The 62,178-nt window shown below is 42.8% G+C and overlaps 2 protein-coding genes across 2 annotated transcripts; both read right to left on the bottom strand.

The window, feature by feature from the left end:
- Nucleotides 1-22,166: 22,166 nt before the first annotated feature.
- LOC134401702 (myelin P2 protein-like) lies at nt 22,167-28,119 on the bottom strand. The gene is made up of 4 exons (XM_063130888.1): nt 27,943-28,119; nt 25,603-25,775; nt 23,596-23,697; nt 22,167-22,406 (listed from the first exon to the last, which is right to left on the bottom strand). Exons 1-4 carry the CDS (start codon nt 28,013-28,015, stop codon nt 22,356-22,358), a joined length of 399 nt encoding a protein of 132 aa, XP_062986958.1. The 5' UTR covers nt 28,016-28,119; the 3' UTR covers nt 22,167-22,355.
- Nucleotides 28,120-39,434: 11,315 nt separating this feature from the next.
- Nucleotides 39,435-47,669, bottom strand: LOC134401697 (fatty acid-binding protein, adipocyte-like). Its single transcript, XM_063130882.1, has 4 exons — nt 47,512-47,669; nt 43,699-43,871; nt 42,257-42,358; nt 39,435-39,680 (listed from the first exon to the last, which is right to left on the bottom strand). Exons 1-4 carry the CDS (start codon nt 47,582-47,584, stop codon nt 39,630-39,632), a joined length of 399 nt encoding a protein of 132 aa, XP_062986952.1. The 5' UTR covers nt 47,585-47,669; the 3' UTR covers nt 39,435-39,629.
- Between the last annotated feature and the right edge of the window lie 14,509 nt (nt 47,670-62,178).

Here is a 62,178-nt window from a genome sequence, read left to right on the forward strand (position 1 = left end):
GTGGGCTGTGCTAGGGATGGAGCCAAGTGCAGGGAAAGTGCAGGAACGCAGGGCAGGGGGCAGAGGGTGGGCTTGACAAGCTGAATAGCCACCAGCAATGTGTGTTTTCCTGGTCAAATAGCCAGCACTCCCTCTGCCATGTAACTTCATCAATCATATAGACGCCCCCTGGGGCATGTCACCCTCTGAGCTCTCATATCTCCCATGGAAAACACTCAAGAGAGATTTCCAACAGTTTCCTGACCATTAGCTCCCATTGAGGAAACATCTCCAACCATCCCATCCCATTAACAAACAATCTGCCTGGCAAAGGAAGGCTACCTAGCAGCCATAACAATATCATTTTTCAAGTCTCCTTTTCTTTTAGATGTGTTGGGAACAGTGGCACAGTTAGGCAATCTTAGACTCTGGACTTAATTGTCTTATAAGGGGACACTGTGTTTACATAAGGATAGCCAACGTGTGGCTGTCCAGATATTTTAGCCTACAACTCCCATCAGCCCTTGCCTGCATAGCGAATGATGAGGGATCATGGGAGTTATAGCCCCAAACATTTGGAGGCCCACAAGTTGGCCATCCTTGCTTTAAACTGTAATGTGTATTACTCCACTTATTTCAAAATGTGGTATGGCAGCCCTGCTGTGTTTGGAGACCTTCCTGCTTATTCTGCTGAGTGGATCCCTGGACTTCTGCCCAAAAGTCCTGCCCTGATGGCACCACCTAGTGGAAAGCACTTTAGTTTCATGATCCATATTACCTAAGACAATTTAAATTGTCCTTGTGACTGAAGGCCATTTGACACAATCCAGGGGGGAATCCACACGTCGTACCGAGATCGCTTCTAAGCGACCCCAGTGCGGCATGAAAGCGATCATGTAACTTGCCTTTGGAAGAGCCGACGAAGAGATGTCCTTCCCACCGCCGCTGCCACCACCGCCACCCACAGACCTCCTTGCCAATCGGCGAGGAGAGCTCGGCTGAAGAAGGCGGGGTTGAGAGCGGAAGAAGCTCTCCACCCCGCCTTCTTCCCCCGAGCTCTCAGTCCCAGCCAGCGAGGAGGGAGTTGGGTGGCGGCGGGGGCGGGAAGGACGTCTCTTCGTCGGCTCTTCCAAAGGCAAGTTGCACGATCGTTTTCACGCCACACTGGGGTCGCTTAGAAGCGATCTCGGAACGACGTGCGGATTCCCTCCAGCTCTCTTACAGTCATGGCCTTTTCACCCATTATGCAGAGACAAGCTTGGCTTTGCAACCAAATATTCACTCAGCAGAGAGATGCAACTAATCACAGCTCACTTATGAGCTGACTCCTATGATACATGTGTGGGGGGCATTCAAGCCTGTTGGTTTGTTTTCCTGTTTGTTAGCAAGGCAAGCTAGACTAGAGCAGATAATTAAATTTAAACAATACAATAATGAGTTCAATAAAAGCACATAAAAACTCATTAAAATGTAATACTCTCAGTGTCTCTTGGGGCTTTAACTAATGAACCTCCCATAGCTGCCTACATACATCCAGAGAAGGCCTTTCAGTAAAAAAAAAGAGAGAGAGAGAGAGAGAGAGAGAAAGAGAGAGAGAGAGAGAGAGAGCAAAGGAGAAAGCCAGGCAAGTCTCTCTTAGGAGCCAGTTCCACAATGGGGTCTCAACCCACAGCAGCTCCTCACTATCATAGCATTTTACCTGTCTAAGACAGCCTTCCCCAAGGTGGCACCTCCCAAATGTTTTGGGCTACAACCCCCATCATCCTTGTTCACTTATAGTTATAGTTTAGTTATAGTTCTAAAAATCTGGAGGGCACCACATTGGGGAAGTTTTAGATGTTGGGGAAGTCCAGTAAAAGAGGGCAGGTTGCCACTTTCTAGATTTCAGCAGCTTGTATAAGGAGGGGGAAAAGGGGATCAATCCAGTATTAGGCGTTAGCTAGACCTACCTCTTACCCCGCGATGGAGGAGGGAAGATCTCGCATTGTGTTTAACACGAGATCCCTCCTCTGTTTACATGTGACGTACGATGACCTCAGTAGGAGAGGTGTTGCGCCCGCCATTTTTTATTTTTGAAAGGACCAGCAGAGCACGAACAGTCGTGCGCAAAAGGCAAGTCCTTTTTTAAAATTTAACTTAATTTTCCCACTCCCCCACCTTACCCCTGCACTGCACTCCTAAGGAGTGCTGCACCCCATGCACGGCTTATGGCTCCTCATGAGGAATCGCATGGAGCCGGGTCAACCTGTAGCAACTGGCCACATGTTCCGTGGTCTCGGGCTCAGCCCAGTACCGCAGAAAAACCGGGGCCAAAGGGGAAGGCTATATTCCAAGGCAAGGGAGGGATCATCCCTCCCTGATCCCGGGATCCCATGTGCGTACGCACAGGGACGATCCCGGGGTTCACCCTGGGATAAAGCTCCACCTAGCTATGGCCTTAGTCATACTTTGAGTAAACCCATTTTTAAAAAACTAATTACTAACTTAAGTTTATTCATTTCAATGGGTCTATTCTAAATACGATTAAGTCTGGATCCAACTGAAGGTTTTTTATTGTTCCTATCATCAAACCATTGGGCTTTAGTAGTAAATCTTTGCTGATCCACTGCAGATCACTTGAAGAACCACCATTGGATCCTGATCTACCTTCTGTTTTGCCCTGCTTTACAGAGCTAATGTTAACCCTACTGAGCCAGTTCACATGATCATCACAGCCCACTGTGTCTTATTTAAGCCACAGTGGCTTAAATAGTGGCTTATTTAATAGTGGCTTATTTAAGCCACAGTGGATTGTGGCGTGTGCCGATGGCCATTGTGAATATTCAACCCTGAGCAGGAGGTGGGGACAGTTTACCATGTTGTCTGAACATGGGCAGGAGGGGTTGTTGGAGGGGGAAACAACCCTCAAATAATCCTGAAACAGTCCATGGGCTATTTGAGGGTTGTTTCCTCCTCCAACAGCCCCTGCCTCCTGGATTTAGATGATGCAGCAAACCATGACAATCCCCTACTGGGGAATGAATATTCAAAACGGCACATGTTGCTGTTTACCATGACATAAAGAAGCCATGGTGGGCTGTGGTGATCATGAGAACCCAGTCAATGTATATGAAATCTCAATATATATGAAATCATAGAATCATAGAACAGCAGTGTTGGAAGGGGTCTACAAGGCCATCGAGTCCAACCCCCTGCTCAATGCAGGAATCCACTCTAAAGCATCCCTGACAGATGCTTGTCCAGCTGCCTCTTGAAGGCCTCTAGTGTGGGAGAGCCCACAACCTCCCTAGGTAACTGATTCCATTGTCATACTGCTCTAACAGTCAGGAAGTTTTTCCTGATGTCCAGCTGGAATCTGGCTTCCCTTAACTTGAGCCCGTTATTCCGTGTCCTGCACTCTGGGAGGATCGAGAAGAGATCCTGGCCCTCCTCTGTGTGACAACCTTTTAAGTATTTGAAGAGTGCTATCACGTCTCCCCTCAATCTTCTATTCTCCAGGCTAAACATGCCCAGTTCTTTCAGTCTCTCTTCATAGGGCTTTGTTTCCAGACCCCTGATCATCCTGGTTGCCCTCCTCTGAACACGCTCCAGCTTGTCTGCATCCTTCTTGAATTGTGGAGCCCAGAACTGGACGCCATACTCTAGATGAGGCCTAACCAGGGCCGAATAGAGAGGAACCAGTACCTCACGTGATTTGGAAGCTATACTTCTATTAATGCAGCCCAAAATAGCATTGCCTTTCTTGCAGCCATATCGCACTGTTGGCTCATATTCAGCTTGCGATCTACAACAATATCCAAGATCTACAACAATATCCAAGATCCTTCTCATTTGTAGTATTGCTGAGCCAAGTATCCCCCATCTTGTAACTGTGCATTTGGTTTCTATTTCCTAAATGTAGAACTTGGCATTTATCCCTATGAAATTTCATTCTGTTGTTTTCAGCCCAGCACTCCAGCCTATCAAGATCACTTTGAAGTTTGTTTCTGTCTTCCAGGGTATTAGCTGTCCCACCCAATTTTGTGTCATCTGCAAATCTGATAAGCGTTCCCTGCACCTCCTTGTCCAAATCATTAATAAAAATGTTGAAGAGCACTGGGCCCAGGACTGAGCCCTGCGGCACCCCACTCGTTGCCTCTCCCCAGTTTGAGAAGGTTCCATTGAGAAGTACTCTTTGAGTCCGATTCTGTAGCCAACTGTGAATCCACCTAATAGTTGTTCCATCTAGCCCACTTTTAGCTAGTTTGTTAATGGTCTCTTGAAATATACAATAAGTGATTGTGGATGTTTATCATCATCACCATCATCATCGTGATGAAAGTTTACACTCTCTGCAGCAATGGGTGTTTTTTCTTCAACTGATCTGGCTTGTTTTTATTTAATGATCAAGAAAAGGTCATTATCTCAGAGTTGTGCTGATGCACATGGCCTGATGGAGTAGCTATCTTATCTTTTTTTCTTCTTTTTAGAAAAAGAAACACTCCCTTGATAAACATAGAGAAAGGAAATATCCTAAAGCAAGCTGATATAGATGTTTACACAGCACATATTTTAACGGGAACATCATGGTGATATCAATACTCTGGTCACAGAATATGCAGCACTCAGATCTTTGCTCTAGTATAATCTTATGGAGTTCAGTGGAATTTTCTGCATTTTGGAAATATCTGGAATGACAACAGACGTTAGTAATCATGAAATATGGGCCAGGGCTGAGATTTTATGATGGCCGCTTCTATCTATAGAGAAGAGCAATAACACGACAAGAGCTAAAAGGAACTTGCCTAAATAGCATATCAAAAAGATACATCCTTTCAACTTATGGGTATAGAAGGAAAGTTAATACACTTGAGTGATTATTAGTACAGAATAAAGAGGTGGTAATTCTTTTAGGGATAAAGTTGTCTCTATATTAAATAAATCTTATTGTCTGATTGTATAGGTTTTAGTCAATTAATCAATTGGTTAAGTTTGCATCTTAGTAAAAAGAATCCTTTGCTGGCAAGAAGCATATTTCTTGGTTTTAAGATAATGTACACACAATGTATATATGTGCCATCACAGCCCCCAACTTAGAACAAGCATGTTACTTACATGAGAGAAAAAGGCAGGATGCTTCTTTTAAGACAGTTCTTACCATCAGTTTTTATAAGCACTTGTATTAACTGTAATATATATTTAAAATGATTAATCAGGGGCCCTTTTAATGGATTAAATGTTTAATTGATTAATTTAGTCAATTAATTAACAAAAGATTGCTGCCCTAATGAATTAATGCAAGCACAGGGAACCTCTTACAGCTCAAAGGTTAAAGTCAATTAGCCTTTGACTTTCAGAGGAAGGGACATGTTCGAGTGGTGGATGGGGCCAAAGAAACAAAAGGCAAAAGGGTTGATGCTTAATATACAACACAGTGGGCACCTTAAACCATGGCTTTAATTATGGTGGTTAAGCTAGAAAGCCAGGCCGTGTTCAGAAGACACCTTAAACCATGGCTTTAACCATGGTGAATAAGGCTTTATGCTTATCTTCAGCATTTCAATAGTGTTTTTTTCTTTTCTTTTCTAGGGCAACAAAATAGATTCCGGAACTTCCACAATGCTAACAGGCTGAGAACTGTAATAATTTTCTCAGATCCAGAACAGAGGTGTAATATTTTGCATAAGTTTTATATTTTTTCTGGTCTGCAATTCAGATAATCCTGAAATTGATCTTAATGCACATAGGGGGTGTTTTCCCGGTGCTTCTTTGCCCCCACATTCCCTTAAAACCCCGTGGCATCGCAGTTGTGAGGTGGGGATAGTTAATCACTACAGCAGGAGGGAGCATGGGCTTTCTGGCAGCCATTCAGTTTGTCGGGCCTGCTGCCTGCCCTATGCCTGGCCTTCCTGCTCTTCCTGCGACCAATGACTATTTGCAATCTGCCCCCAGGACATCCCCATCTTGAAGCCAAAGTGAGGTCACCACCGACAGACAGTGAGTGGATGGTGGTGGCCTCACAGTAAAGCAAAAAGTCACAGTAAGTCCACAACTTTTTAAACCCGCAGCTTCAGGGAAATGTCCCCCAGTGCCTGCATGTTGGCGGCTGCGTTGTATAACCGATGCAGCACCACTGTGCAGCCACCACAAGGTAAATAAGGTGCATAGACAGCCCCATAGAGACAGCAAAAGAGTGCCTTTTCATATTGCTGAAATATCTGTGTGTGGGGCAAGTCCATATGGATGATCCTGGGTGTATTGCCCTGGGCTATTTACCATGTTGAAGGGAGAAGTGCTGTGATGTCTAAGGTTGTGCCCAATGCAACCAATCTGTGCTACTTGCTGCTTGTTGCTCAGAGGCATTAAAATATTGTGTTGCTGACCAATAGAAAACCTGATTGAAACAAAAGCCTCCCAGCTAGACATCAGAACTGCCTACACAGCATGATGTAATCGGGCAGGACATTGCACTCCCAAGCAGTTTTTTTAGTCTAAGCCACAAAGCCTACAACTATTCATTGTACATTTTCTCCCACACTTCTGGAAATCATATGCCAAAGGACACAAATGCTACTTAAAGTAGGCCAAGTAAATGCTACCAGTTTTAAGTGTCTGAGAATGGCACATGCCTGCTTCACACAGCAGGTAACTCATTTCACATTTATTTTAACACCAGCTTAAAAGTAAGAAGCACCCATTTTTATATTGCATTTTATACTCTGGAATATACACAAAGCTATTTTCCTTTATCATTAATAGTTAGCTGCCTGTAGGAATCTACGTAAATAGCAATACCGAACAATATAAGGCATGACCTATAAAGCCTTTCACGGCTGGGGATCACAATACCTGATGGAGCACCTCTCCTGGTGCGAACCAACCTATACACAGTGGCCTGGGTCAGACAACATGCTAAACCACGCTGCTTAACCACAAAATGGTTAATGGAATGCATGCATTCCATTAACCATTTTGTGGTTAAGCATAATGGAGAAAGCCAGGGAGTTCCAGAAAAACATCTATTTCTGTTTTATTGACTATTCTAAAGCCTTTGTCTGTGTGGATCATAACAAACTGTGGCAAGTTCTTGGTGGTATGGGGATACCAAGTCATCTTGTCTGCCTCCTGAGGAATCTGTATAACGAACAAGTAGAAACGGTAAGAACAGACCACGGAACAACGGACTGGTTTAAGATTAGGAAAGGAGTACGGCAGGGTTGTATATTCTCACCTTACCTATTCAACTTGTATGCAGAACACATCATGCGACGGCTTGACGAATCCAAGGCTGGAGTTAAAATCGCAGGAAGAAACACTAACAATCTCAGATATGCAGATGACACCACTTTGATGGCTGAAAGCGCGGAGGAGCTGAGGAGCCTTATGACAAAGGTGAAAGAAGAAAGTGCAAAAGCTGGGTTGCAGTTAAACCTCAAAAAAACCAAGATTGATTGATAACTGGCAAATAGAGGGAGAAAACATGGAGCCAGTGACAGACTTTGTATTTCTGGGCGCAAAGATTACTGCAGACGCTGACTGCAGCCAGGAAATCAGAAGACGTTTACTTCTTGGGAGGAGAGCAATGACAAATCTTGATAAAATAGTTAAGAGCAGAGACACCACACTGACAACAAAGGTCCTCATAGTTCAAGCAATGGTATTCCTCGGAGTAACCTATGGCTGCGAGAGCTGGACCATAAGGAAAGCTGAGCGAAGGAAGATAGATGCTTTTGAACTGTGGTGTTGGAGGGAAATTCTGAGAGTACCTTGGACTGCAAGAAGATCAAACCAGTCCATACTCCAAGAAATAAAGCCAGACTGCTCACTTGAGGGAATGGTATTAAAGGCTAAACTGAAGTACTTTGGCCACATAATGAGAAGACAGGATACCCTGGAGAAGAGGCTGATGCTAGGGAAAGTGGAAGGCAAAAGGAAGAGGGGCCGACCAAGGGCAAGATGGATGGATGATATTCTGGAGGTGACAGACTTGACCTTGGGGGAGCTAGGGGTGGCGACAGCTGACAGAAAGCTCTGGCGTGGGCTGGTCCATGAAGTCACGAAGAGTCGGAAGCGACTGAACGAATAAACAACAGCATGGTTTAGCGTGTTGTCTGAATGGAGCCTGTGTTTAGCATTCAAGGACCTCCTCCTGGTGCCTCCTCTGAGGAAGGCACGGAGGATGGCAATAAGGGAGAAGGCATTCTTGGTGGTGGCCCCCAATTATGGCATGATCTCCCTGATGAGGCCCACCTGGCACCAACATTGTTATCTTTTCAGCACCAGGTTAAAACTCCTCTGTTCTCTCATACATTTGGTAGCGCATGATGAGTTTTCATTCAGGTTCTGGATTGTCTTTGGCTGACAGTTCAAAAATTGCTTTTAGATATATGTTGTCTGTGTGTATGTTGCATGTTTACATGTTTTATGCAAATGGATTTTGTACTTTCTATCATATGTTTTAATGTTTTTTGTTTGTTTTTTTAATTTTTGTGACCCATCTGGAAAGCTTTGGCTATGGGGGTGGTATATAATAAATGAAATGAATGAATGATTCAGCTAAAGATAATCACTTGTAAATTCCATTTATTTCAATAGTAGAGATGAACATGCACTTAATTGTTTCCCATTAGAATCACCAGAACTTTGGGTGGTTTGTGCCTTGAATAATTTTCATCATTAAATCAGGGTACAAACATATTTAGAGTGCTTGTATATTTCTTCTACCCATTATTTAAATTAGTAGCTTGCTCTATATCCCAGGCTTCTCAAATGAAAGGCCTCATTATGTTGGGGCTTGCATGTCATCATAAATCATAACGATATCATTCCTTGAGGGCAAACAGAAGAAAACTGTTTTGGCTCATGATGAAGTGCTTTGGGTGTTTTCACCAGTAACCTATAAGAACATGTGTGAATTTATGTCCATTTAAATCAGTTTCTCTAGCTACAAGGATTATATGAACCACAAGGCCAATGACCTTAAGGGTGCAATCCTATGCAAGTTTAGAAAGAAAAAAGTCCTACAACCCAGCATTCCCCAGCCAGCATGTAAGACTTTTTTTCTGTCTAAACATGCACAGGATTGTGCCTTAAATACATAATCAATGCAAAAGTCTCTCTCTCTCTCTCTCTCTCTCTCTCTCTCTCTCTCTCTCTCTGTGTGTGTGTGTGTGTGTGTGTGTGTGTGTGTATCTGAGAAAATAAGAATAGTTCTCAGTGTGCTATCATCACAGAAGATCCAGATTTAAAAGATGACTGGCATCAATTTGTACTTCAGTTGCCTATTAACTTTTATTATAAGACGCAGTTTCATTCCAAAAGGACAAAATATCTGTTAGCTGTGAGTAAAAAACTGGAAACAAAAGGCATTATTAAGTTTCTTTTAATCAGATCCAGGGAGGGAGGAACTTGTTTCTTTCTGTGGTCAAAAGCCCCAAGAGTCTTTGTTGACTGTTGAATCATAAGACACATTTTAATTTATGATTCGAGCTATAGCTTGCAATTCTATACACTCAAATCTGGTGCAGGAAGTTGGAGCTGGTTTTGTTCTGTGGCCAAAGCTCCCAAGAGTCTTTGTTCATTGACGGGTGAATTATAAGATACATTTTAATTTATGATTCAAGTTATAGGCTGCAATTCTATACTCTCAGGAGACATCAGCTGAAAGTCTTTAGGAATTGGTGGAAGCCCTGCTACCCATGAGATGCACTACCACTGAAGGAGAAATGGGCCAGATCTATACCAAGCAGGATACAGCACTTTGAGAGCAGTTTGAAAACAGTACATGGAATGTGTCATGAGCCTCAACCATTGTCAATACACTTCAATACTGTTAAATAAAGCTGTAGTATAGATCCTGCCATGGTGGCACAATTGCTCAAATACATTGGCACAATACTGCACCCGCATATCTATTTTCTCAGTGCAGCCTAGCCAGTGTTGTATCCCAAATGGGGCAGAGACATTGGTAGGACAGGGGAGGAGCAGGTATGTGCCAAATCCTATAGCCCCTCAGTTCCCAACATGCCCCTGATAATAGCTGAAATTTGCATCCACAACAGAGCTGGCAGAAAGAGAATTACTCCCATTCAACTTAATGGAGAGGGGAAAGTATTGGAAAATCATTGCCACAACTTCCACCCACATGATTAAATGGAAAATAGGATCTGGCAGAACTTCACACTCAATGTTCAGAAGACACCTTAAACCACGTCTTTAACCATGGTGGTTAAGCCAGAAAGCCAGGCTGTGTTCGGAAGACACCTTAAACCACAGCTTTAACCACGGTGAATAAAGGAAAAGGCCTTATTCACCATGGTTAAAGCCATGGTTTAAGGCGTCTTCTGAATGGGGCCAATCACTGCAGGTCAACACTTGTATAGAAATCACCAACAGGGAGGCCAAGACTCACATGATAGGACATGTAGCATGGGCAATATCATAGGAACATAGGGAGCTGCATTATACTGCACCAAACCATTGGTCCACCTAGGCCACTACTGTTGACCCTGACTGGCAACTGCAGCTCTCCAGGAAGGGTTTTCTAGCCCTACTTGGAGATGCCAAGGATTGAATCTGGGACTTTCTGCATGTAGAGCAGGTGCTCTACCACTCAGCTATGGCCTGGGCTCATACCATGCACAGTTACAGCACATGAGAAGAACACTTTCAAACACTGCACATACATTATGTGTTCTGCCACACTGAATTACTTTTTAGAGATTTCTACAAAGGAAATGTTAGGTTAGATTCAGGCCCAGTTTTAGGGATCCCCTTCTACCACATCACAGCTTAGCGCATTCAGTGTAGCCTTTTGTGGGGCTGGAAGAGCTGCCATGGGAAAGAGGGAACAGGGACATTCACTTCCCCCCAAGCGCAGTTGATCCAGTTTAAATCTGGATCCAACTCTTCATATTTAAATTAATCCTATATAATGCTATTATTAGTTTTACTGCCACTCTCTGACTAAATGTTGTTGTGCAACTAAGGCAGAAGTAAACCCCAGGGAGTGAGAGCATAAGATTGAAAAGTGTCCAGCATTTTCTTAGTTACACAAACACGGGCTGTTACGAGACAAGACATTTCTGTAGAATTAGGAAATCTTGCTCAGAATAGCTGCCCTTTCCCACAGTTTCATCAGTGTAAGAACAGAACAGGGAGCAAACTAATTTTGATGAGGATGTAATAGTGATTACAGATATATGCTTGGCAAAGAATGTATTTCCTCCCACCCTGCAAAGTATAATAGTTATCAATGCCGTGAATGTATCTTGAGAGTTTCCCATCTGTTTTTTCTTTTAATGATGGAGCTTTGGAAATCTAAAGATATCTATCATTATTCAAATATTTTAACCATGCTTTGCCCGCTGTCATACACTGACCTGTGATGGGTTTCCAGGATGTCCACTACCTGCTACTAGATCCTTTTAACTAGAGATCCCAGAGTCTGAACCTGGGCCATTCTGCATGCAAGGCATGTGCTCTACCATTGAGCTGCTGAAAATAAAACTGTCAACATCACTGTCTCACTAACTTCTTACAGTTCTTTGTAAGTGTCATTGAACATGTGGATGGGGTGATCCAGTAGAAATTGTTTAGTTGGACTTCCAAAAGGCTTTTGACAAAGCCCCTCATCAAAGATTCCTGAGCAAACCTAGCAGTCATAGAATAAGAGGCAAGGTTCTCTTATGAATCAGTAACTGGTTAAAGGACAGACAGCAGAGATTAGGAATAAATGGTAAATTCTCCCAATGGAGGGAAGGAAATAGTAGGGTCCCACAGGGATCTGTACTGGGACCAGTTCTTTTCAAGTTGTTCATAAATGATCTGTAATTAAAAGTGAGCAGCGAAGTGGCCAAGTTTGCCAATGACACCACATTATTTGAGGTGGTTAAAACAATCACGAATTTTGAGGAGCTCCAGAAGGATCTCTCCGAGCTGGGAGAGTGGGCATCCAAATGGCAAATGTGGTTCAATGTAAGCAAGTGGAAAGCGATGCATGTTGAGGTGAAAAATACCAACCATGTGATCTAAGCTGGCAGTTACCAACGAAGAAAGAGATCTTGAGATTTTGGTGGACAGCTCAATGAAAATGTCAAAGTTGTGTGTGATTGCTGTGAAAAAAGGCAAATTCCATATTAGGTATAGTTAGAAAAGAAATTGAAAATAAAACTGCCAATATCATACTGCCCTTATACAAACATGGAATGACAGTTGGAATCTGGTGTACAGTTCTGGTTACTGCACCTAGAAAAGGACATTGTAGAGTTGGAAAAGGGTCAGAAAAAAGCAACTAAAATGATCAAGAGCCTGAAACAACTCCACTATCAGGAAAGGTTACAACATCTGTGGTCATTTAGCTTAGAAAAGAGACAAGTAAGGGCAGACATGATAGAGGTGTATAAAATTATGCATGGTGTGGAGAATGTGGAGAGGGAGACATTTTTCTCCCTCTCTCATGATACTAGAACTTGGGATCATCCCATGAAGCTGATTGGTGGGAGATTCAGGACTGATAAAAGGAAGTACTTCTTCACCCAGTGCATAGTTGAACTATGGAATTCATTTCCACAAGGTGTATTGATGGCCACCACTTTGGATGGCTTTAAAAGAGGATTGGACAAATTCATGGAGAAGGCTATCAATAGCTACTAGTCCTGATGGCTATGTGCTAACTCCAGTATCAGAGGCAGTATATAGATACAGCAGTTGCTGGGGAACATGGGCTGTTATACTCATGTCCTGCTTGTGGATTTCCAGTGAGAAGCTGGTTGGCCACTGTGCAAACAGAATGCTGGACTAGATAGACCATCGGTCTCATCCAGCATGGCTCTTCTTATGTCCTTAATCTATGGTCCCTTTCCTAAGGGAGCAAGAAGAATAAGTGGTAGGTGAGGGGAATGAGGGCTAGTGTCTGAAAGGTGGGCTGTTTTCACAATGAGTCAAAATAGCAGACCAAGTCTTACAAGAGGCATATTTTCCCATGTCTCCCTATTAGCTAAATCAGGGATATTCAACCTCAGGCCTGCAAGCTAGATATGGTCTGCCCGGGATCCCAATCCAGCCCTGTGAGATTCCCCATTTTGTCATGCCCCTTTCCCCAGCTGCACCCCTTTTGCCTTTGGTCCTGCTCACCACTGGACTATGGCCCCCAAGAACTTCTATGAAGTTGAATTTGGTTCAAACCCCATGACCTAAATCCTGCTATCGCCTTGCTCTGGTGTAATTCTTTGGTAAAAAAAGTGATGATACTTTCTCTGTCTCAAAGGTGAAGCTCTCATGCTGTGACATGACATCCTGCTATGATTAAGCTGCTGCTGAGAAGGAAATACGCCAGTGACTAGCGAGTTTCTCAGCTTACTGGGAAAGTCTTTGTAATGATTTTGACATATGAATGAATCAGACAGTATGCAGTTCTCCACCGGAGAGGAGCAAGTTAGCTTGGCTTCTGTGGAGTCAAAAGATCTGTGTGGCCAAGAGTCATGGCATTTGTTTCAGGATCCCAGGACTTTTCAGAGTAGAATGACATGTAACCTTGTAGAAAAGGGTTGTGGAACTACACACAGCCTGCAGTTTTGCTCTTTGCTTCCGTCTTTAATGTCGAACCCTCTTTGCTGCAGGAAAAAGCTCACATTTGGATATGGTTAATTTCTGTGTCCAATCTGTTTGGCGCATTGGTGCTGGAAGAGGGAACATTTAAATGAACCCTCTTCCCCATGCCATTTTGCTTTTCTAGTTCATTTGTTTGTTTTAAACAAAGATCACCATCAATCCTTGACCCAAGGTGCTGACAGTCAGAAGACAAATTCAGGTATAGATTGTATTGTCTTCTTTCAGGGCTAATTGCAGCTTGGGTAAACAGGTCACAGGGTGGGGTGGGGAGTTAATCACCCCATGTCTTACTGTATCTTTACGAATCAAATTCAGAGCAATCTACATCTGTTTTTAATTATTTTATTTTTTAAAAAAAATAAAGGTCAAGAGATTCTGTCACAGATATTGTCAGGATCAAGCTCGTTCTCCCTGGTGTGTACTCCAAATCAGACGCAATGAGGTATCCTCCCAGGAGCTTATCATACAGAAAGCCCAGGCTTAGAGGTCACCCTCTCTGCCCCTGGGAACTTAGTCTTTGACAGAGAGGGAGGGAACATCAGATTTGACAGATCCCAGAGTCTGCCACAGGGTCAAGCAGGTGGAGTTGAGAAGGAGGTGGGAGGTGGTCCGCTAGATTAGCCACTCACCAGAGGTTACAAATTGAAGACTCTCCCTGAAGGAAGGATTTGGTAAAACCCTGTTGGGCACTGCGGAAAATTGCCTTGCTTTGTTACACTAATTAAGCTTAGACAATAACTCCTAACATTCACACTTCCTTCAGGGATGAAGAGATGTCTATTTACTGAACAAAACTTTGTGGATTGCATGGCAGACCTCTTTAGTGTCTCACATTTCTGCAGGTCTGTTAAAGCAGGTAAAAGCAAAATTCTCACATTCTTCCATTCTATTGCTTGTCCTATTTTTAGTCTTATATTCTGGATGCTATTGCACATCCCGCCTCCCATACATGCAGGTTTTCCTAATTGTGTCAATGGAGAAGTCCCACACTCCTCTGTCTTGTACATGTATGGTTTGGCCTGTTGTCTGCTTGAGAGCTGGCTGTTATTATGAAATGTATTTCACATACACACATTGACCATTCCATGTTAAGATGTCCCATCCCCTTACAAACTGTTCTAAATGCTTAGAGTGCACGTGTGCCCAGTTTAAACTTTTTGTTTGTTGTAAAAGTAACCCACTGATTTGGCTGGTGAGGCCAAAGGTAAGAAGGAAGGCACAAGACAGAAAATCAGAGCTCCCTTGACATCACTGATGCTTTACCAGAGTAACCTACCACTGCGCATCCAGAGCAATTATACATCTTCTAGGAAGGCACCTATACCTCAAATGGATTAGAAAAAAGAAATCTACTTGTATTTTCCCATACCATTGCTGGTGTTCACTAGTTTATATAAACCTGCAGTTTCTTCCTACACAACATACACGAACTGTTTGGCTCATATTCACTAACTAGGCAACTAATATGCTATTTTTAAGACAGTCGAACCCACCGCTCACTTTTAAGCTAGAAATGGTATCACTTTGGTTGATGATCTGGATATTTCACTGTTAAAGTAACTACATCGTCACCAGGCTATTGCCACATACTTGGCAATAATGGCAGAGGGGGGGGGGGGGAAATGTAGAGCAATAAAAATGAAATAGACACTGGGGGAGGGGAGGTAGAGAGGAGGTTTCTCAAGTTATTTCAACGGTTGTTTTTTATTAAAAAAAGTTAATATAACCAGAATCTGTTTACTGGAGAACTATTTCTTAACAGTTTTGTGCAGTGTCAAGACATGCTCTCTGGCATGAACTCAATCAAAATCCTGAGATGGAGAGAAATCCTGCATGTAGAGGCCCCCTGCTGCATATAAAGGCCTCCTGCATTTCATTTCCTTTTCCATAAAATGAAAGGACTAAAGGAATAAAGTAGACTGTGTTATGATCTCAATCACAAAGGCAACATGGCACCACCCTCACTGGCAGGGAAAGCTGGAAGTGTTAATCCTTGAAACAAAGGTAAAGGTTACTGTAGGTTAGAGGAACAGAGCAACGTTTTAGAGTGATCCTAGATAATAGCAGCAACAGCTACAACCAAAGCTAATCTACAACAAAAGCAGTATGTTTGCTACAATGCAGGAGCAAGGCTGGCTTACTACACACATTCACAAACCTTTAAGTGAAACTGACAAACTTTCCCCTTCACTAGTGGAGTTCTGTTACACTTTTAAGGCTAATTCTACCTCAATTTACCTTGCATTTTGGACACTGTGATATCTGTGGGAATTCCATTCACTGTCACATGGTAGGTGATTGTCAGCACCACTGCAGTCCTTCTGGGCCAACATTAGGATTCAGCGTGGTCAAGCAGCTGCCTTTGGCTCAGGATTTCAGAAGGGCCCATCTGCTCTCTGTCTTTATATCATGGACATGTTGGCCTGGTGGAAACTTGTCCATGATACTTATGCAGTTTCTTGTCCAGTTTCCCTCCTTTTGAAGGATCTGAGCTGCTCAGATCCCCTCCATGTCGAATGCCCAGCATCTTAGATTAGATCTTAGATGCAGTGCCCGACCTGAGGTCAATTTTAAGTTGGGCATTGCATTTGGGATAATCTAAGATGGTGGACAGTTGACACAGAGTGGAGCTGAGTCCTGGCTCAGCTCCCATTCAGAACTGATGCTGCCTACCATAGCAGCCAGCCCCTCACCTCACGGGCCCTCCCTCCAATAAGCTTCCCTGGTGAACAGTGTTACTTCTGAATGGGATCCGAGTTGGTAATTTTCTTTAGTCCCATTCAAAAACATTGCTGCTGTTTACTGCCCAAGAAATTACAGTTGGCTGTAGCCTGGGTGGGGGAAGGCGATTGATGTTGGGAGGATTTTGGAAGTTGGGGGGAGAGCAGCAGGCTGTGGGGGGTGAAATGTGGCAGAGGAGGGCCCATCAGCAGTGCAATGCCTGAGCATCTAATGAAGTCTGGCTCTGGCCCTGTACCCCAAGGATTGGGAGGAACTCATTATTTCTTCCCACAATTTAATTATCCTAGTTTGAACCATGTCCTTTGCATCCTGTCCTTCATCCTCTCCCTATCTGTCACTTCTCAACCTGAGAAAATATTTCACTATTTCAGTTGTGTAAATACAGCTATGTTGCTAACAAGGTGCATTAACATGTAATTAATATGTTGCATCTGTCCTCTTTCAAAATGGCATTCAGGGTGCTCACAACAATTCCAAGATCCAGTACAATCATCGATAGATAGATAGATCCTCAGAGGTAACAGCTTAGCAGTCATTCCCTTAAAACACTAAAATGTCAATATTTATCTGTACATTACACCAACATGTTAATTACTGGGCTCTCCTTTGGAAGAGCAGGTATTAAAAATGGACTGATTTTATTCTATGAAAAATAGACAAAGTTTTAGTTATTTTAGGAAGTGTGCCAAAGGTTTACACATATAGGGAGGCACTGTAGCTCAGTGGTAGAGCAGCTGGTTTCACTACAGAAGGACCCAGGTTCAATCCCTGGCATCTCCATGGCCAGATCTACACCAAGCAGGATATAACAAAGTGTTTTCAGTTTGAAAACTGAATGTGGAGTGTGTCCTGGGCCCCAACAGTTGTCATTACTGTAATAATCCATTTTAAAGCAGTAGTGTAGATCCTGCCCAGGTGGGGCTGAAAAACTCCTGGCTGAAACCCTGGAGTGCTGCTAGACAGACCAACAGTTTGACTCAGTATAAGACAGACTCCTATATTCCTATGTTTTTTCTGTCTAAACATGCATAGCGTTATCCCCTTAGTCAGTTTTTGCATCACCATAAAATATGGCCACTATTTGATGAACCTTAGGACACTGATAAACTAACAGTTTATTTGTGACTTGCCTTTAGATTAAAATATGTTGCAGGGCTCACAGAGAATTCCAGTCCAGTCCTAGCTTAAATCACTGCTTTCATATTTCTGCTGCCATCTGCAAAATGTATTGGGGTCTTAGGTTGCCGCCAGGCCCAACTTTTCAGTAAACATTTGCCGAGCAAAACATGCCTTTCAGCACATTGTTTCTGAATCTTGAGTCCCATTTGTGCTGTGACCCTTTCCCCAGATGCCAAAAAAAGCCATTTGCACAGAATGGCTTTAAAAAAAAAGCACAGAGTAATTTCCTGTATGACATATTAAACTTTCACCTTAAAAAACAGGAGCTCGCTATGTTCCTTCCAGTCCCAAGCCTGGCCTGACAATGAAGAGCCTGAAGCAGTGGAGCACAGGGAGCTAATCTGGGAGAGATGGAAGCATCCATGTCCCTGGTCATAGTTGTCACAATATAGGGCATTGTTTTAAGTAGAATAGTTTCATTTATGGAAGATGTAGAAAACTTGTAAACAATAAGGGATGGGAGGAGGGAATCTTATGATTTCATTGGAGGGACTTGGAATGTTATAAAAGTATGCTGATGTGGATAACGAGTAGAGAGTTCAGCCTTCAGCTTGCTGGAGGTGAGCTTTTCTCCTATGTACGTAGTAAATAAAGCCTCTGCATCTGGACCGGTCTGGAGTCATTCCTTTCCTACTGGGTTTGGGGAAATTTCCCTAACATCCCCTCACCTATGCATGCTGTTTGTGATAAAAGTACATCCCCCACCTCATTTTTAGATGTGAATGGGGAAGATATGTGAAAAGCAGACACTGCTCTCCCGGCCATGTCAGGTCTGGTCCTGTGCCAATTGTGTGCAGAAGTTTTGGGGTATCTGAACAAGTTCTTCAAGTACATGGAGCGTGGATACAAAACATCAGGCCCCAGGGCCAAATCTAACGCCCTGGAATTCTCCAAATGGCCATGCCTCCTTCCTTTGGCCCCACCCCTTTCCCCCTGAAAACCAACCATTTGGTAGTTTTCCAGCTTTTGTGCAGTTTCCCCATGAAATGCCTCCCCTAAAGTTTAGTTCCCAGTAGTAAGGGCTGTAAGCCAAAATATACGGATATTTTTGGTATTTCCATCCTTGCCCCTTCAGCCTTTGACCCTGCCTTGTTTTGTTTTCAGCACTGCCCACCACCACAAAAATAGCCCCCCAAACAACTTCTATGAAATTATTCCACAAAAATAACCCCAAATGTCAGTTTTTCATTGAATTCCCAAACTAGGAAAATGTGGACGACTCAGAGAACATTTCCTCAAACTTTTAGTCCTATCGGGTATTGTTCTTGAGATAAATTTTCTTATAGAAAACTAAAGGGCAGCAGCGTTCACATATTTTCAGCCTCTGAACAAATGTATGCCGAATACCCCACACAAAAGAGGACTGGGACCTCTTTTAAAAAACAAAACCAAGTAAAAACAAAACCCAAGGTTGCTTAGATGACATTTGTCCAGATATGGTAACAACATTTAACGTCAAATTGCTTGGCCCTAAACCAATTGTTGACCTAACCGGCCATTCTATTCCAAGTCCCTTGAGCCTTTCATTTCCTTAAATAAAACATTTTGGATCGCTAAAAGAACAGAAAATAAATAAATATGGGAAAGTGTGTCAAGAGGTTGATACTCGCTTCATCAGTCTAATGCCATTCAGTGGTACAAACATCTTTGTGTAAAGCCACACCTGTACTTGCCTTCAGGACAATATTACTTTCTAATGATGTTTTGTGCTTTAGTCCAAATTGTGTTGTTGTTAGTTTCAGGCAACTGTTTCCCCATCTAAAGCACAATGGTCTCATGCTCAATGCCATGCTTCGTACTGAAATAGCAAGATATGCAGGGATTTCCTTTTTGATAAACAAGCAGATTATTTCCATGAGATTTGAAGACATTCTAAGTGCTGTATTCTTATCCACGCTTTGAAATGCTCAGCTAACTTAGGGGATTTCATTTAAGGAGCTAAGTGGATGGCAGCTCTTTGTGCCACATAACTATCTCTGGAAGGGAGCCATAATGTATAAAGGGTACTGAAAGTGACTAATTGCAGGTTTTCTCATTCATTTCGCGGTGTCCTATGGGATTTACTGCCCATCGCATGTCAAGAATATAGCCCTATTTGGGCGTTCTCTATGGAGGCTCTCCACGCAAGCCAGAATGCTGGAAAATCTGTGTTCTGGTTCATGGGGAAAGCCTCCATGGGTATAGGAAGCTCTCCTCTTCAGATTGTCATTCTCCATGAATTGAGGGTGATGAATAAGGCCACAGCTAGACCTAAGGTTTATCCTGGGATCATCCAGGGTTCACCCCTGCCTGAGCACTGGATCCCCTGTGTGTCACCTAGATGAACAGGTTTGACCCTTGGATGATCCAGGGATAAAACCTTAGGTCTAGCTATGGCCTAAGATGAAAGAGAGGGGAGGGGTGGGAGTAGTCATTGTGTGTTTGCCCTATTCAGGTACAAAGCACCTGAATAGGACAATGTTCTGTGGATCCATGCAGAATTCAAGCAATGTTAGAGCTGTAGTGTGTTTGTTTCATCATGCATCCTACAGTTAAATAAACTTTTACCACACCAGCATTCAATCCACTTTTGGATGTGTCATGGATTGGGCTTTTAGCTAGCCAAGTGCTGTTTTATTAGTTGCCAGACCTTGCATAGATCATCCACCCAATGTGCAATGGATCTGGTTCTTACCTTGTAAGCCAGGAGTGGGAAATCTCAGGTCTAGGGGCTAAATCCAGTAGTCCTGGGCCTCACCCATGCACCCAGCCACTTTCCACCCGTGTATAGATCTATGATTATAGGACCTATACAATGTAAATATTTATCTATAGATCTATGTTTACGATTATGGTAGTGCCTAGGTCCTACAAAGACTTTAGTCTAGCCCCAAATCAGCCTTTCTCTCCTTCCACCCTGCCCTGCTTTTTGTAACATGTTGCCTGATGAAGAAATCTGGTGATCTCAAAAGAGTGCATGTCTTTTGTGATCTTTGAGTTGGCCTAATGAAGGTATTATACTATATGGATTTTTTTTCCTTCTGGCTAATATGCTTGCCTTTGTTTTGTGATAAGACAATAGGCTTAGAGTTTGATTGTATGTTGCTTATCCATTGATACGATGTACCACCTACCTCATCTGTTTTTCTCTTCAGTGCTATCAGTTCTGTTGCACTTTTCCTGTTCTGGAAAAGCTCTCGGCTCCCCTGACACCTTTTCTATTGACTGTTTTTCTATAGAGACTATGCTAGACGGATCAGTCACAGAGAAGCATTTCCCCCCTTCTAGGAACTTTAAAGAACACCCTAGGCCAGTTTTTCAGAAATTAACAAATGAAAGCTAATGAATTATTTTCAAGCCATAAGGCAGATGAACTTCAAATATAGGATGAGTTCCAGGGGGAAAGGGTGACCAATAAATGAAAAGATTCCCCATAGCTTCTTATGCTGCAAACCTATACCTGCTTTCCAGGGGGTAAGTTCCATTGAACCCAATTCAGCTTACTTCTGAGTAGACATGTATAGTTTTGTATTGTTAGGCACTCATGGTGCAGCTGGTGCTAGAATATAAATTGCAGAATAGGAATTCATTTAGAACTCATTCCTAGGTTGACCCAATGGAAAGGAGGACAGGGCTCCTGTATCTTTAAAAGTTGTACTGAAAAGAGAATTTCAGCAGGTGTCATTTGTATGCATGCAGCACCTGGTGATATTCTCTCTTCACAATAATTAAAGCTGCAGGAGCCCTGCCCTCTTCACCAGGTACAAAAGAGGGCAGGGCTCCTGCAGCTTTAACTGTTGTGATGCATACAAATGACACCAGCTGAAATGCCCTTTTCTATACAACTGTTATAGATACAGGAGCCCTGTCCTCCTTTCCATAGGGTCACCCTACTCCTCCCTTGCCCCTCATTCAGTTATACCAAGTCCTTTATTTTAAATGCCAAGTGAAGCCATTTAGCACACCTGAACTAGGGTGACCATATGAAAAGGAGGACAGGACTCCTGTATCTTTAACAGTTGTATTGAAAAGGGAATTTCAGCAGGTATTATTTGTATATATGGAGAACCTGGTGAAATTTCCTCTTTATCACAACAGTTAAAGCTGCAGGAGTCCTGTCCCTTTGTATCTGGTCACTCTAGTATAGCTCCTGCAGCTTTAACTGTTGTGCTGAAGAGGAAATTTCACCAGGTGCTCCATGCATACAAATGACACCTGCTGAAATTCCCTTTTTTATGCAACTGTTAAAGATACAGGAGCCCTGTCCTCCTTTTCATATGGTCACCCTACCTGAACCACATAATGCACCATGTAATGGAAACCTGGTTTGCCCTGCTTCTTCGTAACTGAATGCAGCCTATGACCTAATCTACACCAAGTGGGATATTGCACTAAGAAAGTGGTATGAAAGCGGTATATAAAATGCAGGTCCCACACCAAGCAGGATATAGCACTATGAAAGCAGTGTCAATGGGCCCCAACAGTTGTCAGTGCACTTTAATACTGCTATAAAGCAGTAGTGTGGCTCCTGCCTTTTACATACCGCTTTCATACCACTTTCATAGTGCAATATCCTGCTTGGTGTAGATTAGGCCATAGTAAATTAAGACAGCACATCACTATTGAGGGGGAGAGGAGACATTGTGAATGTCCGGAGGAGGAACAGCTTAACCATTGTAAAATACCACACTCATGTCTCATGCAGTAGCGAGTATTTATTGAGTCAGAAATACTTTCACATCACTTACTTACACAATGGTTTTTAAAATCTATGTTTATAGCTTAGGTGCTCCCCAGTAAAAGGAAAGAAGGAAAAAGAGTGTGATGGATTTGCTCCCCACCCTCCTCTGTAAAAATAATGTGGATCTGAAGAACATGGAAATTCCTCACATCTTCTCATAAACTCTTGTGCAGGTGATGCCTTTCATGATGCATTCCTAAGAAATAAAATAAAAATAATTTGGGACATAATTTGGGAGGCTCATCGGAAGCCTACCAAAGCAAACTGAGCCATCAACACAAATATCTGAGAATATTCACATATGCAGGAATATTATAGTCCAACTGTAAATGAGAAACAGGTCTTTGTTTTATTTTAATACTATGACAACATCATGAGTAATAATTTGTGCTGTGGCTAGTGATTTTGCTTAGGGTTCTAGCTTTTGCATTTGTGCACTTTTCCATCCCACCAGCGCCTTTTTACAAAGCTCTCAAAGCTGGTATTCAGCGGTAGCGTTTGGATACATCTCAAATGATGGTACTCCAGCCTTTCAGAAATCCGTGCTCAGCTGCGTTGCTCATGCTCCCTCCAGGTGAGCCAAATAGGTCTAAATCCAGAATCATATTGTTCAGTTCTGAGGTGCACAAATATTTACCTCAGCATGGTATGTAAGCTAGTACAGAGCCAACCTAAAATATCTTTGCACTTCCAGAAACATAATACTCAGCTCAGCTGGGATTCTTTGCTTAAATAAGAGTGCAGCTTGGAAATCCCTAAGCACACAGCTAACATTTGAAGCACATTTATCTTCTCTCCCTCACCCCAAAGGCTATTCCATGATTTACAATGCTTCTCCATTCTGAATATATTATGGCAAACCCCTCCCAAATCCATTTGCTACCCTGATTATTATTATTATTATTATTATTATTAATAATAATAATAATAATAACCTGATCATATGTAGCTTCATATTTTAAACTCAATTAAATCATAGCACCATCACAGCTGTGGGATAAAATAGAGTTTGCTTCTGCCACTTTGATTCACTTGGGAATAAGCAAGTGATCCTTTTATTGTTGAAAAGGGGAAAAAAAAGATTTTGAAAGTAAAGATAATAAAGCAAGCACCTGTATCCATGTGCATACCTGCCCAGTCACATCCCACTATAAATGTCTTTAAAACTAAGAAGACAGGAAGGATGCTTCCTCTCTCTGAAATTTGTAACTGATTGGTGTGCATATTGCCAGTCAAAAAAGGTTGGCTACACTCTTTTAAGTCCCACCGATTACAATGGAAGAATTAAGCACGTGGTTATCATTTTCTCAATGACATTAACGGGATGTAAAAGTGCTGTAACTTAGAAAGGGTTATGTCCAATGTGATTAAAATCAGTAACTTACCACCACCATTTTCCCATCAACTAGTTTCCTCCTTATTGTCGATTCCTTGCCATTCCACTTCTGCACTTGAACCAGAGCACCTTTTTCTAAGGTTACAACAGTCTGCAGGCCCAAAGAATAAATCAATGTGTGAGTATTTTGACTTAGACCAGGGCTGGGCAACTTAGGGCCCTCCAGAAATGTTGGTTTACAACTCCCATGATCTCTCAACTCTGGCTATGCTGGCTGGGGCTGATGGGAGTTGTAGGCCAAAACATCTAGAGCTCCACCAGTTTCCCACCCTGATTAGATCTTAGCAGAGTAAAGATGCTAACGGGGGTGCTCCTAGGGGTAGCAGGAGATGTGGGGCAGCCACCTACACCCCTGTGTTTCAAACCACATGTGATTATTTCTTAGGAGCATTTGATTATTTCTCAGGAGCATTTGTATATCTAGAACACTTGGTGATCTCCACCCAAGGAAATGATCTGGTTGACATCTGCTTAGGTTTAACAAAGTTGCAGCATCAAGAGCATAAGTGGAACAAGAGGAGCATGTGCCTACCCAAATAAGTAGCTCAAGCTGTGAACCTCCCCACTGCATTGCTGGACTCCTATGCATGGAAAAATACTTTTCACTTACAGATTATACCTGAATTTGGATATTAAAACAGGGTTGCAATCCCAAATATGCTTATTTGAAAATGAGTAAGACTAACTTCAGAGAAACTGGGTTTCTGCAAGAGGCTGTTAATCAGCTGTTAATCCACTGTATCTACTTTTGAGCTGAGCACCATATGAAGAGCATTTCCTTTTCTGCTTTTCTATTACATAACCTCTAGGTGGCACTGTGGTGAATAGCACAAATACACAAGAAAAAAGCATCTTTTTCATTTTTGCAATTAAATGCCACATTTCCACTGCTTTAAATTTTTCTTTTTGCTGAAAGTAGTCTTTACACACAGAAGTGAAACTGGAGAGTCAAGAATCCATAAACAACCATCAGTACAGAATGACAAGCACACAAAAAATGCCGCATGCAGAAAAGCTCTGGATTGGATGCAGATTTATGCTGAATCAGCTGTGCTGACAGAAGGGAACTGCCCCACCGCCTCCTCTCCATAGCAGTCTGAATGGGGTGAGCTGTGTGTGGGGCAGGGAGGATCCTCAAAAATCATGTGGAGGGACCTTCCAGGAGCTGAGCCCTTCTTTTCATGGAAGGTAAATCCTGGATCCAACCCAGTATGTTTAGAATGGAAGCATTGTAGTGAGATGTAATTTGTCTTTTGGATTTCCCCCCACATTTACACAAATTTGCACTTGCAGAAATGCTCAAATCCATCCCCCAAATGCACATTTTCATGCTTTAGCCTATGAGGGAAATGCGCATTTTCGGACAGTGATTTTTTAAAAAAATTTTAACGTATTTTTATATGACTAAATTTGCATAAAATTCCGGAAAGTTAAAAAAAGGTCCACAAGTGTGAGAAATCCGTGCACCTAGGGGAAAGCCATTCTGTTGTGGAATCTGCGGATTGTATTCATAGAAGTCCATACTCACTTGATTCCGTTGTGGATTTCTCCAGCATTACTAAGCAGAGCTGTGCAAAGTTCATAGTCCTTCCACATAAGCCCACTCTCCTGTTTACCACAAGTTTTCTTCATTTTGGTATTATAATTTTGTGGTGGTGATAGTGGGGTAGTAATTTTGTTGCTGTTGTTGTTAAATCTTTGCCAATCTAATGCAACTCACTGAGTTAAAAATCCTTGCCAGTCTAATGCAGTGATCTACTGCTAGGTCCAGATCTACCTTTTACTCTGCTGTACCTTACAGTGCTATGAAGGAGAACAAAGTGTTATTCGCCTCTGCAATGTGTAAATGCTGTATTTATGTATTATATTGTATTTAATGTTGTTCCTCGCCTCGATCCAGAGGAAGAGGCAGGTAAGAAATAATAATAATAATAATAATAATAATAATAATAATAATAATAATAATAATAGTATATTGAAAAATGCTATTCCTCACCTTGGTTTTCCTGTCATCTGCTGTGGTTTCTTGAAATTCCTGGCCCAACTTAAAAGTGATCTGTGTTTTTTTGAAAGTGCTTTCCGTTCTGATTGTGACCTCATCGCCTTTCATGCTGATGATGACTTTGGGTTTGGCCAAGCTGCCAAGTTTCCGGGTGGCCAAACCCACCCCTATAAGTTAGGTACGGAAAAATCATTTTATTCCATTTGGCAAGAAACTGTCTATTGTTTTACACATACTACAAAATCAATAGTGCTAAAAATATCTCTCTGAAAACTATAAAAGAAAAGAACCAGGTACATACAGTAAATAGAAGGGACAAGACAACTATTCAACACCAATATCCCTCACAAAGTTATATTGCAATAGGCAGATTATCAGGGCTTCCCAATTTATCGTGAAGACAAAGGTGAATTTCTTTGAATCAAATTATTGTGGGTTTAAAAATAACAGTCAGAATGACTGTATACAAGAGTGATTTAAAGAGAAGACTATTGCAGACAAAACTGCCAGTTCTTTCATGTAATAATCAGCGTTTTCACTAGCATGTGCAGATTAACTCAGTTGAAAGGCATTTCATTTAGGATGATAGCAAGAGATCTGTAAATTCTCTCTGTTGTTTTGATATGTGATAGCTGAATCACAGATATTAACTGTCACTTAATGTTATAGTCATTACTTGATGAACTCAATCTCCCTCTCAACATCTCAATTTAAGAAAAAGCAGGAGCACTCTCACATGAATACACTGATCCTACAAAAAATCCAGCCAGATTTGTTTTGAAGAAAAGAAAGTCTTGCATCATGCAATGATGTACAGACTCTCCCCATACACAGAAGTTTTTCAGTACATGATGGTCCATGATTCTTCACACATAGGTGTGAACTGTGAATGCAAAGCTGTTTATTGAAAATATAACATGAAAATCTATGTAACATCATGGCCAATAAGATACAGGAATTATTTTCTGCTCACATTTTAGAGTATATCAATACACCATGCAACACCATTTCAGATGTATAATCTGAAATAGTGTTGTATTTCAGGTTTTATATAATGTTCAAATAGCTATAACAATTTTAAACCACTGTTTAAAAAAGTCAGTTTTAAAAATCTTTTGTAAAACGTGATGTACAGGAAACCTGTGTATAACATGTAAATGATAGTAAAAGCTAATCTCTCCATTTCTGTTCCATAATTTTACCTAAATCATATTTCTTTTGACAAAATACCTAACCAAATTTATATTCCAAACATCTGGATCTATTGTATCATATCTTGGAGCTAAGAGAATTGAAGTTAAACATATTATATCTCAATCTTAAAGCTAACTGAATTAATTGCATTGATTTATAAAGTGGTAGCAATGTTGGCAATTTATGCTATTGTCATATGTGTTGCTGTTGTTCTTACTACCACAACCAAAGTTGGGGTAAACACCCTCCAACCACAAGCAAGAAAAACAAAAAGTCACAAAAACTGTTTAAATAAATGTATATATCTTGTTCTCATTGGCAAGTTACGTTACACTGCCCCAATTTTATTTCACAAATCTGTAAGTACATATATATGCATATAAGTGGCGTGTAGCATGTGCGTAAATAATTGGTTTCAATGTACTTTATTGTTAGCATTATTTACGCACATGCTACACGCCACTTATATGCATATATATGTACTTACAGATTTGTGAAATAGAATTGGGGCAGTGTAACGTAACTTGCCAATGAGAACAAGATATATACATTTATTTAAACAGTTTTTGTGACTATTTGTTTTTCTTGCTTGTGGTTGGAGGGTGTTTACCCCAACTTTGGTTGTGGTATTTCCAACCACTGCCTCCTTCTATTTAGCTTTTTACTACTACACCATCAGTATGCATGGCACTTTACAACAGGACAGGTTGTTGCAACACAGAACTTATAGTCTAAAATTATGCAATTTGTAAGCTAGCAATTTGTAACAAAATAACAAGGGAATATGTAACACTGTGTTATAGCCAATATTTCTGTAGAAGCACTACATTCATTCACAGTAAAAAAAAACACCTCTGTACCAGAAACATAGGCCCATCACTAGCAGCTGAAAATTCACCTTATACAAGACACTGAACAAAGCAAATATTCATTTCTCATCTGCTGTGAAAGGGAAGGAAAGAGTCTGAGCATGGTTAGTAAGACAGAAGAAATGAAGAATTGATTGTTTTGATCCTTTCTTTCAAGATGCTTACATATAAATTTAATGATCTGAGTGAAAAATCTCTCAAAAGAAGACACAACTAAAAAAAGTGCATGGGAGCAACAGCAATTTCCCAACCAAATCAAGTTAAATCTCACCCAGTTCTTTCATGTAATCATTAAAGTTTTCGCTAGAGATGAGTTTCCAGCTTCCCACAAATTTGTTGCACATTGTGTAGGTTTTGCAAAGCAGTGTCTCCTTGGGAGATCGGCAGGGACAGGAACAGCTCTTAGGAGGAGGTGAAGGATTGTGTGAGCCCCAGGACCAGTTAGCGTCTTTTTAAAAGAGAGCTACAACATGTCACGCTCACAGCTACCCAATGCACAGAGGCAACGTCAGAGGCCAAACAATGGGCACCTTGTCCCAAGCCATTCGTGTTTGTACCAAGAAGACTTGCAGCATTTGCCTGCCACGAACTCCTCCATTATGACATAAAGCAAAGCAGTGAGGAGGGTGATGGGACTAGAACATGAGCAGGCTGCTATTATGCCGGAAGAAAAATCCGGCACAATGCCACTGTGGAGAACAATATTTGGTTTTCAGAAGCATCTTATGAGGATGAGTGGATTGGATGTTTTTGAGAGAAAAGTAAAAGGCCTTGTGTTCAGAATGGAGAGAGACGTGTGTTGTCCACAGAGATAATTTGGAGAATGAAATATATGTTTTTTAAAAACAGATAACAAATATGTTGGGATCTCTAGTTGAAGTCAAGGCTAAGATTTGAATTTATAGTGCTACAGCCTGAATTGTATTGTGTTGTTCTCTTATTGAAGATGCATTCCCACTACAATTTGAGCCTGCAGCATAAAGAATTATTAATTTTGGCTATTGGACAGTATATAAATGTAATACATATAACTGAGGAATCTTCACCTGGTGCCATTCAGCTGCATTATCACTGTCCACCAGTTATGCTTTGCCCACTTTAAATGTCACTGTATCTGTTAATCCATGAGAACATCTTCTCCCATTTGTCTACTGTGTACACTCATCCATGTGGCCCTGTGACCAGACAGATGCAAACCCACAGCTATCTTTCGGGCCAGCTCTAGTGCCATTTCCTTCATCATACTCTCCCTGGTCTCCAGTGAAACTGACAAGGTTGGGACAAAGCCTTGCCAGTTTCACTGATTGTGGGTTTACTGATATTTTTAATTGAAGTGTCACTCTATACACCAGGGCTTGGTGCCCATACATACCCTTTCGAATGAAACAAACAACTAAAACAAAACTCCTCCACTTCATCACTCCTGGCACAGTAGCAGCAATAGCAGAAGCAAAAAGAGATGGTTGGGTGGAACATTTCCAGCATTAGTGAAATGGACTTTCGTCTGGCCCTGTCAGTTTCACTAGAGAGCAGGAAAGGAAGACTCTGAGCTCCATCACACCACATTTCCCCCCTGGGTTGTCCCCGCACTATCCGCCTCCATTTCAACAGTGTGTCAAGCGCTCATAACTTTCATGTGTGTGTATTGTTGCGCAATTTCAGTGCATCCTTTCACCTGTGTGGGCTCGCATCACTAACATATCACCCTGTCTCCTCCCTTCTCCATCCCCTTGCAGTTCATTGGTTGTTGTGGCTGGGAGGGACTTTGAGATGGATGTGGATGTAGGTTCCTTCCCCCACCCTAATTCTTATTTTCCCATGTTTTATTTTTTTATTTCTGTGCAAATGCAATTGAATGCAATTCTGGTAGGCTGGAATGGTGTAATGATGCAATGGTGTATTTAAGAGATTAAGGGATTAGGGAAAGTTGACCTCTTGCATGTCCACAGACTGGTCTACCTATCCTCGTTTCAATGAAATAGTGTTGCACTATAAAACTTAGGAGAAAGTGGGCGGGGGAGAGAAAAAGAACACACAATGCTTTCCCTAGGATCCTTATACACAGAGTTGGAGGACCGAAAGTACGATGGACCGACTCAGCGAGCTCCGTACCAATGATCCAGCAGGTGTTCCCAAGGAGAATGATGAGGAAAGGAAATTAAAATGGCACACTGGAGAACCACACTGCCCTCCACTTTCATCAGCAACACCACCCTACACTCATGCTCTTCCACAGACACACCCCCAACAGAAAATCGGGATGATCCAAAATAGCATCAAAAAGGAAATTACATGGGAATGGAATAATGATGTTATCACGCATGTAAAAAAAACCCTAGACTTTCCCCACACAAAAATAAAATGGAAGAGAAGAGGGAAATGGTGTGATCACAGCAGGATGGGTACAACGTCATGTGAGTGCTGTGTGGCAAAAGTGGACACCAGGCATGTCGTTAAAGCACTGGTGTGATGGAGCTCTCCATATTGGTGAAACTGACAAAGTTTCCCCTCCACTCTTCTATTGTGAAAGGAGAAGTGAAAATGTGGGAGGAGAGAGGGAGAATTCAAAATCGGTATGACTGTATAGAAAAATGATGGTGGAAGACTCAAAAAATATTTATTTATTTAAACATTTTTGGCCACCTTTCAGAGCCAAAGCTCTCGCAAGGCAGCTTAGAACAATAAAATACTTAAAAATGCTCTTCAGTTATAGTACATCTGTTCAAAAATGACAAAAAAACCTGAGGAAGGCTAAAGTAGGATAATAAATCTAACTTCTTTCATAGCCATCCATCACTTTAAAAACCTGATATAAGCACTAAAATTCTGTATTTCACAAATGCACAGCAATAGTAGGAGAGAAGCTCTAAAGTAATGAATATGAAATCCGTCCACATAGTAGAAAACTTTTGCTCAGGATGGTATTACTACTTGTACATGTTGTTTTACAAAGAATGAGAGGACACTATAGTATAGCACCACCTAGAGGCAATGTAGCAGATATAGCTCTGAACTCAGTTTTGTGATGAAACCAAAAGTAAACATAGTGGTACACTTCTTTGTGTAGAAAAGCTCATAGAGAAAGGGCTTATTTCCATAATGTTGTAGGGAGACATGGACTGGATAAGGGGCAAAGGAGAGAGAGGAGTCAAAGAGAAAACTAAGCCTTTTTTCAGCAAGATGGAAGGAGCATCCCCAAAGCATCCTGGGAAGTAATGATTGAAAGCTCCTGCCTGCTTCCAGAAAGCCTGTTTCTAGAGCATCTTTTCCTTTCTTCCTTTCTTTTTTTGTCTGGAAAAGATCAGGATCTTTCAGCAAACAAGTGGACAAGGGGAGAGAGAAGGGCTATTGACCAATAGGGATGACTTAGTGGATAAAGTGGCAGTTACGGGAACTCTGGGGGAAAGTGACCACGTCATACTTGAATTCTTGATTATGAAGGAGACAAAAGTTGAGTATGGCCATACATGTACTCTGGATTTTAGGAAAGCTGATTTTAATAAACTCAGAACTATGATAAGTAAGGCCCCGTGGCAAGTGAGCCTAATGAGAAAAGGAGTGCAGGATGGGTGGGAGTATTTTAAAAATGGAAATTTTAAAGGCACAGTTACAAACAATTCCAACAAGGAGAGAAGATAGAAGACAACAGAGGAAACCAATGTGGCTCCACAAGAAGCTTAGAGATGACCTAAAAACAAAAAAGGATACATATAGGAAGTGGAAGGAAGGCCAGGCTACAAAAGAAGAGTACAGACAGGTGGCGCAGAAGTGCCGAAATGGCGTCAGGAAGGCTAAAGCTGTGAATGAGCTGAGATTAGCGAGGGATGCTAAAAGCAATAAAAAGGTTTTCTTCAGATATGTGAGTAGTAAAAGACAGAGGAAAGAAATGGTGGTTCAACTGCTGAATGAGGATGGCAAATTGTTAACAGATGACAAAGAAAAGGCTGAAGTGCTCAATTCCTACTTTGCCTCAGTCTTCTCCCAAAAGCGGGTCTATGACCCTCTGGAAAAAGTGAAGCAGAAGTTGAGGGGGCAGGATTGCAGTTTGAGATTGATAAATAAATGGTCAAAGAACACCTAATTTCCTTGATTGAGTTCAGATCTCAAGGGCCCAATGAACTGCATCCTACAGTAATGAAGGAGCTAGTGGAAGAACTCTCAGAACTTTTGTCTATTATCTTTGCAAAATCATGGAAGACGGGTGAGGTGCTGGACGACTGGAAGAGGGCTAACGTTGTCCCTATCTTCAAAAAGGGCAAAAAGGAGGAACCTGGGAACTACAGACCAGTCAGTCTGACATCCATCCCTGGGAAAATTCTGGAGCAGATTATAAAGAAGTCAATCTGTAAACAACTTGAAATCAATGCAGTGATTTCTAGAAGCCAACATGGATTTGTCAGGAACAAATCCTGTCAGACTAATTTGATCTCATTTTTTGATCGGGTAACCTCCTTTGTGGACTGTGGGAATGCTGTGGATGTCATATATCTTGACTTCAGCAAAGCTTTTGACAAAGTACCACATGACATTCTGATTAACAAACTAGCTAAAAGTCGGCTAGATGGAACAACTATTAGGTGGATTCACAGTTGGCTACAGAATCGGACTCAAAGAGTACTTATCAATGGAACCTTCTCAAACTGGGGAGAGGCAACGAGTGGGGTGCCACAGGGCTCAGTCCTGGGCCCAGTGCTCTTCAACATTTTTATTAATGATTTGGACGAGGAGGTGCAGGGAACGCTTATCAGATTTGCAGATGACACCAAATTGGGTGAGATAGCTAATACCCTGGAAGACAGAAACAAACTTCAAAGTGATCTTGATAGGCTGGAGTGCTGGGCTGAAAACAACAGAATGAAATTTCATAGGGATAAATGCCAAGTTCTACATTTAGGAAATAGAAACCAAAGGCACAGTTACAAGATGGGGGATACTTGGCTCAGCAATACTCCAAACGAGAAGGATCTTGGAATTGTTGTAGATTGCAAGCTGAATATGAGCCAACAGTATGATATGGCTGCAAGAAAGGCAAATGCTATTTTGGGGTGCATTAATAGAAGTATAGCTTCCAAATCACGTGAGGTACTGGTTCCTCTCTATTCGGCCCTGGTTAGGCCTCATCTAGGGTATTGCGTCCAGTTCTGGGCTCCACAATTCAAGAAGGACGCAGACAAGCTGGAGCGTGTTCAGAGGAGGGCAACCAGGATGATCAGGGGTCTGGAAACAAAGCCCTATGAAGAGAGACAGAAAGAACTGGGCATGTTTAGCCTGGAGAAGAGAAGATTGAGGGGAGACATGAGAGCACTCTTCAAATACTTAAAAGGTTGTCACACAGAGGAGGGCCAGGATCTCTTCTCGATCATCCCAGAGGGCAGGACACAGAATAACGGGCTCAAGTTAAAGGAAGCCAGATTCCAGCTGGACATCAGGAAAAACTTCCTGACTGTTAGAGCAGAATGACAATGGAACCAGTTACCTAGGGAGGTTGTGGCCTCTCCCACACTAGAGGCCTTCAAGAGGCAGCTGGACAACCATCTGTCAGGGATGCTTTAGGGTGGATTCCTGCATTGAGCAGGGGGTTGGACTCGATGGCCTTTTAGGGCCCTTCCAACTCTGCTATTCTATGATTCTATGAGTCAGGATTCTAGGGTGGTTTGGGAACTGATCTTTCTGGGAGGAGTGTTGGTTTTATCTGATCAAAGCTGGTGCAAGGCCTCTGAAATGCTCCTTGGCAAGAGTTGGGTGTGTGAGTTGTATGTGAATGTGCAAATACATACACCCACGCCTGCAGCACCTGCCACCTCAGTAGATGCCAGGTTTAGTCCTTGGGGCCAAAAAGTTCATGCATCACCGATGCAGAGAAAACAACTCATTACCTGACTGTGTGGGGCCGTCTATATGGCTGTCAACTTGCAGCCATCATGGGGCTTTTCCCTGAAGCTCCACATTTAAAAAGTTGGGGACTTACCCCAACTTTTTCCCTTGAAGCGAGGTCACCATGGTCCTTCCACCATGTGACCTGGTGTTGGCATCAAGCTGGGGGTGTTCCCGGGCAGATGGCAACCACTGATAGGTTGCAGGAGGCTGGGCAGGGGGTGGGCCTGACGTACCGAATGGCCACTGAACAGCCTGTGCCCCCTTCTGCCATGGGGATTTCCCGCCCCCACCCTACAGAAGCGAAACCACTGGGTTTTCTCTGTAGAGTGGCAAAAGTGGAGCCATGAAAGAAACTTCTGAGTTTATGGAAGCAAACTCCAGTACCACAGGCAGTAAGCCTATATACACCAGTTCATGGATGGAATCATGGATGGAAGAGTGCTGTTGCACCCGTATCCTGCTTGTACGTTTCTGGTTGACACCTGTTTGGCCTGTGGGAACTGAGTGCTGGACTAGATGGACCCCTGGTCTGATCCAGCAGTGCTCTTCTGATGTTCTTATGTTCAATATACCTGTCAAGATAACCCAAAGCCTTTTGACCTCATATGAATTTTAACAGAGTCAGCAGGGCAGATGTTTTAAAGTGGCAATTAGACAAGGTTTTGCTACCTGTATGCAAAATGCCAGCAACATCTGTTGCTAATTTGCATCTATAGTAGAGATGTACTATCTCTAATCTGTTTTGTTTTGCTTTTGTGAGTAATAGCACTAAACAAGGATAACTAGGCAGACGTACAGCCTGATCCTCCACCCATTTTAGATTCCAAACATATTAACATTTTAACTGATGATTCTTTTGAATCTATTGTAATGTTTGGTTTCATAAACTACTTAATTTTTTTGGATAGTGGAGCAGTATATACATTTATTAAATAATCAGAAGTAAAACCCACTGAGTTCAATAGGGCTTACTCTCAGGTAAGTGGATATAGGATTGCTCCTACTTGCAGGGCTGATTCCAGAGAGTGGTATTGGGGGATTCCTGTTCTACCCCATGGCTATTAAGCTGTGGGGTGCCACAGGGCTCTATTCTATCCCCCATGCTGTTCAAATATGAAGCCACTGGGTCATTAGGAGTTTGGGGGTTGGGTGTCATCAGTATGCTGTTGATACTCAGCTCTACTCCTTCTTGTCATTGGAGTCAGCTGGGGTGGTGAAGGTGCTGGACCAGTGCCTGGGGGCTGTAATGGTCTGAATGAGGGCCAATAAACTGAAGCTGAATCCTGATAAGATGGAAGCTCTGTGGATTGGTGGTTCCCGAGTCCTAGAACTGGGTAAGCGATCTGTTCTGGATGGGGTTGCCCTCCCTCTGAAGGAGCAGGTGCATAGCTTGGGAGTACTCCTAGATCCATCCTTGTCACTGGAAACCCAGGTGGACTCTGTGGCATGGAGTACCTGGGGTCAGCTTTGGCTGATCCACCAGCTATGGCCTTTCCTTGGCAGAGACAACCTAGCCACAGTGGTGCATGCACTGGTAACTTCCCAATTAGACTACTGCAATGTACTCTACGTGGGGCTGCACTTGAAGATGACTCGGAAGTTGCAGCTAGTGCAAAATACAGCAGCTAGACTGCTGGCAGGCACGTCAAATGTTTTAACACCGTTCTTAAAGGAATTGCACTGGCTGGCTATATGCTTCCAGTTGGAATTCAAGGTGTTGGTAATGATGTTTAAAGCCCTAAATAGCTTGGGACCTCGATACTTGAGGGAGTGCCTCTCCTTATATATCCCTGCCCAAGACTTGAGATCTGTTGGAGGAGCCCTCCTCCGCATCTCACCAACGCAACACATACACTATGCTGGGACATGGGAGAGGGCTTTCTCTGTTGTGGCACTTCGAATGTGGAATGCCCTCACCTTGGAGGCCTGACTGGCGCCTACACTGACTTTATTCTGGCGCCAAGTAAAAACATGACTTTTTAACAAAGCCTTTAATGGTTAAATTCACCTGGCTTGCATGTTTTATTTATTTATTATTTATTTATTTAAAACATTTATATCCCGCTCTATATCAATAAGATCTCAGGGTAGCGTACAGATAAAAGCATACAGTATAAAACCAGTAAATATACACAGCTAAAAACAAATTAAACGAAGTTAAAACAATATATAATTTAAAAGCAGTAAAACTATTAAAACAGTTAAAACAATGTGCCTAGTGAATTCAACCATTAAAAGCTTTGTTAAAAAGCCATGTTTTCACTTGGCGCCAGAATAAAATCAGCATTGGTGCCAGTCGGGCCTCCAAGGGAAGGGCATTCCACAGTCGGGGTGCCACAACAGAGAAAGCCCTGTTTTAACTGTTTTAATTGTTTTTACTGCTTTTAAATTATATACTGGTTTTAACTTGATTAATGGTTTAATTTGTTTTTAGCTGTGTATATTTATTGTTTTATATTGTATGCTTTTATTTGTATGCCACCCTGAGATCCTAGTGATATAGGGCCGGATACAAATGTTTTAACTAAATAAAATAAATAGCCATGGATAGCCTTTTCTAGGAATTTATCCAACCCCCTTTTAAAGCCATCCAAACACATGGCCATCACTACATCTTGTGGTAGTGAATTCCATAGTTTAACTATGCGCTGTGTCTGTCCTGAATCTCCCATCCATTTAGCTTCATGGGATGACCCCGGGTTCTAGTATGAGAGAGGGAGAAAAATGTCTCCCTATCCACATTCTCCACAGCATGCATTTTTTCTTTATATTTTTTATTGTGAATTTAACAAAACAGAATAAAAAATAAATCTTGAAAATAAAAATAAAAATAAAGATTACATACATAGAAATAACATCTTTTTTCCTATCAGATATACCATTCATAAAAATTTAGAAAAGGGAGTTATGCATAGATTTCAAGAAAAGCAGACCAAATATAGTACTGTCCTCAGTCCATTGCATTATGGGAGGTGAGGATTTATCCTTCCAATGTGATAGTATAAGTCTTTTAGCTGTCATAAGGGCTCTGAAAATCCATTTGCACTGACCATGTGTTAGCTTCCAAGAAGCCGGCATACATCATGCATAATTTTGTACACTTCTGTCATGCTTCCCCTTGCTCTCCTTTTCCCCAAGCTGTTGTAACCTTCCCTCATAGGGGAGATGCTCCAGTTCCCTGATCACAGTAGTTGCCCTTTTCTGCATTTTCCAGCTCTATAATATCCTTTTTTAGGTGTGGTGACCAGAACTGTACACAGTATTCTAAGTGTGGCTGGACCATAGATTTGTATAAAGACAGTATGATACTGACAATTTTATTCTGAATTCCTTTTCTAATAATGCCTAACATGGAGTTTCCCTTCTTTACAGCTGCTGCACACTGGGCTGACATTTTCATCGAACTGTCCACCACACCCCTAAGATCTCTTTCTTGGTCAGTCACTGCTAGCTCAGATCCCATGAGGTTATACTTGAAGATGGGATTTTTTGTCCCAACCTGCATCACTTTACACTTGCGGACAATGAACTGCATTTGTCATTTGGATGCCCATTCTCCCAGTTTGGAGAAATCCTTTATGAGCTCTTCACAATCCATTTTTATTGTAACCACCTTAAATAACTTGCTGCCATTGACAAACTTGGCCACTTCACTGCTCACTAATTCCAAATAATCTATGAACAAGTTTAAAAGCATTGGCCCTAATACAGATTCCCGTGGGACCCCACTATTTACTACCCTCAATTGGGAGAACTTACTATTTATTCCTACTCTCTGCTTTCTGTTGTTTAACCATTTACTGATTCATAAGAGGGCCTCTCCTCTTATTCCATGACTGCTAGGTTTGCTCAGGAGTCTTTGGTGGGGAACTTTGTCAAATGCCTTTTGGAAATCCAAGTAAGCAATGTCCACTGGCTCACCCCTGTCTATTGACATTCTCAAAGAACTCTAAAGGATTCATGAGGCAGGACTTACCTTCGCAAAAGCCATGTTGATTCTTTTTCAGCAGGGTTTGTCCTTCCATATGCTTACTAATTTTGTCTTTAATAATGCTTTCAACCAATTTACCCAGACATTAAGCTGACCAACCCGTAATTTTCTGGATCCCTTTTTAAAAATTGGTGTTACATTGGCCATCTGCCAGTCCTGTCATACAGTGGCAGATCTTAGGGACATGTTGCATATTTTGGTTAGAAGATCAGCAGTTTCATATTTGAGTTGAGAACTCTGTGATGGATACCATCTGGGCTTGGTAATTTGCTTTCAATTTATCAATAAGGTTGAGAATTTCATCTTTTGTCACCACTATTTGCCTTAGTTCTTCAGACTCCCTTCCTGAAAACATCAGTTCCAGCACAGGCTTCTGTTCTATATCTTCTGCAGTGAACACAGATGCAAGGAATTCATTCTGCTTCATTCAGCAATCTTCCTGCCCTCCTTTAGTACCTCCTTAACCCCATTGTCATCCAACAGTCCAACTGTTTCCCTAGCTGGTTTCCTGCTTCTGATATATTCAAAGAATTCTTTGTTTGAATTGTTAGTGATATGCTCTTCAAAATACTTTTTGCATCTTTTTGTCTGCTTGCATCACCTTTGTGCAAACTTGTGCTCCCTTTTATTTTCCTCACTTGAGCAAGACTTCCATTTTCTGAAGAAAGCCCTTTTTTCTATAATAGCTTTCTTGATACTGCTAGTTAACCATGCTGGTGACCTCTTGGACTTGGTGCTACCTTTCCTAACCTGTGATATACATCCAGTCTGAGCTTCTATTATTGTGGTTTTGACTGAGTCACCTCCATGCATTTTGAAGGGACTTAACTCTCTTGATTTCCCCCTTTCATCCTCCTTTCACCAGTTCCCTCATTTTGGAAGGAACTGATTCTTCTGGGATGGTTATAAGTAACCTCCACACTTTCCGATATGTTGACTGAATGGATCCCTTGCCTATGTATACCAGTTCAGACTTTTATCCTGCTAGTCTGGTTGTGTATTCTGCCCATGATCTGGTGCCAATCAGACATCTCTCCCATCCACACCCCAAATCATTTTAACTTGATTTTAACTTAATCATTTTAACCTGCGATTTCTACAAGCAAAGCATGTGTGCTGGCTGCAAGCTATGGTCTCTCCCATCTAGATGAGCTTCTCTCAGCCCTGAAGTTACCTTATGAAGCACAGATTGACCTAGAGACTTCTTGCAGCAATCTACTATGGCTTTCTAACACAAACCATGTTCCCGTAACCCATTTTATTAGCTTGACCAGTATACGCAGTGTTGGAATTGTATTATTCTGAGCAGGAGAAGAAAACTATTTCTGGCTTCATGCAAGCCAGAAGGATATCATATTAGCTCACTCTCAAGACAGTTTTCCAGCAGCTAATTCTAACTATGGGTGCTTCTAGATGGACAGCATCTTTAATCAGAAGTCTCTGGGTGCTTCCACACCAAGGGCTCAATCAGAAGGCATAGTGCAGCAATTCCATCCTGTCCTTAATGGATTTTCCACAGCAAGGAAAAAGACAGAAGAAGTGGTGGGAAAATATGGGAGGATTACAAATGAAAGACAACAACATATGGACACCCCAATAAAATTCTGTAAATGAGGCAAGGCATAAAACACATAAAAGCCTCCTCTGGGATTCCTCAGTTTCAGATAGAAAGTACATGTATATAGTTCAGCTGTACAGCTCCTGCTCAGATGATTTCTCTAGTGTAAAAATGATTTGTTCAACCTCTGCTTATGTCAGGTTTTTACTTTGCTATTTAAGAGTGAATTAGCACAACTTGGCAGATCCAACAAATGGAACCTGAAAATCCACCCTCAGAATAATTCTTATTCAGCTTCCCTCATAAAATGCAATGACAAGACCAGACCAGTATTGGCTTCTTTTTCCCTGTCTCAAGGTGAGCACTTTATTGAATAACCACAATACTTCAGATTAGATACAAGGGTGCCTTGGAATTGGCTTGTCAACATCGCCTTTCTTTGAAGAATGCAATTGCCGTGTGAGACTTTGCTCTCTGAGCCGAGCTTCATCCTCGTGCTTCGGGGCCCTGTTAACTGCACAGAAGGGAGTCTTCATGCTTTCTCATAGATTCTAATGGAGATAACATTGTTCATAGCACATTCCTAGGAGGGAGAAGACAGAAAAGTCAATGCCTCATCAGTATTCAGTAGCTTCGCACAAGTATTTCAAGCAAGTTGCACCGGTATTCAGTTATCCAAATAAGGTATTGCCATAGTGGAAAGTTACAGGAATATGATGAAAGAAGCCAACAGTGAGTCAGTAGCTAGACTTGAATCAAGCCACCTGTATCTTCTGTTCACATCCCTTGCAGTGTTTGTAGTCATAGGAGTACCTTCTTCCTCAACTAGATCACTGGAGAACAAACACCCCCCACCTTCAGAAGAAACCACTTATTTCTGGAGGGCACCAAGTTGGGGAAAAGCTAGTTTATGGGTCCTGAGATCTCAGGCACTTCAATCTCTTATGCCTCTCCCCTCCCCTCTCTTCCTAGTCTGGGGTCAGCCCTGCTGCAGGTATCACCACCTTTAATGTCAACTGATGGCCTCCGAATTATTCAATTTCTTCTAAAGCAGACCAGGATGGCAGTTTCCCTTGCTTGCTTATAGATAACATCCATACAGGTGGATGTTACAACAGGTGGTATTGTTTAACTTTGAAAAGAACTGAATAAGGAGAGCCATGATAGAGGTGTACAAAATTATACATGGTGTGGAGAAAGTCCATTTCCTTCCCCTCTCATCATACTAGAACTGCAGTTCATCCCATGAAGCTCATTGGTGGGGGACCCAGGACAGATAAAAGAAAGTACTTCTTCACACATTGCATAGTTAAACTATGAAATTCTCTTCCATGAGATGTGGTGATAGTCACTAATTTGGAGGGCTTTCAAAGGGTATTGGACAAATTCATGGAGGATGAGGCTATCAATGGTTACTAGTCTTGATGGCTATATGCTGTCTCTAGTATCAGAGGTAGTATGCTTTTGTACCCTGGTTGGGAACTTGGTTTGTGTGGTTGTACTCACGTCCTTCTTGTGGATTTCCAGTGAAAAGCCAGTGTGTGTAAAATAAATGCTGGACTAGATGGACCCTTGGCCTGATCCAGCATAGCACTTATGTTCTTAAGCTTTGGATTTTGGTCCAACTGTTGCTTTATTGTCTGCTTTTAGATGCTCTCACTTTTAGTTCCAATTTTAGGCATTTATGCTGCTCAACTTGGTTAACTGCTTTTGAATATATTCCTAACGGAAGGCAGTACATAAATGTCGTGATTAAGAGGGACATGTTTTTCTGACAAAGAAACCAAGGCCATAGCTAGACCTAAGGTTTATCACTGGATCGTCCAGGGGTCAAACCTGTTCATGTAGGTGACACACAGGGGATCCAGTGCTCAGGCAGGGGTGAACCCTGGATGATCCCAGGATAAACCTTAGGTCTAGCTGTGGCCCAAATTGTTTTGGTGAAAAAGCTAGTTTATGGTTTGTCTGATACCATTTACATTTCTGTACAAATGAAGGGAAATGCACAGACTAGAATTTGGTGCAAAAGTTAGAAGAGTCACCAGACTTTCCTATAACTAGATGTTGACAGCATAAAGCATCATTTCATTCAATTGCTTGGATCCTCCCTTAAATTGAGCACTATGCCCTGGGCTGGTAGTTTTCCACATGTCCATGCATGTAAAGTGAACTGGGCGGTTTTTGTGAACCGCCCAGAGAGCTCCGGCTATTGGGTGGTATAGAAATGTAATAAATAAATAAAAAAATAAAATAAATAAGTTCAGGAAATCTGGATGAATCCAACAGCCAACATGAAAACCAAGAAACTTGTTGCCAGTTCACACAAGTAAGCTGGCCACTTACATCGCCATGGGATTGTTCCTTTAGACAGGCTGTACCAGACTTCATGGCAATTGTCTTTCAGGTTAAGACAGCACATTCCAGCTGCTAGATTTGCTAAGTTGCTGCCATTCATGGTTTTTCATGGTTTTAATTTTTGTGAATCACCCAGAGAGCTTTGGCTATTGGGCGGTATAAAAATGTAATTAATCAATAAATTCACAATGATGTTTCCCCTTGAGATTCTACACAGTAGAGTGAAAAGCTGGCTGGCAATTTCTCTCTCATTGTGACACAGTCCTCAACTTAAGTCAGTATTCTAGCCACTGAAGTGATGTCTTGGAACTACACATGTCATTCGGCCAGAAGCCCAGGTCCCCTGCTTACCTGGGCCCCCCTGTTTTTGCCATGACGTGGGTGCCTTGGCAGGAAAGGAGGTGTGGGGCTGGGTCAGTGGGGAGAATTGGATGCTGCCCCTATTGTTTAATTTAAAATTGGTTGCAAATGAGTTTAGGTTTTCTATATCCTCCAACTCAAATGCAAGGTAGCATTGTGCCCAACTCTGTAGTATGGCTCCCGTAAAATGAGAATGGCTATGTTTCACTGAAAAATTGCCTAAATGCCCATATTTGTAAATGGTCCAGGAATTTCATGGTCCAGCACAATAGGTGAACTGGTTCTCTGCTAGGACTACACAGGGCACATAGTACATATTTCTCCTGCAATGTAGAAGAAATAATGGTTTTGCTTTGGTTTTATTTTCTCCAGTCATACTTTTACATATCCATCTTTGCCACTCATTAGAAATGTTGGGGAAGGCGGGAGGAGAATTGAACTCACCACAATCAGCTTGCTATCTTCTATTTTCCTTTTTATTGTGGTCTCTTTGCCATCCCATTTCTGCACATGATTGAGTGAGCCGTTGTCTAGCGTCACAACACTCTGCCAAGAAAAGAGTTGATATCCAGTTAGTACAGGAAAGCAGAAACAGACAAACAGTTCAAAACTATGGCGCTGCCTGTTACACTTTTGGAAGTTTTGACATATTTTAGTTCTGACCTAGCTAGAGGTTTACAAGTTGTAGAACTGACCATGGAAGAAGAGAAGCTTAGAGTCAAAACAGACATTACTTTGAAACCATATCTAGCAGGTACGTTTTACTCTAGAGATACTGCTTTGGGACATCCCTTTCCTGCCTGCTCCACTCCCTTGGCTGACCAAGAACAAAAAGTTGGACTTAGCATAAAGTGGCGTTCTGGTCAACGATGGATGGAGCAGGCAGACCCACCCAGGTTTGTTAGGCATACAGTGTTGGTTATGAGGGATGTGTTCACGTGGTGCCCTATAGTTAGGGACTCTGCTCAAGTCCTCTTTTGCTTTCTTTTTCAAAGTTGATGGTTAATGTTGGACCAGTTTTTCTTTCCTAAGCTGAGGCAATCCTGATAACTGAGATGAGTTCTTCCCTTTCCAGAGTGGCAAGAACTCTGTTTGATTGGCCCTGCCTTCCACGGAGGTGGAGATAACCATCTGTAGTTACATAGGGCCCAATTCAGATCTTAAAAGCCCCCCATCCCCTGTGCTAAGGCCCCAATTCAGATCAGCCTATTTGCACCTACACTAGAGTAAAAGTGAAAGACCATGTAGCTGGTAGATACGGATTTGAAGTAATGTCTGTTTTGGTTCTCATCATCGAATAATCAGGGCTGCTCAGGTTGGATTTTTGTACTGAACAACCAGGAGTGGGTATTTGCCTGACGAAGGTTACAGAGTAGATGCTTATCTGAAGGGATAAGTGGAGAATACCCTCCTATTCTCTATAATGCCAGTGGAGTTTATCAAGCAACTGTGAATCAGGAAGGTGAGAGACACGCACACTGCCCTTAGATCCATTTCTTAGTATAGCAGCTGCCGAAACCTTGATTTGAGTTAGGGATTAGTCTTGGAACTCATTTAGGAGAAAACAGAAGGTTGCCCAAGTGATGAGCAGATTGCATCTCACTGAAAAGCCATCACCAATATTGAATATAACAAGATTCAGCTACATGTATGTCTAGAGCTCATCTAACTTCAGAAACTGCCTAGGAACTACATCCCAAAGGTCTCCCAAGGCAATTCCTTCATACTTTGCTGAAGATGCCCAAGGCACACCACCTTCCTCCACTCCAATTAGTGCCTTTGAGGTCTACCCTGCCAATCTCACCCCCAACAGCACTTTAAATTATGGTATATTCTCCCCAAGACTCAATCAGGAACAAATCTGAAGGTAAAGAACAAGAACTCACCTTTACTTTCCTGTCGTCTGCTGTGGTCTCATCAAACGGTTCCCCCAGTTTGAAGGAGAGTTCTGTGGTCTTTAAACTGCTCTCCGTTTTGATGGTTATGACATCGCCGTTGCAGCTGATGATCACATTCGGCTTGGCAACGGTAGCCATCTTCCTGGTGGCAAAGCCCACACCTGAAAGCCAAGCCAAACCTTATTAAGCTCTCCTGCATTCATCATAACCTGCTGGGTGTCTTTGAAGGTCACCAAGGACACAACACTAGGAGCCAACATGGGTAATACCAAATTCCACGGAGTAAGATTTTGCACTTGACATGGATTAGTAGGCAAGGGGGGCTGAAAGTGTCCTCTGTGCAGGCTTCTCACATCATCTTCTCCTTAGCCAATTTTCTCCTGGTGAAGGTTACAGCTGGTCAAAGTTTTATTGGAGAAAAGGCATTTCCCAGCGGAGTATTCCCAGGGCGGGGTTGGAGAGCTGAAGTGTTTAGCCCTTCTTAGAGCATGTAATATATTGCAAAGCGTAGAAGCCCTGCTGGATCAGACCACAGGCCAAACTCTAGGGTCTCTAACATGACACCCATGGACACCAATATGCCAACTGACACCTTTCTTGGCATCCACCAGGTTACCCACCCTCCTAATTTTTAATTTTCTTTAATCTTTTAAAGAGTTTTTTAAAAAAAAATCAATGGGGAGGTTGGCATGCTGCCCCCCATGATTATCTTTATTTGGGTTCAAAAGAGTGGCTTTATTTCAGAGCTCAGCACCCTGCCCCCCTCTGCCTTTTACTTAAGTTCTTGAGCAAGTTACTCTTCTTTTAGGGTCAGCAGTTGGCTTTCTGGGAAATGAGGGTTTTGTAACTGGCCACAACCACCATGGCAGCCATTTTATGAATGGGCAAACCGCTCTCTGGCACCCATGTTGTGAGAGTGCCTACAACACTCTCAATATTCCAAATGTGTCTACTAACCCAGAAAGGTTGGAGATTCCTGACCTATCTAGTCTGGCATCACGTTTCCCACCATGGCAAATCAGGTGCCTCTGGGAAGCTGACAAACAGGAAATGAGGACAATAGCTCTCTCCCACTCTTCCCTAGCAAGTGGTATTCAGAAGGGTGTTGCCTCTGATCCTGGAGGTGGCATAGAAGCCATCATGATTAGAAATTATCAACAGATAAATTCATGGACAAGACTATGAATTTTAAAGTCAGCTATGTTGATGGCAGTCATCACATCCTGTGGCAGGAAATCCCATACTTTAAGATGAGCTCTTGTGCTCCTCAGGCGTGGCATGGCTGGTGGCCATGTGCCAGCGTTAACTCCCTGCCCCCAAGTGATTAGGTCATCATCCTCTTAAGCAATATTTGACATTTGCTTAATTTTATTTACAGAATGCTACTATCTGTACTTTGTGATTTTGTCTTTGCCGTTGCTTTTAGTTTGCTGGAGATTATGCTTTTGTTTTTGTGCTTTTTATATTTTCCAAGCTACTTTTAAGAGAAAAACTAAGTTTCTTAAAAAAAGAAGAAAAAAAAAGAGTAAACACTAAATAAACTAAGGGCTATATAAACGATGCTCCTTGCCTTATGTGAATTTGGCACTATCTAGATGCACCAGCAGCATCATGTTTGGCAAAGGACGCTTCGTACTGACTGGTCTCCACAAGCCTTCGTTCGCTTGAGGTTTAGTGACTACTATAATTTTAATTCCGTAAGCATTAACTACACCCAAACTACTAATTGGATTAGCCAATTAAGCCATTTGTTACGCAACTTTCGTGCTCAAGTGAATGGGATTGCCCTGGAGTAAGTGGGCTGCAGCCAGAACCTTTATGGCAAGTCGAATTAAATGGAGTAAGGGCACAATCCTGTGCAGGTTTAGAAAGCTGGGCATGTTAGGAGTTGTAGGACTTTTTAAAATAATAATAATAATAATAATAATAATAATAATAATAATATTTTCCTATTTAAACATTCACAGCATTGCACTCATAAGATAACTTGTAATTAGCTAGTTATTTGAACACATCAGAAGCACCTTGCAATTTTAAAGAGGAAAGTTTAGTTAGTTGGGATGTTGCCATTATTAGATTTAGGCAAAGAAGTGGCTGAGCAGATGCAGCCATGGAATAGGATACTGCTGCTGCTTTATAGCTGGTCCTACTATCCATCTAAGCCCAGCATTGTCCTCTCCAACAAGCAGCAGCTCTCTGGGAAAACCTTCCCCAAGTTGTCACTCTCCAGTTGTGTCGGACTGCAACCCCCATCACCTCCACCAGCACAAGCATGGTGGCTGTGGATGATGGGGATTGAAGTCCAACACATCTGGAGGGTGCCAGATGAGGAAAGGATGCCCTACAGCAGGGGTCTTCAATTTTGGAGAAGCCCTCAGGGGCCCAAAGCAAAGAGGAGGGAGGCCCCCAAATAACCGCATATTTTAGCTTAAATCTCTTACTGCAAGGAATTAAGCCTGTGCAGCAGGATTTTAACTTCTTAGAGTAGTCCTAAGGTCTCAGACAGAGGTCTTCTGCATCAGTTGCTACTAGAAATCCTTTCAGCTGGGAGATGCCAGAGACTGAAGAAGAGACCTCCCACATGCAAAGCACGTGCCCTTACACCAAGCTACAGGCCTCCTCAAACTTGAGCGGGTTAGAGAAATTAAGCTCTAACCCAGTTCAAATATATACTCACACCATGTCTCTTGACTGCACATCAAATGCATATTAAAATTGGAAGGATGCTGGGGAGGGGATGTACATACAGATTTTCACTACAGTTAAATAATTAGATTGAACGGACCCAAAGCTACAGTTCAGTACCCAATTACTTGGCAAATACATTCCATTTAAGAAGAATCTGGGCATGTTCAATGTCTACGATCAGGCTAAATGCCCCATTTTTAATACCACAAAGCAGACCCTTCCAGATAAAAATAGATTCTGACCTACAAAAGTCCACAGTCAGGAAATACCTTGATTAGGACCAAGCAAAAGGCCACAAAATAGTGAGCAAACTTTCAAGCTAGTTCATTATGTTGTGAAATTTTAGTTGGTCCAATAAGAGGTACTACCTGATTATGTTTTTTGTTTATGACTTTTCCTAATGCACCAACACAGCTTCCCAGGCTGTTTGTTGTCTTTTTCAATACCCTTACAGCTCCATAGATTCAGTTAACATCAGTAGCAGACAAAGCTACTATGTCAGTAATTTTACTGTTGAGCAAAATACATTTTACTGTTCAACTAAATAATGGATTTCCCTTCACATTCTTGGGGTACCTGATGTCAGTAATAACGCCACACAAAAATCATGACTGTAGTTTAAATTATCTCTGGCTGCCTACAATTAAATATAGCTCCTTCATTAAGCCGCTACACTGTAAGCACCAGTTCCTTAAGAAATATGTATCTCAAGTCAAGTTGCTTTTATCATAAGTAAAGGCTCATTGAGTACAATAGAGATTATTAGCAGTCAGAACAGAAATCAAGCAGACCATTTTTGACAAACATGGGATCAGACTAAGTCTTGCAGAAATAACCTAATAAAAACTACACGGCATTCCACCACTACCTCTGTATACTGTCAGAAGCTTAATACCAAACTCAACAACTTAAAAACAATTTAGTACTTACGCTTTCCATATAGGTTGTTAAATTTATAACTAACCAAGCCTGCTTCCAAACTAGCAGTCACCATTTTAAAGGAGAAAAAAGATAAGTAAACAATTTCTACATTATAAAAAAAACTAACATGAAAGATAAAATTCATTAATAAAACCATATCAAGTCAGACACACAAAAATATTTTTTTCTTACCAAGTTCTTTCAAGTAGTCATCGAATTTATCACTAGAAACTAGCTTCCAAGTTCCCACAAATTGCTCACACATTGTGTAGGATTATGTTTCCGAAGGAATTTCCTTTAAAAAAAAAAAGCTTACTAGAAGCCACAAAGAGAACACCAACTCTACTCTAAAGCCCAATAATGACTTTAAAAAGTAGGCTTGACCATGTGACTTTTAGGATTAGCCAATAGTAACATCTCAAGGACTCCAATTAACAGGTTTTCCTCCCTTTCTCAGTAGGCCATAGTGCTATTAATCACTGAGATGTAGAGAACTATATTGTCAGCATTTAGTTTTTTCTCTTGAACAGCTATGGCAAGTTCTTCTGCTTTTTAAAAAAAAATATTTAAAGGCTCCTTCCTGGGAGAGAAACTTCCTTTGGTATTAGACCGTGATACACCCACATACACAAGATTACAGTGTTGTTCTCTTCATTGATTTAGCAATGAAACTACTCCCCCTGGCTCTCTGATTATACACGCACAGTCTCTAACAGCACCATCCTAGGCATGTTTACTTGGAAGCATTGTGCCTTTGTTCGGTGGGATTTACTCCTGTGTAAATGTGCATAGGGTTGCAGCTTAAAGCAATCAGAATTCCCTCTTAACCTACATATGTAGGGAAAGAATGGGGTGGGCAGACATACAAATTTCCCATTATTAGCCTTTAATATAGCTATACACTCTAGCTCTAGAGTGTGAGATTGTAGAGCAATCTTTTCCAACCTGGTATCCTCCAGATGTTTGGACTACAACTCCCAGGATTCCTAGCCATTCGCCATTCTGGCTGGAGCTGATGGAAGTTCAAGTCCAAAACAATTGGAAGGCCCCAAGTTGGGTAAGGCTGTTATAGGAACTGATTTGCAGCTGGTGAATTGGAGTATGTGCACATATAGGGCAACTCCATGGAAAGGAGGACAGGGCTCCTGTATCTTTAACAGTTGCATAGAAAAGGGGATTTCAGCAACTGTTATTTGTATGCATGCAGCATCTGGTGAAATTCCCTCTTCATCACAACAGTTAAAGCTGCAGGAGCTCTGCCCTCTTTTGCATCTGGTCACTCTAGTATATCTTCTGCAGCTTTAACTGTTGTGATGAAGAGGGAATTTCACCAGATGCTGCATGGATACAAATGATGCCGTCTGAAATTCCTTTGTCTATGCAACTGCTAAAGATACAGGAGTCCTGTCCTCCTTTCCATAGGGTCACCCTAATCTGATAGACTGTGGCCCAACTCTGAAAGTATGGGGTTATTCAATGAAGCATTGGTACAACAGCAGTTTCTTCAGAGGCTGCAATAGCTGACTGTGAAACAAAATACTAGCGGATGTTTTCTACTTTCTTATGCGCAGGCAGAATTTCATCTTGTGAGAAACATCATGCTAATGTGTCATCAGACCTCCTGAGTTAAGAGGGGGAAGAATCCATGGTAATGATCAGTTGACCATCATACAAGTTGCCTATTAAGAGGCAACAAGAAAGCCCTCTTTTAAAAAAAGAGATTATCGAAACCACACGTGTAGCAGTGTGCAGAAAGAATGTTATCTTCTTCATTGGTTCAACAATATGCAAACACTTCTTTTGGTTGCTTCTAATAGTGAATGCCAAAACAATACATGCTTAGGTGGTCAGGTGCAAAAGAGGACAGGGCAAATACTGTTGTTGTTGTTGTTGTTGTCATTGAGCAACAGAACAACAACAACAAAAAGTACACCAGATTGTTACAGGAGTGAACCCTGAGGCAGAGTACTCATAGATCTCCATCAGGCAAGCGTTTTATTGCATGCTCCTTACTGGGCACTCACGGATTTTCGAGGGTCCCTCTCACAACGACGTCTGCTTCTCCCGTGCCTCCCGCCCCTTCTTGCCTTCTTTGCACCACAAAAAAACACCCCCAGTAAGCCCGACTTAAAATTAAGATGGAAGTTGCCGCTATCTCTTGCTATGTGCAAGAGAAGTAGCAGGAACAAAACGGCCCACTGAATGAGCCATGTGCCAGTTGTTTACTTCCTTTTTCAAAAGAAGAAGTAATGAGGGACAAACGCTCAGGCAGAGAAGCGATGGTAAGCAAATGTGATTTTCTCCTGTGTGATGACGCTCATAGATAAATGGGGTGTGGGGTGTGTTTGGCTCACCTGCTGGGCGTCAGCTGACCAAGTGCTCCATCCTCTTTCTCCAGGTACATCTGCAGCCTGCCAGAGGCTGGGAAGGTGGGGTGTGTTTGGCTGGTGGGGGGGAAAGAAGAACAGAGACTGCTGGGCCTTGCCTCTGCAGTCTCTCCCCTCACCTGCTGGGCGTCAGCTGACCAAGTGCTCCACTCTCTTTCTCCAGGTACATCTGCAGCCTGCCAGAGGCTGGGAAGGTGGGGTGTGTTTGGCTGGTGGGGGGGGAAAGAAGAACAGAGACTGCTGGGGCTTGCCTCTGCAGTCTCTCCTCTCACCTGCTGGGTGTCAGCTGACCAAGTGCTCCATCCTCTTTCTCCAGGTACATCTGCAGCCTGCCAGAGGCTGGGAAGGTGGGGTGTGTTTGGCTGGTGGGGGGAAAGAAGAACAGAGACTGCTGGGGCTTGCCTCTGCAGTCTCTCCTCTCACCTGCTGGGTGTCAGCTGACCAAGTGCTCCATCCTCTTTCTCCAGGTACATCTGCAGCCTGCCAGAGGCTGGGAAGGTGGGGTGTGTTTGGCTGGTGGGGGGGGAAAGAAGAACAGAGACTGCTGGGCCTTGCCTCTGCAGTCTCTCCTCTCACCTGCTGGGTGTCAGCTGACCAAGTGCTCCATCCTCTTTCTCCAGGTACATCTGCAGCCTGCCAGAGGCTGGGAAGGTGGGGTGTGTTTGGCTGGTGGGGGGGAAAGAAGAACAGAGACTGCTGGGCCTTGCCTCTGCAGTCTCTCCCCTCACCTGCTGGGCGTCAGCTGACCAAGTGCTCCACCCTCTTTCTCCAGGTACATCTGCAGCCTGCCAGAGGCTGGGAAGGTGGGGTGTGTTTGGCTGGTGGGGGGAAGGAAGAACAGAGACTGCTGGGCCTTGCCTCTGCAGTCTCTCCCCTCACTTGCTGGGCGTCAGCTGACCAAGTGCTCCATCCTCTTTCTCCAGGTACATCTGTAGCCTGCCAGAGGCAGCGCCTCGGCGACGCGCAGAGTGCGCACTTGGCGCCGCACTTTGCGTCGCACATAGGATCTATGATACTGCTGTACCTGCTGCAGATCTCCAACCAGCCAACCAGCAGCAAATTGTAAAAAACGTTTTAATTACTTTTTAATATGTGCCTGGGGAGCTCTGGGGGATACGGGGATGCCCACATAACTGTGGTCAAGGGTAGGGGGAGGTATGGTGCTAGGGGAGGAACAGGCCAGATGAGGAGAAGAGGAGATAGATTCCTTACAGCTATTCCCTCTTCTGGTTCCTACCCCAACCGGATAATTCCTGGCGGCCATATCAGCTTGCTCTCGGGTCTGGTGCTGCTGCTGCTGAACGCCAGGTCAGTCCAGAATAAAATCTCCCTCATCCATGATCTGATTGTGGATGAGGGGGCTGACCTGGGTGGGTGAACTGGGGGGCACTCGGTGCAGCACCAGCACAGACTCGAGGGCCGGGGAGGGGGGGTTGCCGTGGTCTATAGGAATACAATCTCCCTCTCTAGGCTTCCTGTTAAGTCGAGTGCTGGTCTGGAGTGTTTGTACTGTGTGTTGGGTACTCGAGACAGATTAGGGATTCTGCTGGTGTACCGTCCACCCCGCTGCCCAACAGTCTCCCTGCCTGAGCTGACGGAGGTTGTCTCGGACCTGGTGTTGAGGACCCCCAGGATGGTGGTTCTGGGGGATCTCAACTTCCATGCCGAGGCTGCTGTATCCGGAGCGGCTCAGGACTTCATGGCTGCCATGACAACCATGGGGCTGTCTCAACATGTCATCGGCCCAACACATGCAAAGGGACACACGCTTGATCTGGTTTTCTTGACTGGGCAGGAGGATGGTGATCTGGAAGTGGGGGAACTAACATCTACCCCCTTGTCATGGTCAGATCACTTCCTACTGAGGTTTAGACTCTCGGTGGCCTTTCCCCTCTGCAAGGGTGGGGGGCCTATTAAAATGGTCCGCCCCCAGAGGCTAATGGATTCCGATGGATTCCAGAGGGCTCTGGGGGATTTTCCTGCTGATATGGCTGGTGCTCCTGTCGAAGCCCAGGTCGCTCTGTGGAATGCAGAGATGACTCGGGCGGTTGACACGATCGCGCCCAAGCGCCCTCTCCCTCTGAGCAGAGCCTGGCCAGCTCCTTGGTATACACTTGAGCTGAGGGCAATGAAGCAAGAGGGGAGACGGCTAGAACGCAGGTGGAGGAAAACTCATGCTGGGTCTGATCGAACACGGGTTAGAGCTCACTATTGAGCCTATTCTGTGGCGGTGAGGGTGGCAAAGAGACAGTTCTTTTCCACCAGCATTGCGTCTTCTCAGTGTCGTCCGGCGGAGCTTTTCCGGGTGGTTCGCGGCCTGTTACACTCTGGGTCAGGGCGAGAGATGGTGGAACCCTCGGTAGCACGCTGTGACGAGTTTGCACGGCACTTTGAAGATAAAGTCGCTCAGATTCGTCATAAATTGGACACCACACTTAATGCAGCTCCACTAGTAGAGGCATTCAGAGCGCCGTCCGGTTCAGTTTTATTGGATGAATTTCAGTTAGTGAGGCCCTAGGACGTGGACAAGGTGCTTGGCCAAGTCCGGTCGACCACCTGTGTGCTTGACCCTTGCCCCTCGTGGCTCATTACATCAAATAAGGAGGGGATCGCCGGCTGGGTCCAGGAGGCTGTAAATGCCTCCTTGAGAGAGGGAGTGGTGCCGGCCTCTTTAAAAGAGGCGGTAATTAGACCACTCCTGAAGAAGCCTAATCTGGACCCGGAGGATGTTAACAACTACAGGCTGGTGGCTAATATCCCTTTCCTGGGCAAGGTGCTTGAGCGGGTGGTTGCAGGACAACTCCAGGCACTCTTGGATGAAACGGATTATCTAGATCCATTTCAATCGGGTTTCAGGCCTGGCTTTGGAACGGAAACTGCCTTGGTCGCCCTGTGGGATGACCTCTGTCGGGAGAGAGACAGGGGGAGTGCGACCCTGTTGAGTCTCCTGGACCTCTCAGCGGCCTTCGATAACCATCGACCATGGTATCCTTCTGGATAGGTTGTCTGAGCTGGGAGTTGGAGGTACTGCGTTGCAGTGGTTCCGCTCCTACTTGGATGGCCGATTCCAGAAGGTGGTGCTGGGGGATTATTGCTCTGTGCCGTGGCTCCTAAGCTATGGGGTTCCGCAGGGCTCTATTTTATCCCCTATGCTGTTTAACATATACATGAAGCCGCTGGGGGAGGTTATCCGGAGATGTGGACTGAGGTGTCATCAATATGCGGATGATACCCAGCTCTACCTCTCCTTTTCATCAAACCCAGGTGAGGCAGTGACTGTTCTGAACCAGTGCCTGGGCACGGTAATGGACTGGATGAGGGCTAACAAACTGAGACTCAATCCAGACAAGACGGAGGTACTGTTAGCGGGTGGTTCATTTGTCCGGCAAGGTGATGTTTGCCCTGTCCTGGATGGGGTTGCACTCTTCCTAAAGGATCGGGTCTGTAGTTTGTGGGTGCTCTTGGATCCAGAACTGTCACTTGAGGCACAGGTGAACTCAGTGGCAAAGAGCACCTTTTATCAGCTTAGGTTGATATACCAACTGCGCCCTTATCTGGACAGTGATAGCCTAGCTACAGTTATCCATGCTCTAATAACCTCTCGTTTGGATTACTGCAATGCGTTATACGTGGGGCTGCCTTTGAAAACGGTCTGGAAGCTTCAGCGGGTACAAAACAGGGCAGCCCGTTTACTAACAGGGACTGGCTGGCGAGATCATATTACGCCAGTCCTTTTACAACTTCATTGGCTGCCAGTCCAGGTCCGGGCCCGATTCAAAGTGCTGGTATTGACATTTAAAGCCCTAAACGGTTTGGGGCCAGGTTATTTGAAGGAACGCCTCCTCCCATATGTACCTACCCGGACCTTAAGATCATCTACAGGGGCCCTTCTCCGTGAGCCCCTGCCAAAGGAAGTGAGGCAGGTGGCTACTAGGAGGAGGGCTTTCTCTGCTGTGGCACCCCGGTTGTGGAATGAGCTCCCCAGAGAGGTCCGCCTGGCGCCTACACTGTACTCCTTTCGTTGCCAGCTGAAGACCTTTTTATTCTCTCAGTGTTTTAACACTTAATTTTAAATTAAATTTATATTATACTGTTTTAACTCTGTATTTTAACCTTATATCAATTTTGCTGCGTGGTTTTATCCTGGTTGTGCTTTTTATATTGTATTTTGTATTTGTGTTTTTAACTTGTTGGTTGTTGATGGTTTTAATTTTTGTGAACTGCCCAGAGAGCTTCGGCTATTGGGCGGTATAAAAATATAATAAGTAAATAAATAAATAAATGACTGTAGCCAATTTGGAGATTATAAATATGGAGATGATGATGCTTTCCCTCCAGGGTGGCCATGCAGGCAATCCACAGCAGCCCCACAAGCATGACTGATTGATTACATTTCTATATTGCCCAATAGCTGGAGCTCTCTTGGAGGTTCACAACAATCAAAATCGTAAAATCCAATATAAAATTTAAAAGTTTAAAACAACAGTATAAAAGTAAAACTAAAAAGACCAAACGCCAATGCAGCGATATAAAATACAATCACAGATTCAAAACAACAAACGAAGTCCCTTAGCTTTTGACAAGATCCAGTTAATGACCGTGTGAATAACAAATATTTATCCACACACATCAGCTGTGAGGATTTCAATGGGATTCTACTAGTGTGTTTAGGGTTTATGAAGACTTTGTGTCCATATTCTCATATCCTTAAAATGTTTGGGGGAGTGTCTCTATAGTTTCTGATACCTAGTTTATTTGCATTTGTATAGTGCATTATGCAATAGATGTGAACTTTCTAAAGAATCTCAACTCTAGCATGAAATGTTATAGCAACAAATGTTGTGACAAGGTGGAGAGAAACATTGAGGCATACTACTCATGAACCTTTCTCTTCTTTTGAAGAGGGCCATGTGTCCAAATTTATGGGGCAAAGGCCTCTATTTGAAGGTGTCCTAGACATGAAAGGCAGTCTAGTCCAAGTCCAGTTTAAAGAGAAAGAACCATCAGAAGGGAGAGCAGGGCCTTGAAGTTGCCCATCAACATTAGGGTGACTCTATGGAAAGGAGGACTCTATGGAAAGGAGGACAGGGCTCCTGTATCTTTAATAGTTGCATAGAAAAGGGAATTTCACCAGGTGTCATTTGTATGCCTGCAGCACCTGGTGAAATTCTCTCTTCAGCACAACAGTTAAAGCTGAAGGAGCTCTGCCCACTTTTGTATTTAGTCAAGAGGGCAGGGCTCCTGCAGCTTTAAATGTTGTGGCAAAGAGGGAATTTCATCAGGCCCTGCAGGCATACAAATCACCTGCTGAAATTCCATTTTCAATACAACTGTTAAAGATACAGGAGCCCCATAGGGTCACCCTAAAAAATTAGTGCATGCAATTTCAGCATCCTTTTTTGTACTTTTTTTCCCCATTTTTTTTTTTTTGGTGAATGCATAAGTGTCCACTTTACTTATTTGAGAAACAAAATCATCTCTCTGAACTTTGTTCCTGGATTTCATCCCCACCCCACCTCTGTTTGAATTTTTTGGCTCCTAGCTCTGACTCTTGCTTCTACTTCTTTTTTCTTTTCTTTTTTTGGTCCTTTTTTTGTTAGAGGGGAAATGAGATTTTAGTCATACAACTGTGCTTTTATAGAGGGGAAATTACATTATTATTCTTTGTGAAAAACAGGTCTTGTTAATGTGGCTCTTGGGACAGCTTGAGCAGCAGTGGGGTGATTATTTTTCTGGCAGGACTCCCATGAGTTTGACAACTTGATGTTAAGAAGAAATTCAATTGATAAAGCTTTCCCCATCATGGAAGACACAGTAGGGGTGACCAGAGCAACACCTTCGCATGCTGCATGGGGGAGATGAGTTGCCAGCCACACATCTGCTGTAATGCCCCTTCTCATGCACATCATGTTCACTGATGTTTGCACATAGCTTCTCCAGATGAGCGGAGATCCTGGGACAAATAGGATCTCCTCCTCTCCCCGTTTGCACAAAGGAACTCTACGTGCTCTACGTTGGTACAAATGTTTTTACAACAGGGGGCTTGAACTTCTTTCAGTCCAAGTTCCGAATTCCATTTCAGAAAACAACTCAGGGTGGTGGTGGTGCACATTCCAGTGGTATGTGGTGCCAAAGACAAAACGCGTGGGGCTAAAAATGTCAAAACTCACCAGCATATTTGAGCTTAAAATTCTTACTGCCAGTAACTATGCCTTAGGAGAGACATTTGATCCTTTCAGAATGGAGAAAAAATATGCAAAATCTAGGAAGACACAGAGTGGGCCATAAGATTGCTCCCTCTGTCTTTTCCTGGCTTCTGCATGTTTTTTCCTGCTTTTTGCATGTATAGCTGAGGGGCTATAAGATGGTGGGGATTTCCTCCTCTGAGTTGCTAGGGTGACCATATGGAAAGGAGGTCAGGGTTCCTGTATCTTTAACAATTGTATAGAAAAGGGAATTTCAGCAGGAGTTATTTGTAGGCATGCAGCACCTGGTGAAACTCCCTCTTCATCACAACAGTTAAAGCTGCAGGAGTTATACTAGAGTGAACAGATACCAAAGAGGGCTCCTGCAGCTTTAACTGTTGTGATGAAGAGGGAATTTCACCAGGTGCTGCATGACTACAAACGAGACCTGCTGAAATTCCCTTTTCTGTGAGGAGCCCTGACCTCCTTTTCATATGGTCACCCTAGAGGAGCACTCCAACCTTGGAAGGGGAGTTGAAAATCTGACACACACACCCTCTGCCCCCTCACAGCCAGTGTGGAAAGAACGGAGTTGGCTGCTCTCCGAGGTAGGAAAATGAACCTCAGAGATGGGTAAAAGGAGGTGTTCCGGTGGGTGGGAAGGAGAGCTGAGAGGCCAGGATATGAACTGTGGCCTCTCTAGCCTCCTTCCTTACTCCTCCAAAGTGCATCTGGGCAAAAAAGCCTGACTAGTGAAAAATGCAAGGATTGGAGGATGAGGAGGTGAAGAAGGCTTCTGTCATTGCTTCTGCCCTGCTGGCTTCAGCCCAGCCCAGCATTGGATACACGGAAAGCTTCTGAGTTCAGAGGTTTCCCAACCCATAGGATTACGCCCTAAATAATTGTTGGGCAGGGGAAGAGGGAGTGGCCATCTGGGAAACCCCAGATGCCAGATTGGGACCGCAGGCAGGTCAGGATCCAGATGCTGGTGTTACACCACTAAACAACTTGAATGTGGCTTTGTAGTGGCATGTCCCATGCATTGGACTCTTTCCGTTTTAATTGTTTTTACATCTGTTAGCACATTTTAAAATCTATACACTGCTTTACTTTGGCTTTATACTATAGGTTAAAGGTTTTAAACATTTTATGTTATGTTTTATCTTGCTGTATTTTATGGTTTAATTGTTGTGAACCACCCAGAGAACTTTAGCTATTGGGTGGTAGAGAAATGTAATAAATAAATAAACAAATGTCAACAGTTTGTTTATTTATTTAGTACATTTATATTACATTTCTCCTCTTTGAGGGACCTAAGGTGGCATACATAATCCTCCTCTCTATTTTATCTTCACAATAACAATCCTGTGTGTAGGTTGGGGTGAGAGTCTGTGATGGGCCCAAAAGTCACCTACTGGGTTTCCATGATGGAGTGGGGACTAGAACCTGGATCTCCCAACTCCCAGTCCAACACTCTAGCCACTTTAATTTAGTGTATGCAGGCAACACAACTACCTAACATGGCATGGTCTGGGAATGGCTCAAAGTCAAGCCCACCATGTTCCACACATCTAAGCCGGCATCTTAAAGAATGTTGCTCACCTCCTTGATGGCATGTCCGCTTACCAAGCCAGACTCCTGAAATGGTGGATTGGAGCCTCTGCTATCTAGCAGATGTCCGTTGGAGCTTTTCAGTGGAAGCAGATCTGCTTGCTTGGAAGGGCTTTAGCTTGCTGTTTAAAGAAGGTGTTATTTCAGAGACATTTTCTTTATTCTCACTTTTCAGGTGGCAATTCTCATCACTGCTTTTTAAAGCATGGACTGTGTCTAAGGTTTACTAATGCCTTACGATAACAGAGAGAGAGATAGGAATCTTCAACTGTTATGAAAGCCCTGCTGTTGAATATCCTTTAATTCCAAACCCAAATTTACCATTCATGGTGGGAAAGGGCTTAGTGACTTACCTCACAACGACTTAGGCTGCAATCCTATACAAACTTACTTGGGAGTAAGTGCCACTGAACTCATCAGGACTTATTTCTGAGTACACAGGTAAAGGAGTGCGGTGAAGTCATTCTTCTGTTGCTAGCAGCTCATAAATGGAAAAGTTTTCCATTTATGAGCTGCTAGCCTTGATGGGAAAATTAACTGAAAATTTGGGTGTCTGACAGTCTGACTCATGTGTTGATAGATGGTTTATATGTCTTACATATAAATAATACTTCAGTATAGTGTCTCCCAACACAGACCTTTTTGGAAGGACTTGAGTACTCTGCAAATTTGCATGATTGTCAAGATATGTCTTAGTGACAATGTTCAGTTTTGGTTTTATGTGTGTTATATTTTTTCACCTTCTTTGGATTTATGTTTGGATTTTATTTGTTTTAATTATAGTATTCCGTGGAGAGACTGAAACCAAGAAAAAATCATTTAAAAACACAGGTGATTTTGTCCTCAGCACTGCACCTGTTATGCATCCAGTAGGACCCTGCTTCTTATTTCAACTTTAGCTTCCCAAATTAATGCTTTGACCTGTGATAATACTGGCAGTTTCCTTCTGCAAAAGGCAAAGGTGCCCCCTGCTGGTAAGGAGGAGTGACAGGCACTGTTTCTCATAAGGTAGAGGAAAGAGAGACGAGCTCTGGTGCCGTGTATAGATGAACAATGAACTTTTTATTTTTGTAATGATATGAAAATGCTCGACGTTTCGGATTCCTAAACGCGAGCAGTTTCATATCATTACAAAAATAAAAAGTTCATTGTTCATCTACACACGGCACCAGAGCTCGTCTCGCTTTCCTCTACCTTCCTACTGGTACCAATTCCCTTCATCTACCAGTACTGTTTCTCATAAACCTTTTATTAACTCTCTAAATTCTCAGAACAATTTTGCTAATGTATTTTTTATATAGTACTGACATGTAGGGACCAGAAAACAACTTTAGCCTTGCTTTCTGCATTTGATATTTCTAGCAGAAACCAAGAAATTTATAAGCACTTCTCATGTTATTATAGGAGTATATCAACCATCACTGCAGGGCGGGGCGGGGAGAGAAAAAGAGAGAGATGAGATTGAAATTCCAATTTGGTGTGAGATTTAATACTTTCCATGGGATCGATTTTGTACTTTTTTAAAAAACAACAACACTGATTATCTCTGTTTTTTAAAAGCAGGATAAGAGGGAAAGCACAGGAGATATCCTGGAGGTTGATGACATCATCTAAATGACCCAGAAACTTCCATGAATGGCCAATCATGAGCTTGCAATAAATCACTCATGTAGAGAAGCTCTCAGGTGTGGAGTCCCAGGCCAACCACAGATCATTTGGTGGGTTCCTGGATTTGTGCAGTTCCTCCCCCTTTCCCAAAAGGTTGAAATGGCTCTCCTAAGGCTGTAAGAGCTTGAAGCTACAATAGGCTGGTATTTGGCATATTTTGGCCCCAGCCAGCACTGGAATGCAGCCCCCAAAAGTGTCTATGAAATGGAATTCAGACCTCGGATTAAAAGCTGTTCTGCATCCCTGTTCAAAGTCAGTCCCATTGAACTCAGTTGGATTTTTTTCTGAGTACCTGGTTAAAAGGGCAGGGCTCCTGCAGCTTTAACTGTTGTGATGAAGAGGCAATTTCACCAGGTGCTGAATGAATACAAATGACACCTGGTGAAATTCACTTTTCTATGCAACTGTTGATACAGGAGCCCAGTCCTCCTTTTCATATGGTCACCCTAGGCACCGCAGTTTTTTTTAAAAAAAATGTAGAGAAGCTCTTAGTCATCATGAGGCTGAGAGACGGACTGGCTGGGAGTTCAAATTGCAACACTCCATTTCTGAGAAACATGTCATCCTTATAACCTTTCCCTTCTGTGACATTTTTTGGAGCATTTTAACAAGGAACTCTGGCACTCTGATTCGTGTACAGAAGTGGAATGGCAACCACACAACCATCAAAAGAAAATTTGTAGATGGTGGTGGTGAGTTTCTTTCTCCCAATTAATCCTAGAAAAAGATATAAGATATAACCAGGACGTGTATATACAACAGTGGCCAACAAGCTGTCGACAGGAAACACATAAGCAGGGCATGAGTGCAACAGCACCCTCACACCCATGCTCCCCAGTGACTGGTGTACATAGGCCCATTGCCTCTGATACAGGAGGTAGCATATAGCCATCAAGTCTAGTAGCCATCGATAGTCTTCTCCTCCATGAATTTGTCTAAATTCCTGGTGGATGGTGGGTTGGATGGCCATCTGTTAGAGATGTTGTAGCTGCATCCTGCAGTGCAGAGCCTGTATGGAGCAGACAGTTGGACTAGATGATCTTCAAGGACCCTTCCAACTGTGTGTTTTGAAAAAAGAAACAAGTGGTGGGGTGCATTGATGCCTATGGGCACCACGTTGCCTATCCCTGGGTTAGAATGTAGGACGCTGTCTTAGTCACACCTTTGATCCCTCTCGTTCAGTACTGCCTACTACACTCACTGGAAAAAGCTCTCCAGGGTTTCAAACAGGGGCGTTTCTTAGCCCTACCTGGAGAAATCAAGAACTGCACTTGGGGTCTTCTGCATGTAAAACATGTGCTCCACCAAGGGTTGTGTTAACTGTTTTTACTCTGCTTCTTAAATTGATACAATGGACTCACAACAAGGTGTTTAGATCTAATCCTACATATGCGGATGTGCCAGTTGACCAGATAGAAAGGGTTAATTATGTAGGTGAGAGTATAGAATTTCTTGCAGAGTGGTCTGAAAAAAGCCTTTGCACGTCTAATCTCTTCACTAAATCCTTTTCCAAAACAATCCTTCCAGGATAAGGGCAGGAGATGGTACCAGCTAGTCCTGAGTTCAGCAGGATTCAAAACATGCTTATCAGTTAACTTGGATTCGAAAAAGTTGTCAGTCTTTTAAGATAAAATGAGACTAATGGAAAAATGTCTTTTTACTTAGGGCTTCTCTTAATTTTGTGCAAAGATGATAAATATGTTGCTTTAATGTAATAAAGTATATGGCCACATGGCTTTGTGAAATTCGTGGAGGAAAAAATCATGCAAAATGCATGACTGTACACTCCTAGGTTTTGTCTACAAGAGACAAACTTTGAAGTAGGCCTATATTTAGAAAAAAGGAGGCTAAGGGGAGACATGACAGAGGTGTACAAAATTATGCATGTTGTGGAGAATGTGGATAAGAAGACATTTTTCTACCTCTCTTAAAATACTAGAACCCGAGGTCATCCCATGAAGCTGATTGGTGGGAGATCCAGGACAGATAAAAGAAAGTACTTCTTCACACAGGGCAACTATAGAATTCACTTTCACAAGATGTACTGATGGCCACCAATTTAGATGGCTTTAGGAGGGTTAGATAAATTCATGGAGAAGGCTGTCAATGGCTACTAGTCCTGATGGCTACTTGCAACCAGCAGTATCAGAGGTAGTAAGCCTATGCACACCAGTTGCTTGGAACCATGGGTGCGAGGGTACTGTTGCACCCGTGTCCTGTTTGTGGGTTCCAGGTCAACAGCTCGTTGGACACTGTGTGAACAGAATGCTGGACTAGATGGACCTTTGGCCTGATCCAGCATAGCTCTTATGTTCTAAATTTATCATATGACATTAAATGACATTAAGGCAAGAAGGAATATTAACCAAGGTAAGGCTCCAAAGAACTCCACAAGAAGTTTAGTAGGTAAGTATAGGCCAAGTCAATAGCAGAGGAAGTGGTTGACAAAAAACATTACTCTAGATCCCATTTAAAAACAGACTTTCCAGGACAATTCTGGAATGCTACTTGGGGACTAAATTACCCATGATGATAATGGCACGAAGGCAGGTAACATCCATGTTTCTTATGTAAATAACAGCCGAGGAGAAGCCTGAGCAGCCTTTGAATGGGGGAAGGGGTTAATGGGATTGACAATCACTTTTGTTCTTCAGGATTAGAATTCGTAGCTTTAGCATTTGAAATTGATTTTTGGTAAGTGGTTGGGCAAGTTACAGAAAATCTAGAACTGGAGCATCCCCAATGGATGGCAGTCCAACTTCTGCTTGAAGGCCTCCAATGTGGGAGAGCCCACAGTTCATCTAGGTCATTGGTTCCATTGTCAAACTGCTCTTGCCACCAAGAAGTTTCTCCAAGTATTCCACTGAAAACTACCTTCCTGCAACGTAAGCCCTTTAGAGATATCATCCTTTCTGGTGTTGCAGTGACAAAGTCTTTGATCTCCATGTGGCAGCCCTTCGGGTATTTGAAAAATGCTACAAGGTCCCCCTCAGCCTTCTTTTCTCCAG

Source organism: Elgaria multicarinata, chromosome 7, assembly GCF_023053635.1.
Source record: "Elgaria multicarinata webbii isolate HBS135686 ecotype San Diego chromosome 7, rElgMul1.1.pri, whole genome shotgun sequence".
Classification (NCBI taxonomy): Eukaryota; Metazoa; Chordata; class Lepidosauria; order Squamata; family Anguidae; genus Elgaria; species Elgaria multicarinata.

Bases quoted from the DNA above. Each gene is read 5' to 3' on its own strand.
- LOC134401702 (XM_063130888.1), bottom strand. From the start codon at position 28,015: ATGTGCAACAAATTTGTGGGAAGCTGGAAACTCATCTCTAGCGAAAAC. The intron at 25,776-27,942 runs GTGAGATTTAAC...CCTAACTTATAG, and splicing joins TGATTACATGAAAGAACTGG to GGGTGGGTTTGGCCACCCGG. The intron at 22,407-23,595 runs GTAAGTTACTGA...TTTATTTCTTAG, and splicing joins TTGATGGGAAAATGGTGGTG to GAATGCATCATGAAAGGCAT.
- LOC134401697 (XM_063130882.1), bottom strand. From the start codon at position 47,584: ATGTGTGAGCAATTTGTGGGAACTTGGAAGCTAGTTTCTAGTGATAAA. The intron at 43,872-47,511 runs GTAAGAAAAAAA...CTTGGCTTTCAG, and splicing joins TGACTACTTGAAAGAACTTG to GTGTGGGCTTTGCCACCAGG. The intron at 39,681-42,256 runs GTGAGTTCAATT...TCTCCCTCCTAG, and splicing joins AAGATAGCAAGCTGATTGTG to GAATGTGCTATGAACAATGT.